We start from the raw sequence: 63,258 nt of genomic DNA, 5'->3' as shown, positions 1-63,258 counted from the left end.
GAGGGGGGAGGGAGAGGGAGGGAGGGAGAAGAAAAACGCAAAGGTGCAGAAATGGACACCACTCAGCACCAGCAATCTCGGGGAATGGCTGATCGCCACATGAAAGACTTAGCCAACAATTACAGTCTCAACACTAAGTTCATTGAAGCCAGCCTTGGAATTCCCCGTACCATTCTGTGCGGCACTGTCCCCCATTACAGATGGCAGCTGCGAGGAGGGGGCTGGGAGGGTGTCTCCCCCAAGGCCATGCAGTCATCAAGTGGCACAGCGCGGATATGCCCAGGCTGCACACCCACGCCCGCCTCCGACACTCCGCACCACACTTGCTCCTGGGGCAAGCGGGCTCTCAGGAAGAGCCTCCCCCTGACAGGACAGCATCCCCTTCACCCGCCATGCTGGCCTGGCCTGGAGGCACAAGAGCCCCTAGGAATCCCTGGTCAAGGCTGTGCCCCTGGCCAGAACCAAAGAGGAAACAGGTCTCATTATAGTCTGTTTGAAACTCATGCAGCACAATTTTTTCAAAGCACATATTTTATTTATATAGAATAGTGCAAAAGTTAAATGAAAATAATGGTTCGTAATTTAATTTACACAGCATCAGGTGCTGGCTGGTTGTCCTGACCGTTGTGGGAGGTGTGGCTGGCCTTGGGAAGAGAAACGACGAACATTTCCGTGATTTGGACACAATGTGAATTAGCCCAGGGGATCATTTTTCTCAACAGCGTGATCCCAGAGCTCAGGCAGCTTCTCTCGTCCTTATAGGCACAGCTGTACATGCAGGAAGTTTCTGAGCTCTGGCTGTGTTTTGAGCTTCTGGCCCAAGTCCTACAACCCCAAGGTTTTCCATGGCAACAAAACAATCATCAGTTTGCCTCTGATACCTTCTTCAACCCCAAATCTTACTGTTACTCCCATTTTTTCCCTACCTCCCAAGGGTCCCTGGGAAATACTGGACCAAGTGGAGGGGGCTGAGGCTGCTGTTCTTCCTTTGGGAGAAATAATTAAAGCATCTCAGCCATTTCTCCATCATTGTCCCGCTTTCTAGCCCCGATTTAATACAAACACTCCTTATCCCCTAGAACCGTTCTATGTGAGGTTAGCAGTTTCTTCCATCCCTTAGGCAATTCAAAGATCTCGGGCACATGAGATTTAAAGGCACAGCCCTCCCATTTCATTAATATGTCATCAGCCTGTGGTGACCGTGACATCACCTGGGGTGAGAAACTCTTAGGGTCCATCTCATCTTTCTTCTTGATTCTGAGAGTATCCCTGACTTACTTAAACCAGGAGAGAGGGGGACCTTCCCCCCCATTCACCTGTCAGACTAGACCCCGTTTTGTCCCTCAGCACCTGACCATCAGAGCTCTTCCCTGAGGGATGAGGCTGATGCCGGTGGTTGGAGAGAGGGGAGAGTCAGAGCGCTTCCACAGAGAAGCCTTGGATCACCAGGGGAACCCAGGATTCACAGCGCAGTCCTTGGTACTTGCTGGGCTCCACGTTTTCTAAACATAAAGCTTCTGAGACAGAAGAGACAGGCTTTATTACAGAAGCAGGAGCTTTGCCTTTGCCTCCACCCCTCTGCTGCCCCTGTGGACAGGTGCTGTCATGTCCTTGGGACAGTCCCATGTTCCTCTGGCAACCCCTGCTCTTCAATCTCCTACCTGTCGCCTCACTTACCTGGGATGGCAAATCCTGTTCCCTAAGCGATCCCCATTACTCCCACAGATTTAGACTCCAGCTTGGAATCTGACTGCCTATCTCTCCTCACCAGCTGCTTCATGAGCTCTGGGAGCACAGAAAGTCTGGGGTCCCAATGGACATATTCGGGCAGGGGTTCCAAGGAGCCCATAGGCTCCTCCACACCACCACAAATGTCCCCAGGGTTCAGCCTGGAGGCCACCAGGAAGGACGCACCCATGGCAACGAGGCAGAGACACCTCTGCCATGAGAAAGCAAGTGAGGGGGACTGAGGAGAGCACGATGACAATGTCCTCTGTGGCAGACATTCAGAAGGTCTCTCGGGCAGCAGTGGGAGGAAAGAACAAAATGGCCAAGCAGAGCTAGGAAAAGTCTTCCTACAATAAAGTTCATGCTTGGGCATCTCTAGGGAGTGACACTACAAAACTGCCACCAAGGCAGCCCCTTGCGGAGGTCCACTCAGAGCAAAGGCTAAGTTCAGGACGCACCTTTCCTCATTCCTGACCGGAGGCAGCACAGCGTCCGTGCCTCCTGCCGCGTGCGCCACGGGGTAGGTGAGCGCGCATCCACGACAGCGCCCCTCTCTGTGTGCGCCCCGCACAGCGAGCGAGCTGCGGAGCCCGCGATTCTGAAGGAAAGCATGCCCTGCCACCATCGGGGGCTCCGACGGAAACCCGAGCAAGGAGTTCTCGGTACTTGAAAGGATCCGAAACTTGGTTTAAAAACTTACAGCTTTCTTTCATCACAAGGCTTCTTAAAAAAAAAAAAAATCACTTTCCCCCACGGGCCCTCAGCAATTCAGTTATTTTTCGGCGAGCAGAAATTCTGATGACGCCGCAACCCCCAACCACCGCGGCGGACCAGCATCCTTGTCCGCTGGGCTGGGCCACTCCAGTCCCTTTCAGAGGGCTTCAGCTGGTGCCAACGGGAGATTCGGTGCCATTCTGCCACTTGCAGATCAAGAGCTCTCCTGCTCTGACAGCTCCCGGGATGCACCAGCTGAAGACAAGCCAGCGTGGCAGGAGCAAGGAGGGCTTCGTGTGGAGGCCACGTCTTCAAGGTTTGAGCACCATCTTCTGGTCAGGTTTCGGCTTCTGAGGACTTCCCTTTGAAAACTTCATTTACTCCAGAATGGGAAGATCCCTGACCCGACAAGCTCAAGTGACTTGCAAATCAAAATGAGGACACGACTGGAGGCGGGAGGAGTTAGCTGCCTGCGTGCGCAGGCCCGCGCTGGAACTCGCTGCTGGCGCATGGCCACGGCGGCCACAGCAGGCAGTGGCGGGGCCCTGCCTTCTGTCCTACCAGCAGCGTGCGGAGGCAGTGGAAGTCCTGACTGTGTCCCAAATTGACCCCTTGCCCCTGCTTGTACCTGGTGACGTGAAATGCGCTTGGAAAGAAGGCGTGGGCTTGTCCTCTGCCAGCCCGTAGCTGGAGGGTGAGTGACGTAGTCACGCTCTGCCAGGGGTGACGCTGCACCAGGTGGCCAGCAGCCCTGCCCGGTGTGTAAACACTGCACTAGAAGTCTTCGACTCTCCAGCATCGAGGAAAGGAAGATAAATGCTAGTCATTCCCTCCGAACGGCAGGAACCTACATCCATCTAATTGCACTTCATAATGGATTCCACAAACCATTAATTATCAGGTTATATTTTAGGAACTGAAGATAAAAAAGCTTTGTGAAATTCTGACGCCAAAGGATCACTAGCCCGCAGTAACAGGCGCTGCCTGGAGGAACTGGACAGCAGGCCGCTCACAAGGCAGGGAGACGGTGGCAGGGGGAGGAGCCGGGGCACCCCGGCACCCGGCGCTGGTTCGTGAGCCCTCCACAGGCTCTGGAGCGAGGGGAAGACAGTCTCGGCTCTGAGGAGAACACGGAAGGCTGCGGGGACAGCCCTCGGGTATAGAACACCGCGGAGAAGATTCTGGAAGGGCAGGGATTGTCTGCAGCTGGACGGCCCCACAGGGAGCGCATCCCGCAGAAACCCTGCAAGGCTTGGTTTGGGCAAGGGCTAACTGTACTGATGAGCTGGGACTCGGCCTGTGTGAACACGCTGCTCCCTGTCCTGCCACCAGGAGAGGGCCAGGCCACCCAAGCGGATGGGAAGATGACAGAGTGAGGAGGGAGCCAAGTGTGCTCTAGCCGGGGGGTCTCTGGATGGTGTGTTGGTGCTTTTCTCTCACTTCTAAATGGCCAGGAAGCACCGGCACCATTGGAGGGCCCAGTCTGTGGGCTGCAGGCCCACCTCTACCCGCCATGCTGCACAGTGAAGGCCGCCGGCCTGCGGCACCTCTCCAGTGCCCCGGTCACCAGCTCCCATCCCACTGCTCATCAGAGGCCACAGCAGCAGGTCTGTGGGAAGTAGGCCTGTCCCCTGGGGAGGGCAGTGGCGTCCGTGCCCAGGACCCCAACACTGTTGGTTCTGTGAGAACAAAGTGAGAGTGCTCTGATTGGTGCAGGCTGAGATGCTCGCTACTCAGGACAGCCAGGGACTGAGGGCCAACGGCAAGCCGTGGAACGCTCGCTCTGCTGCAAACGCAGGAGCCTCCATGGGATGATCGGCCACTCACTTGGCCTCGCCACAGATCAGGGTCACAGTACCATCTAGCAAATCCTCCACGGTCACGGCCACAAGCTCAGAGCTGGACTGAGATGTCTGCGAATCTGGCAACGTCACAAACACCTGTGACCCAGCAAGCTGGGTCTCCTCCAAAGTGATCACCTGCTCTGCCGGGGCCGCCGGCTCTGGGGTTTGGATCACCTGAAAGGGAAAGACCGTGAGGCTGTCTAGGCAGTGTCCACAGGGAGCTCCCCAGAATTTACATGGTTTTTGTCTCATGCTGTAATGATGATATTTATGTTTTCACCTGAGGAGAGCAATTACATGCGCCTAATGGGAAGAGGCAAGTCTAACACAGGCGATGCAAAAGAGAAGGCAAGCAAACAATTTAAATAACTCTGTGTGCTAAATTGCTATAATTTAGCTCAGTACGCCATCTCAGGGTGCCCGGACTCTATGATTACACACCAGTGAATACCGGCTCAGTTTCTTACACTGGGTTTTCGTGTCTTGAGGATCACACTGCAGAGATAAGCACCATGTGAAAGGAAGGCTACTGAAAGTGGTTAGTCTCAGGCCTGACCACAGAAATGGAAGGATTTATCAGCAGCCTTGGCTGGCCAAAGGTGGTGTCTCTGGCCCTCAGGTGAAGAAGAGCCTTCCTTGGAGGCTACATCATTATAGAACTTAGAAGCAGGAACGAGTGGAGGAAATATGACTTCTATCAACTCCCTCATTCGGCCTCCCCAGCGGGCAGCCCTTCTCCAAAGGCCACACAGACCCCTTCCAAATCTGTGTCACCTGCTCAAGATGGCTCAGGGAGAACCAGTCTATGGTGAAGCACACCCAGTTCCCGTCCCAACCTCCAAGTTGATGCTTGTGACCTGTGGGGACTCAGGGCAGCTTGGTGCCCCTTGATATTTTCAAACCAGGGAGCCCACAGAGGGCACAGTCACCCTGGCCCTTGACAACTAGCCAGGAGTGGAGAGCAGAGCGCTAGGCCTGAGTGGCAGAAGGGGAAAGCCAAGTTCAGCCCCACGGTGCTGTGAGGGGTGAGAAGATGGATTATGATGTTTAATCAAAAATCATCTAGGATAGTAGTTTTCAAACTGGTTTTCTTTCTTTTTCTTTAGGAATGGGAGCCTTTTTTTCCCCTTTTTCCTCAAAGGACATCTTACCAAGAATCCTTATATATTAAAAAAAAAAAGACCAAAGCAGAGCCATTCTGGGTGACATGGCAGCAGGAGCTTCACTGCAGCCTGCCCACCTGACCTGCTCTCTGGTCTCGCAGAGGCCCCTGAGAACATGGTTCATCAAGGACTCCTCTGTGGGGCTGGACAGCGGGGCGATCCAATCAGTTAACAGCACTGCTCCTGTCCATCCACAGGTAATCCACAGAACTGCGTTTCTTTTCCTTTTCCGCCCACCCTCTCTGGAGAAGACAGGGAGAGGCGAGCTTCTCCCCCAGGTAAAGGTGAGGAGCCCTGATGTACCCAGTGTCCTATGCCCAGCCTAGAGGAGCTATCAAAGTGTTTCAGCGGCAGGGGGTCCCAACAGAGAGCTCACCCCCTTCTCTGAGATTTCCTGCCACTCCTGTCACACCCCACGGTGTTTCGCAGAAGGTGGGGGAAGTGTGTGAATTAGGACAAACCAAAGGTGTTCTGCTTTTGGAAATTCTCATTCCAGGCTCCCTCTACCCAGGGGCCATTTGCAGGTGCTTGCCAGGAGACTAGAATGTTCTGTTCTGTTTGGTAAGAGGTCCACCAGAGAGACTCCTCTACAAGGGCCTCTTGGTCATGTTATTACTTAATGGGATCTTCCGGGAGCCCCCAAGAGAAAGGCTGGGTGGTGTGACAGAGCTGCCTCCACAGAAGCCTCAGGAACCCCGTGTTAGCACCCTCGTATCTGATGGCCCCAGAATCACCTGCACCACCTGTGAGGCTGCTGCTTGGGGTTCAGAGCCCATCACCTTTGGGTGTTCAGATTCCAAGTGACCATCCAGCTGGGCCTGGGCGGTGAAGAGCTCCCCGCAGAGCTCACAGGGGAAGGTGCTCTCTGACTGCTTGAAGTGCTCCGTGGTGACGTGGTGCTGCAGTGCTCCCGGGAAGCGGAAGGTGGCCGTACAGTACAAGCACTTGAACGGCTGGGACCCTGGAAGAGGGCGGACAGAAAGGATGGGCTAGACGGAATGCCGGAGAGAAACAAGAGCAGGGAGAGGGGAGAGGAAGGAGCAACCAGGATCGAGGTGCAGAGGCAGATTCGGGTTCTGTGGGACCTGAAGCTTCTACAGTTTGGGGGATCCTCTTCAGGAAAAACAAGGCAACATTACAAATACAGGAATAGGTCCCACGCAAGCAAGGGGCTCTGCAACCACAGCTTCGTCAGTATTAGCTTCAGACTGACTTGGCCTTGGTTGAAGGCCATTCTTCACTCAACTGTAGATCAGGATGCTGAGGACGCCATACTTCATCAAGTCTAAGAGGCGTGCTTTAACATCTCTGACCTGGGTTCGATGGCATCTTATGACCGCTACGGGCTAGGTGGCAGTGGGATGTAAAATTAGCAGTGACCACACACACGGGCGGCTATGAGGGCAACACCGAGACCTGTGGGGCGTGTGTCCGTGGCTTCGAAGAACATCCCTGAGACAGGAGTGGTGCACGTTTTTAACTCCCAGGAACCGGGGGTTTAGGAGGGTTTAGGAGGGATGAGTAAGGGGTGGATGTCCAGCTACATGCCCAGTGCACCAAAAGTAGACCAGTTCCACGTCATGCTCGAGGGACCCAAGCCCACGGCCCGCCTGTGCCCCATCACAGCGCCACGTGCGATGACACGCGCCTCGACAGTCGGAAGTGAAAGCTGCTCTGAGAAGCGGGATGCTCACCATGATTTATCTGGTGATTCTCCTTCTGATGCACCCATACAAGAGTGTGTACAATCTATGCCAAATTAAGTCCAAAGCAGCACTTAGAATCACCTGCAAATTCTAAGTGACAATAAAGTATAGTTTAACTGGCAGCAGTTTTTCTTTCTTAATGGTTCATGAAAGACTAGCATTTTAGATTTGAGGAGACATGGCAGTGACAACAATAATCACAGGTCACGCTAGAGGGATGCTCACGGGTGCCGGGCCTTATGTGTTCTCTGTGTACTAACGTATTCAATTTGCAGTTACCCTATAAGGAAGGAAGCACTATAATTGTCCCTGTTTTATAGATGAGGAAACTGAGGCACAAGTCAGTTCAGTTCCTTGGCCTGGACTGCACAGCTATGGATGGTGGAGACGAGATGCACCGGGGCAGTCCCAGCCAGGAGCATCTCACGAGGGGCACTGACCTGAATGCTGGCACTTGATGTGAACTTGTAGCAATGCTGGCGTGGGGAAGAGCTCCTTACACTGGTCACATTCGTGGAACTTCATATCTGCGGAGCACACAAGGAAAGAAGTGGTGGGAACCAACCAGAGGACAGCTCTCTCAGGCTGGGGAGGGTGGTGAGGGCCGACACTTAGCAAGCGTCTGCCAAGTGCCAGGAACCTCACAGCTATGAGCTAGCAGCGCGGTCTAGTGTAAAGAAAACGCCAGATTGGAGCCAGGCCGCCTGGATGGAAGTAGGGCTGCTACGAGAATGGAATAAGAAAGCGCCCACCAATGCTTAGCAGGTGCCTTGCACATAGGAGATGCTTCATGACCATGGTGATTATCCCCAGACTGAGCGGCACAGTGGGTATTAACTTTCTGAAGAGAAGGAAACCAGCTCAGGAAAGAGAGGTCACTTGCCAAGGTCATGCAGTTGCTCCGTGCGGGAGTCGGGATTTCCACCCGAGCCTGTCGGCCGCTAGAGCCACCACCCGTCCCAGGCCCCACAATGTACCAGTGTCCCTCAGGGCTGGTAGGAGCTTACCGTGCTCCAGGCCCCCGGGTTTGAGAACCACTGCCACTCAAGCTACTGTTCCCTGTTACTGATGGGCCGGCGTGGCCTCCTTCAGGTGTGCCGGGACAGAACAAAGGCCACTGCCACACACACCACACTACAGCACCGGAAGCTGGGATTGGGGGCTGGAGCCCCGGACACTGTCATCGAGCCGCTCCCACTCATCAGCTCCCACTCGCGGTCTCTAGGCACCCAAAGTTCACCTGCGTGCTCTGCCTTGATGTGCTTCTTGTGTTCAATGGTGTTGGAAAAGGTTTTGTCACAGGAGCTGCACTGGAGTGACGAGAATTTGGAAGATCGATGGTTCTGAGCAGCAAACACATCAGGGTGGTGGGTCCGATTGTGGTACCACAAACCAGACAATTGCTGCAAGGAATATGGCAAACGTTAAGTCTTAGAAGGTTCCAGCAAGCTGGAGAGGTCCCAAGGCCTTCGTGAGACAAATGAGCTTATGGATCTAGAATCACACTCCTACCTGTCACACTGAGTGCTCACGTGAGGGGAAAGGTTGGTGTTCGGGGGAACCAGGCACCTGTGTATTTATTGAGAGGCCACTACAGGGCAGGGCACAGCCTGGTCCTTCAGAAACTCTCACCCCTCACAACAAGCCTATGAGCGAGGCATCAGAATCTTTCTAATGAGGGGGAAGCTGAGGCACAGAGGGGTTAGAAGACTTGCCCAAGGTCATATCATTAGTAAACAGCAGGCCCAGGATTCAAACCCTGGCCTTCCAACTGGCGCGTCTGAGCTGTATCTCACTGCCTCCAAGAGGCCCCGGGAAGCAGCAGGGAAGCCCGATGGAGCAGAAGCATGTGCTGTCCCTGCTCCTTCCCGGGTTCCAGAGCAGCCCGGGGACACTCTCCCTACAGTTCCAGGCTTTCCCAGAGACCAAGCCAAGGCCTTACGCAGCTCTGTGGTCACAGCACCAGGTGTGGAGTTAGCTCTCCATGTCTGTGGAGCTGAAATTAGCTGCTGGGCTTTTCTCCCTACATCCAAATCCTACAGACGTCACAAGAACCATTTTTTTCTCTGTAGTTTTATTAGAGTTGAGCTTCTCATATGTGGTTTCTTTTTAGTTCCATACGGGGTTGCCCTTTAATTACATACTAAATTCTACGGTGAAAAAGCAGACCCCTTCCCTAGGAGTTTAAAAACAGCAATAACAACCCAGTCATTGTGCTAAACAAGGTAACTCCAGGCAATGTTACACAGTCCATTGTCACTCTCACATCCCTTGACACATGGGGTCAATAGGCTCCACAGAGTGTGAATGTCCAAGGGGAAAAACAGCATTCAGCTCATGACAGGGCTGAAATCCAAGAGGAGAGGTGTAGGAATTTTCGGCTCCAATTAAAGCTCCCAACTGCATTACTCTGACCAGATCACCTTAGAGAATCTGAGTAATTACAAGCTGCATCCTTCATGGTAGCAGCCACGTCGTCCTCTCTGGGACTCCTGGCAGATGTAAGGGAGGATAGGCTGGGGACTGGGGATGGGGATGGGGACGGGGGTGGGGGACGGGGAGGGGGAGGTGGTGCTCCCGGCCAAGCGCGCGGTCACCTGGTAGGCCTTGTTGCAGATCCCACAGCTGAAGGGTTTCCCTCCGACGTGGGTCACCATGTGCCGCTCCAGCATGGAGGGGGCACTGAAGATCTTGCCGCACGTGGGGCAGGGGTGGTACTCCTTGGAGTGCACCTCGTGGATGTGCTTGCGGTGGTCCTGCAGAGTGGGGAAGCTCATCCTGCATTTCTTGCAGTCGTACGGGTCTTCTATGTCTGGTTTCACGGACATCCGTGAGGAGAGAGGGAGGGGAAAAACACCACAGGCAGCCGTCAGGGAGACGTGGCTGCTGTGCACGGCTCCAGGTGCGAGACTGTTCAGAGGTCAGGCCCGGCCACGAGCACGGCGATCACCTGACCACCCCCTACCTTCACCTCGTCCCAGGAAGGGGGATGCCTCCTCTGAGGCTTCTGTACTAAACCCCCTCTGTGGCACCAGGTAGTTCATCGCCATTCCTCACATTACATCCTACAAGTTCAATTCCATTTAACTACTTTGCAGGGAGTACTGCCCTTGCTGTTCCCTTGCCTGCACTGGGCATTTCTGAGTGTTCTCATTTTCTGCAGAGATTTCCAACACACTCCCCAGAGCCTCACTATTTCCTTTGTTGTCAACGTTGACTGACAGGAAGAATGCTTCCCTCCTCCTCACCTTAGATTCAACAATACAAACATTTTCAATGTTTAATGAGTGCTGTATGACAGGCATGTTTTAAGTGCCTTACAAACATAAACTCACTCTATCTTTCCAATAACCCTATGAGTGGGATCTACTATCATCCTATTTTAGAGATTAGGAAAAGCAACACTTAGAGAGCACCCAGTGACACAAGTGGGAAATGGCTGAAGTGGGTGACAGTCCAGCTCTCACTCCCAAGGCCGTGCTCTGAGCCACCTGCTTAACTAGACACACCAACTTTGCAGGGAGGCCTCAAAAATAAGCAGCAGCACTGAAGAAGGATACATTTGCCATCCCTATGGCAAGAGACTTCAATTTATTTTTTCTGAAAGCAACAGAAAGCAGAATGTTTTAATAATACAATCCTTTGCCTACTAGCCAATCTTACGTGTGCACGGAGTCCAATTAATTCTGGAATTTGGACACACGGCAGCACTTGGTGTCATTAACCAGTGTCCCTGTGGACATGAGCTCTTGAAATCTCAGTCTACACAGTCTCTGAAGGCACGGTGAAGCAGTTGTCCATCCGCGATGATGCGGTCCTGTGACAGGCAAGGAGTGGTCCAGGAGAGGGGCCTGGCTGCTGGCCTGCTGCCAATGACACGGAAGTCTTGGGGCTCCTCTTCATCCTGACAGTTGATTAGTCCCACCCTCTCCTGGCTCCCAGGTAATGCTACCAGGAAAAGGAGACTAGAGCAGAATGTCCTTTAGAAAGGTCGAAACGACACTGAACTTATGGCACCAGATCTAAGCCAGATCTCATCATCTGGGAGTCTACCGGAGCTGGATACGGGGACTTGTGAACTCTCTGGGGGAAAGGGGCAGCAATGTATATACCTCCTGCAATGCCCAGTGTCTAGCCCCATGTCGGGCACATAAGAGCCCTGACAACGTCCTTTGCTGGCTGGCTGATAATATATTTGAATGTATTGACATAAAGCCTGTGTTTGTGAGGCACTGTTTTTGCTGACAGCTAGAAACTGGTGTGTGGGAAACAGGGGTGGGGAGGGAAGAAGGGGAGAAGGATATGCAGGGTGAATGGGACGCCAGAAAGACAGGCTTTGATGGTGACAAATGGCACCTGAGAGGGTTGCTTTCACCACCAATAATACTATCTGGCATTTATCGAGCATTTTCTGTGTGTCAGGCAGGGAGCTTCATGCTTTACATGGGATACCTTACTAATTCTCACAGCAATCCAAGGTGGTGTCATTATTATTTTTCCTCATTTACAGAAGGGGCAGAGGGGGCTTGGAAAGGTTAAGAAATCTGTTTAAGGTCTCAAGGAAGTAAATGGCGGGGTCAAGGTCCAGTTCCAGGCCCGTGTGGTGTCAGAGCCCAAGCTCCTAACCCCCCTGCTGCACCATGCTGCTCACTCCCGCTGTAACCAGTCTGCTGGGGGAGGTGGGACGTGGCCGCCCGACCACACTGGCCATTTCCCAAGGCCGGGATGAGGACGCACAGAGCTCTCTTTGCCTTCCTGTGCATGTGTTCACCAGAAGTGTGTTTTGTCTGTATCAGTTCCGGTAGAAGGGGAGACAGGCGGGGGCAGACCCCACTACCTGCGTGGCCCCAGGGGCACAGGGGACAGAATGCCGTGCAGTAGGCTTCCCGGGGCGGGAGGTGGGAGGCCTGAGCAGGGACCACTCACGACGGGAGATATTAACTCAGACAGCGTCTGGCTGCTCCTATGGGGAAGGCGGGTAGGACTCCAAGATGAGCGGGGGAGGGAGGGGGCGTGCAAAGAGCCGCTCAGTGGACCTAGTGGGAATATTCTGTTGCTCTACGGCCTGTCTGTTACTGAGGCTCTCCTTCAAGCATAATTTGCCTTTGTCAGCCAAGCAGTGCCAGGTGGGCTAAAAAGGAGACAAGGAAACAGCCCGGACATTACACAATGACATGTTAAAATGGGATTTTTCTAGAAACAGGAACGAGGGACTCAGTTTTGAAGGAGAATAGCGGAGGGGAAGGCACCAAATGGGGCCTGGCTCTGGTGGAGTGACAACGTCTGTCATGATGGTTACACGCCTTCTCAGAGCCACACCTGGCGCTGAGAGCCTGACAGCCGCCATCTCCGTACGTACTGTGAAAGGTGTGCAGGTGGATGGACAGGCCGTTGGCTTGCCGGAAGCCCTTGCCACAGTCCCTGCAGACATATGGCTTGTCGCCGGTGTGGGTCCTCACGTGGCGGGACAGCTCAATGGACTGGGCGAACACAGCGTCACAGTACTGGCAGGCGTACATTTTCCCTGGGAACACGCACGAGTTTCCTTATTAGAAACAGCACCAAACATGTATGGCCTCCCTAACACAAGATCACACTACAAGGCACGTGTTGGGGAATATGATCTGGGAGACGGCGTTAGAACCACACGCAATTTGTAACACACTGGGTGAGGGGTCTGGGCCCTTCTATCGGATGGCATCTCACACACAGCTGATGGCACAGTGTGGCCCCCCTCCCCGAGGAATAAGGACAGAGTTCTCATCACACAAGGCCACGCATCTGTTAACCAGGCCACCCCAAGTAAGGAAGAGCTCATTCCACTCCCAGGAAGAATATATATCCTCATGCCCAGAAACCCCCGGGTCTGGATCCCTCGCCACACGCACTGTGCAAAATCGCGCCTGCATACAGAGGTGACAGACGGGACTCAGAGAAGGGAAGCCTCCCCCTGCTGACTTGCTATAAAGTTATTATAAATCATTTGGCTTCTCTATTCTCACACACATAATGAGGATACAATGGCCAGACTGCCAAAGGCTGTTGGGAAATAGAGGTAAAGAGCAAGGCTGGAAAACTGGCATTTGTAAGAAACCACCAGACCAGCTGTGCCCCCAGGCTCCCTTCTGGGCCAGCAGAGAAGTGGAGAAATCAGTGAGGTGAGGGTCCAGATCCCCCAGATCCTAGGGCCTACTTCAGCTAGAGCAATCAACGTCATTTGCATTTTTCACATGTTGGGCTTTGAAATAAGATTTTGTTAGGAAAAAAAGGGTTTCTTCAATCAAGAGTTGAAATTATTGAGAAGCCCAGGACTCAGCCCTTGGCCTTCTTCTTTATCCTCCCTTTGTAGATGACCTTATCTCAGAGCTCAGATACCATCTGTACCCTGATAGCGCCCACAGTTCTATCTCTGGCTCCCAGTTTCCCCTAGAACTGCAGACTTAACACATCCAGCCTCTTACGACTGTCCTTCTCTGCCTGGAGGTGTCACCGGTCTCCCAGACAGAGCTCCTGAGGCTCCATCCCTGGCACTCCCGCAACCTGCCAGCAGCCCCCACGCACTCTGGTTTCCTCCACTGCAGTGAATGGCAGGGCCATGTCCTCAGCTGCTCATGCCAGAAACCTCACACCCATCCTTAACTCCTCCCCGCACACCCACACGCAGCCCACCATGGGTCCTATCACTTCCGCTTCAACACCACATCCCCAAACTTGAACGTCTGACAACCGCCCCTAGCACACTCCAGCTGAGAGCCCCGTCACCTCCACACCGGACAAATGGCCCGCCCTGCCTCCCCGTGAACACGACTCTTGCCTTATTACAGCAGACTGCTGAGAGTGGCCAGAATTAACTCCAAAAAACCTAAGTCACATCCTACTGCTCTTCTGCTCCCAACTGTCCTATGGCTTCCTGCTATAGAATAATGGCCCCCAAGGATGCCCATGTCCTAACCCCTCGAAACTTGGGAATACGTCCCCTCATGCAGCAAATGGGGCTTTGCAGATATGATTAAGTTAAGGATCTTGAAATGGGAACACTATCCTGGATTATACCAGCAGGCCCAACATAATCACAGAGTCTTTGGAAGAGGGAGCAAGAGGGTCAAAGGAGGAGGCACGATAGGGGACCCAGAGGTTGCAGGGGCATGGCCATGAGCCGGGGAAGGCACACGACCGACCTCCACAAGCTGGGAAAACAGGGAACAAGTTCTCCCCCCGACCTTCCAGAAGGAACACACTCGCCAAAACTTTGACTCTTCCTAAAACCTCTTTTAGCCTTTTAACCTCTGAAGTGGCGAGATAATACATTTGCATTGATTTCAGCCACTGTGTGTGGTAATCCGTTATAGCAGCAATAGAAACTAGCACACTCTGCATAAAAACCCAAGTCCTAAAAACAGAACAAAATAAAACAACAACAACAAACAAAATCCTGACCCTGGTTTCTAAGGCCCTACAAGACCTGGCCTCTGGTGACCTCTCTGGCCTTCTCTCTTACCACTCTTCCCTTGTCTACTCTGCTTTGGCTCCTTCTAGTTTTTTTTTTTTTTAAAGATTTTTTATTTATTTATTTGAGACAGAGAGAATGAGAGAGAGAGAGCACATGAGAGGGGGGGGGGTCAGAGGCAGAAGCAGGCTCCCTGCCGAGCAGGGAGCCCGATGCGGGACTCGATCCAGGGACTCCAGGATCATGACCTGAGCCGAAGGCAGTCGCTCAACCAACTGAGCCACCCAGGCGCCCTCCTTCTAGTTTTCTTGATGTCTAACGGGTCAGGCTCATTCCCACTTGGGGAGGGGGCTCTGCACTTGGGATGCTCTTCTAGATCTTCTGTAGGCTCTCACATCACTCGGTTTCCTACACAAGCCTCACGTCTCCGGGGCTGCCTCTGATGAGAGCGAACCCTGCCGTTCCCCTGCTGCTTCCCCTACTTTATGCAGTGACTACTGTCTGAACTTATATTACATGTTTGCTTATGGTCTCTCTTACCCACTGGAATGCAAACTCCATGGGACCATATGTGTACACTTACACTCTCCCCGGTGCCTGGAATAGTGCTGCAGAAATTCATTCACTCAGTAAATGTTTCCTGAGGCTCTACTCTTGCTAGGTACTATTCCACTCATACACAAGTGGGGGCGGGGGGGAGACTAACAGCTCCACCTTCGTGGAGCTTGCATTCTAACAGGGGGAGACTGACTAGAAACACAAGAAATTAATGAAGTAGATAATATATCCTACGACAAGCCCCACAGAGGAAAACGATGCAGGGGAGCTGGAGCTGGGGCTGGGGCTGAGATTTTACACGGGGTGGTCGGGAAAGGACTCGCGGGGAAGAGGTATGAATGAAGACATGAAGGAGGTGAGGAGGGATGACAAGAAAGCAGGTGTCCTGCAGGGCTGGAGCCTTGCAAGGAGGCTGCAGTGGGGAGAACGGGGTGAGGGTGGGGAGAGGAGTAAGAGGGGAGGTCTTAGGGGACCTGGTCACGGGGAGCCTGGTGGGCTATCGTTAGGCCTTCAGATTTTACACCAAGTGAGGTGAGGAGCCTTTGCAAAAAGGTTTTGAGCAGAGGAGTGACAGGATATGGGTTAGCACTAAAAGGACCACTGGGGCCTGTGTCCCGAGAGCACCATCCAGGGAGAGGAGGAGAGCAAGGGGACCAGTTAGGTGGCCCGTAGCTACCACAATCCACGTGAGATGATGGTGGGATTTTATTTGGTTTTTTTTAAGGTTTTATTTATTTATTTGAGAGAGAGAGCATACAGAGGGAGAGGGAGAAGCAGGCTTCCTGCCAAGCAGGGAGCCCGATGTGGGGCTCGATCCCAGGACCCTGGGATCCTGACCTGAACCAAAGGCAGACGCTTCACCGACTGAGCCCCCCAGGTGCCCGATGGTGGGGTTCTTCCTTACACATAAATGTACAAACAAGGCAGAGAGTCCTCCGAGAAGCCCTCACTGACCACGCATCTCCCCGCCTCTGAAAGGACTAGAAACCCCTCCTCCATCCTTCATCTGGCTGGGGTTATTCCCTATCCCACTGCCGACGGCTCTGCACTGCATCAGTCTCTACACCAGGGAACCCCTGGCCCATCAGCTCTGGGAGCACAGCAGTTCCAGCTTCGTCACTCGGCCGCGGCCGCTGCCTGACCCATAGCAGGTGCTCAGCCAGGGTTTTTCTCATGCTTGAACTCCACCTCCAAGCCCAAGGAACTCCTGGCTTTCTGCCAAGTCTGCAACTGTACGGTCACAATCCTACCTTAGCTAGCCTCTCTTCGCAAACTCTCACCGTGAGCATCTTACATGCCTGTGTATCTATGTACTTGTGTCATCACTCCAAAGACTTTGCATTGTTTTTTTGTTTTTAATCTACTTGAGATACATGTCATGCCTAGTTCCAAATGGGTTTTGGGGCAGTTCATCCAGTTAAAGTTGGCAGGAAAAATGAAGAAACTCTCCATGCCTTACCTTCTGAGTGCTTCTTCTTGGTGTGGTAGGCCAGGGCAGAAGCCTGGGTGAAGGTCATGAGGCAGTGCTTGCACATGAACGGGCGGTCCCCCGTGTGAAGGCGAAGGTGGTTCTTCAGGGTTGAATTGGCTGCAAACTTGGCCCCACACTCTTCACAGGAGAAAGGCTTCTCGTCAAAGTGCTCTGTCAGTTTGTGGTACTGCATGCCTAGGAAAGTCATGCCAGGGACCAGAGGGACACCAGTCAGCAACGTGAGGACTCCAGCATGAGGACCCGTAACAGCACTGTCTGAGGCCAGACCCCAAGAGGAAGCACAGCATGAACCACAGGACAGTAGGCCATGCTCACTGGGACCTCACTCAGCCATGCTGCTCAGCCGCCTACCGCCCAGCACTCCAGAGGTCACCTTGGTCCCACTCCTGTTTGGGGCAGGCATCAAGTGTTCTGGGTTTATCTTTCCCCTCCCCTCTCTCTCTTAAATAGGATCCACCACCCAGAAACAGTGAAACAAAACTCACTTTTATGTTTCACTGGGTTTATCCAACATCTGGGACAAGGGTAAACAATTTTGACTACACATCCCAGGGTTTCTGTGACTCGTTTATTATCAAGAAATAAGCAATACGTGGAAACCTAAGAGTCAGGTGTTAAATAGCTGGTTATTATTATAAATAATAGTAGCCACAATTTACTAACTCTACTGCAGGCACTGTACGTAGGTGTTTAACTATATTATCTTAAATCTTTATATAATAATTCAAAAAAGTGGGTGGTGTCAGGGTGCCTATTTAACAGATGGGAAAATTAAAGCTCGGAGGGCTGATTCCACAGCTCATGCTTTTCTCAAAACATTACTCTGCCCCTGTAGGAGTCTGCTCTGTTTCCCAGGCCCATCCATAGCCCTTCCTGCACACAGCTAGAGGCAAGGCCTAGAACCCACACTACAATATCCAGAATTCTCACCCTCTGAAATTACTTCGCCTTCTTTAAAGTACCTGAGGCATGGGCAAATTCTCTTCCACAGAGGTCACATGTCACCGGCAGCCTCTTCTTCTTCTTCTTCGGGACATCGGGCTCTCCTCCTGCACCATGAGCCTCCAGCTGATGTTTTTCCAGCTCCTTCTTAGAATCCTTGGTCTCGCTGCACTCCTTACACTGCACCTGTTTGCTCTTGGCCACCCGGCAGCGCTTCATGTGCACCTTCAGGCGGCAGTAGAAATGGAAGCTTTTGTCACAGGCCTTACAGACGAAGCTCTTCTTGGCAGAGTCGGGGGAGGCAGACGTGTCTTTCTCTTGTTGCTCTGGCAAGGAACCGGTCTCGCCTTGACCGCTCTGTTTCCCAGGCTGGCAGCCTTCCTCTGCTGGCTCGGCTACTTTCTCATCTGTTCTGTCGTTGGCTTCACGGTGAAATTTGGTGTTCACCTTCCATCTTTCCCTCCCTCCACTTTCCTGAGTAAGGAAGCCTGCAGACGGAGAAAAACTGCATGGCTCTGGAAATTCTGTGTTTCTACTTTGGTTCCTAACTTTTCTTAAGAGAAGGCTGAAGACTATGTGGGACCCTCTAAAACTCTGGAGTAATACCACTGTCACCTTTACTTTCCAATACATGACCATAGCATCAGTTTACATCTCTGCTTGTGACCTATCTAGGTACTGAGAGCATACCGAATAAGGCGGCAATGGACGAACCCTTCTAAGAACTGCTGCCTCTTCTCTCCAATACGGACACAACCTGCGAGCCCCACCCCACTCTGTTCCTTACCAGTGTATGCTAACTCATGCATGACAGGCTGCAGGTCTGGGAAAGATCTGTGGACGCTGCACAGGAGGTGACATATTTCAATGGCCGGGACAGATTTTTCCATGGCTCTGCTCAGCACTACTTTCAGGGAAGCTTCAGGGCTGGCTGTCTCAGAGGAAATGCTCAGAATCTAAATGAACACCATGAGACAAAGGTTTGTGGTTAATATCAGCAGTATTCTCCACGGTTTTCAACTTAGGGGGAAAAAAAGCTAATTTCAGGAAGGCACTGCTCCATCTATAACAAGTTTACATTTCTTGTGATAAATGTAGTGGAGAACCTTCTTTTCCAGAGAACAGGGAAATTGGCAAAATTTAAAAAAAAAAAAAAAGAAAGAAAAGAAAAGGGAGGCCCGTGTCAAGACAAACGTGCAAATACAAAGAAGGTACCAGCAAGGAAGCACTGCGCATTTTCTACAAGAAGTAACTTTTCAGAAGCCAGGAGTCTCCACAAGAACTTTTCTAGATCTTAATATTAAAAGCTTGGAAAGCTGTAGGATTTGGTAGTTGGTGGCTCTGTCTTAAAGATCAAGATAATTTTTCATAATATATAATTGTCTCAGTGTCTGGAAGTAATTCTGCATGATCAGTGGCCTCACATTTTTAGACCCTTAGATGTACCCTTTTAAACATTTTCTTTCATGAAAAAAAATTCAGCTTTTTAAAGACGGTTCAAATAGGGGCTTTAAAGAGGCCAAGAATTTTATTTCAAAGCCATCCTCTTTCAGAATGTTAGAGCTATCAGCAGAAAGAGTCCGTACACTGAGAAAATAAAGCAAAACCATCCACAGATGGCCAAATGGAATTTTCGTTTGGGAAGACATTTTATTTCTGCTCTTTTCAAGTCTATCTAAATAAACCTAATGTCCCTGGAGGCAGGCCTGAGATTCATTAGCAAGGCTCAAACTCATCAACTGCAGGAGCTCCGTTTCTGAAGCAGGAAGCATGCTAGAGAGAGTCTAGCAGATGCATCCTTCCTGTGAAGCCCCAAAGAAATATGTTCCACCTTCTTCCCATCTGAGAGTCAGACCAAGGTGGCGCTGTCACCTGTGTGGACAGTGTTAGAAACCTGCCCTTCTGCACACCTTCCACGCCTACCTGGATTAAAAAGCATGTACAGGTGAACCTAATTTTAGTCCCTTTATAATTCTTCCCCACTTGACATGCCCATGATCCTGGGCTGGACATTCATGAATCCCCCCACTGTCCCCACCTGGTTTTTCTGGGATGCTGGCCACACTGAGAAGCATTACAGAAAATGAGCTGGCACTGTTTGCTACTGCATATGGGCAAAAGCTTTGTTCTATCTATGTTTATCTTGGCTCTTCCTAGACGCTGGAACAGAGTATGTAATATGACCAACTTTACTTTTCTTCCTCTGAAAGCAGTTGCTTTTGAGAACATGTTAGGGAACAGTATCATGGTTCCCCTTGAGTTTACCGAGGTTTAGGCAAATGAAATACATCTAGGTTTGAGTCACATGAGCCTGGGTTCAAATCCTGACTTCAACTCTGACCAGCTAGAGCATCCTAGACATGTTACTGAACCCCTTGGAGCCTGAGTTCCCTCATCTGTAATATGTGGATGACACCACCCTGCCATGCAGAGTTGGGAGAATTAAAAAACAAAGAAGTGTTGGCTCAGCACGGGGCTCGGCTCGCAAAAGGCACCCCGCATAATCTGGTGCCCCCCTCAGGAACGAGACCATCCAGGGCATTAGCCTGGTAGAACTCTCTGGAACAACAGGTTTTCCCCCGCCGCACCTCCTTCACAGCGTCTACCAGCTGTTCCTCCTCTGCAGTAAAGCACTTGAGTCCCACCCCCTGTTGGATGGCCTCTAGGATCAGTCTGCGATGCCTCAGGACGGCTTCCAAGGCTGCACTTTCTGGGCTGGCCACTGAAAGAAAGGGGGATTGAAAACTCATGAGTGAAGCTATGAGCACCATTTTTCCTTCACCTTTCTCAACTCAACTCTTCACAGGGAGGATACACTTCACCAATCTCCTTCCTGGGGCTGGGAGTGGGGAAAATGGCAAATTAATATAAGCTTAGACTATTTCCTGTGTATTTTATTTTACGAGGTGCACAAACTCCCATGTCCTTGAAAAAAACTGCCAGTCCTTACTTCTGATGGTGGGGATGTGGAAGATGGCCATGAGAGCTGCTGCTCTTTTCTGGCAAGACTGACGCTACTCTCCACTGGGGACAAGGCTCTGACAGAGATCAGGTAGGCCTACCTGCCCGGAAGAAGGCATCGGCACCAGATTCCCTTCGTATTTCCTCCATGAGCAGGTTCAGGGGGCAGGTCTTGGTCTCCTGAGCCACCAGCAGCAATTGCCAAATGGCTGTTGCGGAGAGAGTCTGCTTTTCTAGAACTGCTGACATCAGAGAACTGAAACCACCCGAGCCAGAGTCACGTTTCACGAGCTTCTCCATGACCTTCAAGATGTGGCACAAAAATACATGTAAGGGATCCTCTAGGCGCCAGCCCAGCTGCAGAGCTGCGAGTCTGAGTCCTGGGCTATAGTGGACGTACTTCTGGGGGTTTCTCAACATCACTTCTCAACCGGAGAGACTTTTATAACTGCCAAAGCTCTTCACACTTCCTTCTGAATGCCTTTCTTATTACTGCAGAAATTACAACCTCTGACTTGTCACTCTGCCCTAGAAATCAAATCACCTTGTTTTTCTCCTTCTCTACGGACCCCTTAGCATTTCTCATCACGGCTGTGTGTGTACATTTATGTAAAATACAAATATATTTTTAAAGTATGTATATATGTCATCTTTTTTCCTTCTCTCATTTTACCCACCCTCCCTCCCTCTCCCCCTCTTTTCCTCTTACCTCTCTTTCTCCACGGGCTAAACCCTTCACGTGTGGGATCATTTTTAGTAATATCTGGTTGTCTGTGAAAATCTCCGAGAGGTTTTCATGATACCGCCTCAACAGCTCGGTCCCATAATCATCAGGGCTTGCTTGGACTGCAAGGATATTAGCAAAACAATAATGTTTGCTACAAGAAAATGTCCTTACGGGCTTCTGCTACAGAGGATGAGGGGAGTTACAAATGACAGAGGAAGAGCATTATCACACAAGTGCTCTGTCTCCTCTGCAAGGCAAGTTCGGCTCCTGGCTTGGGGCCTCATATACGTGTGTTCAGATCTCCTTTGGTTTACCCTTAATCACTTGGTGCTTCGGGTCACAAAACCACTAACACTTTCAAAGTCAGCGGTTTGCAAAGTCAGTGATTACTCAACAGGGAGGTAATTAGAAGGCGTGCTTGTAAGAGATTCAGACATACAGATTCAAGGGGTGTTATTCCTCGAGCCTGAGGTTAAGGATCCATGTGGCAATCCAAAATACTAGCAGGCATGAGTCAAGACTCCGGTAGGGAAGCTGACCCATTGTTCTTCATGCCCTTTGAGCCAATCTGTTACTCTCTTTTAAAAGGTCATATTTAATTTCAAAGTAAGAAAAATAAACACTATCAGGCATTTCCTTTGGTTTTATAGATATTTAAAAATGTATTCTCCTCTTTGGCCCAGTTAACTTTGCTTCTGGGAATCATGCCTTAAGAAATGCTCTGGAGGCAAAGAGTCTGTGTACAAAGATATTTGTCACTGTGTCACCTGTGATGAGGAGGGGGAAGAGAACACCTAATATTCACTGAGGACCTATGATTTGCTAAATGCTGCACATACATTGTCTCACAGTCCCCACAAAAATGGATGTGATGGGTGCCATTCTCACCCCCATCTCAGAGAGGAAAAAGCGAGGTTCAGAAGGGTTAAGTCATTGGCTCAGGGTCACACAGCTACAAAATAATCAGGCAGTCTTGACAGCCCTAACCGTTACACCACATGTACCCCTAAACAGGGCATGAGTAATGCATGATATACATCCCTATAATGGAAAACTACACAGCCTTCAAAAATAGGGTTATAGAGCATTTTCTGCAATGTGAGGGAGAAAGTTTATATGACACTGTTAAACAGAGGAAATTATAAAATTATAAAATACAGTAGAATATCTCACCATTGTAAAAATAATGTGACAAATACGTCAATGGGCTAGTACTGACATAATCAACTGGAAGGGTTTGAGGTTGTTTTCTTCTTTATTTTGTAAATGGTTCAAGTCTGTATTGGTATTCGTGATTTTTATAAGCTAGAAGAAAGTTCTCTCCTTTTCCAACTACCCTTTTTCTGAAAACCACCTCGGTCTCAAATGCTCTGGGAATGGGGAGAACTGGCTAGACTTGGTGCATTTTTCTAAGGACTGGGACAGGGACTCCTGTCCCCCCAGACTGAAGGTACACGAGGGGTGGGTAATTCTGGGGACTGCCAGAACCAAACAGCACTCACACGGGAGTGGGAAAATCAAGATCAGAGTCTTGGCTGCTTAGATTTATCAACCCAGCTTGTCAAAATCATGAGCTCTGTGAGCCGGCTGGCTCCTTCGGCATTCCCAGGTGCCAGGTGCCAGCCCTGGAAAAGCCACACCTTCACAAACGCCGAACCACGGGAACATCACGGGGATGCCTGATGGACAAGAGGCGTTCTCAGATTTCAGATCTTAACTCCAGAACTACTGAGAATCACTGCTTTCTGTTGTACAAGGGCATCTCTCACCATTACCTCATCTCCCCAGCATGGAGCCCAAAGGGTGTTGAAGCTCTAATTTTCTGTGGGAGAGGTTCCAGTCCAGAGAGCTGACAATTAACGGATACCTGGGGTGCCTGACGAGGTGGCTAATCGCTGCAAATTCTCCAGCAGAAGGCCCAAGTGTGGTGATGTCGGTTTCACAGCCTGAAGGAGTTTTACCAAACTCTCTGCAGTCAGAGTCTTATCTTCAGACACACTGTGCAGAAGCTTCTCCATCGTCTCCTTGGGTGTCCCGCCCTCGCAGCAATCCAGGATCACCTGCAGCGGCAAGCAATCGGGCAGACAGCGGTTACTGGCACTTCCAGTGCCAGGGGAACCCAGCAAGGCTCTCAGCAGGACGGGGCGCCTGTCCCCGGGTCCCCCTCCGCGGCCTCCGGCACCGCTTATATTCCCAGGGTCTCCTCCTTGTGCTATGTCAGTAAAAAGCCCAAGTTTTCTCCAAACGAACAGCTCTGTGAAAACCCTTCCTCCTCAACTGCAGGTCTGTGTAGACGCTTTGTGGTTCCCCCCCATCCCTCCCCCCCAGTTTGCATTTTGTGAGATTTCTACCCAAAGCCCACATGGCAGCGCAGGCAGCCTACCTCTCCCCCGGTTCTTCAGACTGGGTTCGTTCAGACACAGGGACTGAGAAACAGACGGGCAATTAATGAATACAGCTACAGCGGTTTTCAGCCTCCGTTCAATAACTACATGATTGTGTAAGAGGTTACAATTTCAGGGCAATCCTGTTATTTTACTTCCTTTTACTTAATTTTCATAGCAATTTGAATGTCCAGATAATTTACACATTAGTCTGGTCTCCAAAATAATAGATTTAAAGTGCATTTCTGGATAATTTTTCTTGTAGTTTCTGTATTCTCAATCTCTCTTATCAGCTCCACACACACATGGCTCCAGTCATCATCCCCCACTTCCACCCCCTTGTTCTTCCTTGGTGTGCTGGAGTCAGGAGGGCACAGGGCTCCAGCAAGAGGTTGAACAATAAAACACACGACTGTTATTTTATAGTTATTTTCCTATTACAAGAGAACTATTTCCTAATGTACTACAACTCACTATGTATAACTTGGCTCTTACGGCACAGATAACGTGGGAGGTTATTTCAACACATATAATCTACAGATTCCTTAAGTAACTGAATTTTGAGCTTTCCTTTGGGAAAATACCAGCTTTCAGGAGAAACAGTCAAGCAGATCAGTCACAGTAGCATGCCAGAGGATGCCATTATCAAATTAACTCCCATTTAAAAATAAATTTAGCTATAAAACCAAATTAGTTTCATGTATATGAAAGGAGTATCTATATTATATATATGAAAGGAATGCATACATTATATATTAAGCTGTCATATTCATCAATACAGAACATAGTCATTCTCTTTAATGTCTAATATAACTAGATTCCTACTAAATGAATCATAATTTAAAATTAAAGCACCTGTATCTAAAAACCATGCTGATTTCAGTGCTCTTAGTTCCTAAGCAATGACCTGATACATAATGAGGCAGCCAGATACTGTCCAGAGTGGGTAGGGGCTTTAAAGCCAGACAAGCCTAGTAGGAACCCCAGTCCTAAAATGTACAGCCGGTGTGACCTTCAGTGAGTCCTTTCATTCTTTGAACCTTATCTTCCTCATCTGCGAAAGAAGAGAATAATACCAACTCTTGCACACTTGTTATTAGGAGTTTCTGAAGTGAAGTTGCTATTTGTAGAGCCTGACGTAACGTCTAGGACATACGTGATCTTTAAATGACAGTTGGTATTGATACCCTTAGGCAGCTGTATGCACAGTGGTTAAGAGAACGTGCCGTATTTCCAAGTCTGAGCTCCAGTATGGATGCCCAGCAGCTGTGTCTCTGGGTGAACTGCTTCACCTTCCTAAGTGTCTGTTTCCTCATATTTAAAATGAGGGTAATATCCGTGACTTCATAAAGTTGATGTGAGGGTAGAATTTAGTAATGTTTAAAAGGTCCTCAGCACACTGCTCGGCACACGGTAAGCAGTAAGTTAACAACTGTCATAATTACTATTTTTGTATCTGTTTCCAATCCTGAAGTAAAGACATTTCTATTTACCATTTCTTATAGAACCCAGGGTATGTATACGTAGGGGCCGTGGTGCCTTGATTAGCATCATTCTGTAACAGAAGAGAGTTCTAAAAGGCTCGAGTGCATGTTCCATGTGATGCCCACACACTGTGGCCATTCAATCAACATTCACCTCTATGGTCCTGGTTTATTGTTTCACTTCAGTTTTCATGAGAAGAAGTAGCTTAATGAAGCTCTGGTAGAACCCTAATTCTAAGAGGTGTTTTTGTGATTTGTAACTAATTAAAGTTCTTCTGCTTCAGTCCTTTCTGTCAAGTAAACTGAAAGTGACAGAGGAAAATGACACTGTGGTCTGTCTTGGTGCAGAGAATGAGGCTGAGTCTGGGCTCTTCCTATAAATGCTGTTTTACCAAGATAATGAAACAGTTTAAAGGACACATTCAATCTAGCTAATAAGGAAAAGGTTTGAATGAGTAATCGAATGAAATCCCTAAACAGGGAATCAGGTACTTCTAGAGCTATAAGCAACTTACTTAAACTGAGTGCCTGAAATTACATTCAGCCTTAAGCCTAAGGAGAAACTGGAAGCTTAATCTTATTTTGTATATTACCTTTCTCTAAGAAATTCAAAGGAGTTATAATTTTGGGAACACATAATTTATAAAGTCTAATTTTGACATTAAGGATTGTTCCCATTTTATATGAAAAAACTACAATTTGTGACCACTGAGAAAAAGAGAATTGAGGATCCAGTCTTTACTACTGATCCATTCTACCACTGCTTTCTAAACATTTTCTCTCCCAAACATGTAAGCCACTTCCCAGCTTTAAGAATTGATGCCACAGAAGTTCTCTGTCCCTACTCCTTCCTTCCAGATATAAAAATATTTTTAGCACAAAGTTGAAATCAATAACACCAACAAACACAGTTATCTAGTTGACTTGAGAAGTCATGACAGCAGTTTCATGAGGATTTTAGTAGCTGCTGGTGGGAGAGTAAACTGGTACAACCTTTCTGAAGGGCAATTTGGCAATATATAGCAAACACCTGAAAAATTTTATACTCTCTATTCCAAAATTCCACTTCTTAGAAATTACTCGAAGGAAATAGTTTGAGAAGTATGCAAAGATTTGTGTGCAAGGATGTTCTCTACATCATTTATTATGGCAGAAAGTTGGAAACAAATGTGCAACAACAAACAACTAACGAATTATGGTATGTTCATTAAACAAAATACAACGCAGCTACCAAAGCCCATACTATAGTATGGAAATATATTCACAATACATTAAATAAAAAACCCAAAGTTATTCTGTATAAGCCTATCCCAGGATGACTCAAACGAGAAAAAGTGGGAGCACATGCTCTAAAATGTCAGCAATGATCATCTCTGAGTGGTGAGATGGCGAGAGATTTTTTTTTCTTTTTGCTTGTTTCCCCAATTTTTCCTATAGGTGAACAGTGTATCGTTTCTGTAAAAAAGAAAAGTGCCAAAATTATAATTACAAATGTGCCTAAACGTTTTCACTCCTGGGGCAACTGTTTTACATTAACAACTCACTGAGTCAGAGCAGGACTATCCCCACCCTATCCACATATCTAAACATTTCATCATATGACACAATGTGTAAGCCCCTCAGCCAGCTGCTGCCAAGGGTACAAAGAGACACGGTTCAAGAATGTGAACATCTAGGTGCTTACTATGCAGTAGGTACAAAAACACTGCAAGGGAAAAAGTGCTATGGGCCACAAAGGAGGTTAAAAAAAGTGCTCCATAAACTCAGGAAGGAGGAAGGGATGCTTTACACCACAGTTACCCTTTTCTCAGTGCCAGTCAGGAATTCCTCCTTGGCTGTTTCCAGGAACTCCAGGATAGGTCTCAGCTGTGTGACACACTGGATCAGGTCCTCTTTGTGTTCTAGTAACAGAGCAGACAAGGTCTTTCCCTCCTCTGTGCTCCCTGGGGGAAGAGAGAGTGTGAGAGACGCACAGGAGAAGCTAGTCAATTTGAAGAAAATAACAGCACGGTTTGTCAAGAGAGATCTAACAGAATAGTAAAGTGATTCTCAGCCTATTTTGAGCACCCAAATGCAGAATCTCTTTCTGGAGAGGAAAATACTTTATTATTCTGTTTAAACGCTATGAAAGGAAAAATGTTTCATTTATCTGACGAAACACAAAGCTGCAGAGCCAGGCAGAGGTTAACTTACGGTTGGCAAGGCCACTGCTTTGTACCTAACCCAAACGAGAGAAACTTCGGCCATCAGTGCTGCCAGCAAACCAGTTCACCCTGGGCACTCAAAACATCGCCTGGGATGTGTGGCTTGTGAAGGGCAGGAGAACACTGATGATCCTCTCCAACTTCAAGGTGTCAGACTAGTTAACTAGGGGAGAGGAATGGAGACTCAAATTTAGCTTGTATATATTTAACAGGCAGCTTCTGGAATTATGTGTAGAACTGATGTGAAAATCACTTAATGATAATTAAGCCGCTGAGGAAATGTATCACCGGAGCAAACTTGACAGCACCTTCCCAGAATAAAACTCAAGCCACCCAGGTGGACAGGGTTTTCTCCTACCTTTTGGCTGCACCACGTTGACATCTGGTTTTCTGTCTAACAGTGCTGCCTTTACTGCGGGATTGGAATCTTGGTACAGCTTCAAGAGCGACACGACAGTCTGAACATCCAGGCTCTCATCTCTTACTTTATCCAGGATTCTCTGGAATGCCGAGTGTCCTTCTTCACCCTCAAGACATCCCATTATAGTCTGTGGACACAAGTAACCGGAAAGAGATCAGCCAGCCACAAGAACCCCATGCTCCTTGGATTTGGTGAGTGAGGCCCTCAACAATTTGATCCCTGCCTCTTTGGCCTTTCGTGGTATTTGGCATTCTGATGGCTCCTGTATCACGGCTCTTCTGACTTCAGAACACTGAAGCATTCAGGATGGATAAGCACCCACCTTTCTGATCCCTCCTACTCGGCCTTCCTCACTGGTTCTCCTTCCAAATCCCTAACCATAAGCAGTACCGAAAATTGATCCCAACTCTATTTTTTCTCCTGTATGATCTCCCTTTGGAAAAACTCTTACATATACAGCTTTCATATCACCTCTAGGCCGATAACCCTGAAAACTAGCTCCCTAATGCTAAGCTTTCTGTTTAAATCTAGAGCCACACAGTTTCTACTAGAAATGCCTTATCCTCCAGAGGTCTTGGCACCACATGCCACCATCTGGACTCTTCTAACCCTGGAGTACTAAAATATCAGCAACTCCAGTGGTGAAATAAACAAAATTAGTGGGAGGAAGGCCAACTGGAAGGAAGGGTTAATATTTCTATTTTAGCAATAATAAATTTATTCTAAAAAAATCTGGAACCAAAAGTTAATTTTATGTGCATAGCCTTTATATTTCTACTTGGCAAAACTACAACCTACCTTTGATGTTTTTTAGTGTCAATACTATAAGAGTTTCCTCACAAGAAAGCAAAAAGTTATGGTTTTCTGCACATATACCACACACACACATACAACATGAAAGGATCTCATGAATATCTATACTTGCAAAGTTCAGCTAGACAGTTATTATAAATTCTGGTAGTAATTATAGGTTTAAAATTTTTGTTTAGAGAGATTTTTATCTTTCTCTCCTCCTCCCAAATAAACAGAAATTATGAACAAGTTAGACTGTGTTTCTTGGCTTTGCTTAAGCTTGCTTCCTGATCACAGAATGAACATATAAAGCCAAGTTAAACTTAAAAAAAAAAAAAAAAAGGCTCCTATATTTTTTAGTAATATACAAAAGTAAATTCAGATAAAGCCCAGTTTTGGAATACACATTAACTAAATTAAGTAACTTCCATGAACCTGAGTAAGTCATCTTGTCTACATTTTGAAAATAATAAACAAATGAAATACCAACTCAGCTGAATGCTTACTCGCTTTCAGCCATATTCATTCAACCTTCCATGCTCTTTTTAGTCACCCTAAAATCTCTTTAAGGAATGCCTTTTCCCTGACAGCAGTAGGGACCTGTGGTAGGCAGCCTCGAAATGGTTCCTAACATCCCTGCCACCAGGTATTCATGCCCTTGGGCTGAACCTGATGTCGTGCTTCCAAGGAAAAGCATATGGCAAAAGTAATGGAGGGCACTTCTGAGGCTCAGTCACCATGACTTCCCTCTTGTCCATGTGGGCACTCTCTACCTTCGCTCTGGAGGCAAGCTGCCATGTTGTGACCTGCCCTACAGAGAGGCCCACGTGGCAGGGAAAGGATGTCTCTGGCCAACAATCAGTGAGTGAGCTTGGAAGTGAAACTTCAGAATCCTGCCAACACTCACATGAGTGCACTTAGAAGGAGACACTCCCCATCCCCACCCCACCCTCGCCCTCCTCCACTCAAGGCTGAGCTGTCTGCAGCCTTGTCTTGGACCTTGAGCCAGGGACTCTGCGAAGGATGCCTAGATACCTGACCCACAGAAATGGTGAGGTAATAAGTGTGTGTTCTTTTAAACTGCTAAATGTTAGGGTAATTTGTTATTCGGCAATAGATACCTAATACGGACCCTCTCAATGCTAATGCCCTCAGTAAACATGTTTTTCTCTCTTTATTTCTCCTTTCCTTCCGCCTTTTCTTCGATGCATCTTAACGGACACAGCATTTAGCCGTCTTCTATCCTAGGCCAGTGTGCTTTCACCTGAAGCTCTCTGAATCTCAGTATCCAATTTGTCTGGCATTATCATTTGAGCCGGTGGGGAAGAGGTGCTTTCATCAATGGTGGCATCTGATGCACTTCTCATTATCCTCTCTGCTGTCTCCTCCTCTGCAGAACTGCTCAGCAGTGAAATTAAAACATTTGTTAACTTCATTGCTCAGCAGTGACACTAAGGTGTGACCATCTGGGAAGAGGAGCAGGGGTGAGAGGATGAAAGGGCCAGAGGGAGCAGTCAGCTGCCTGGACAGCCCTGCTCTTTGCTCTTTCTTCCAGAACCTACTGGGGACCTGGCACCAGAGCCAGCGTTTTAACTGTTACTCCATCAGCCCCCTAAGCTGCCTGGGGCTCCTCCGTGCAGTGAGCCCTTTTCTGAAGTAGTGTATCTGCCTAAACAGAGGGCGTCCCATATTGTGGCAGACTGAGGTTCACTGACTGCTACCATGTAACAGAACTCTAAGACATGAGCCCAAAACAGAGTTTTGCTCTTTAAACAAACATTTGGAATTCCTTTGATTCTTAGAGTTAAAGGTACTTCAATAAATTCATACCAAATTATGGTCACACATGTAATCAACATACTTTGATTTATGAATGAACTATAGGTCAATATATTTAAAGATGGGACAGTTTCCTTTCCTTTTAAAATTTAAGCTTTGCCTTACACTAAGGTCTTTTAATTGAATTTACTTATTTTCCCAACTGTCTGCCTACTGCCTTTGGATTTGTTTGAGTTATGCTGTGTTCTTACTCACCCATGTCTCCCCTGAATGCCAAGGGCCAGATGATGGCACTCATCACATAGACCACAAGAGCTCGACATCATCCCAGACACTGTGTGTATGCGCCATCTACTTAACTCCTCACATCAGTCCTAGGAGGCATTATTACCACAACTACTTAAATGAGAGAGAGGTGAAGTAACTTGCCTGAGGTTGCGTGGCCAGTAAGTAGAGTACCAGGGAAGAAACCCTGAGCTTATTCCAGTGACTCAGCACCCCTTTCACCAGTTCCCACCCCTAGATTTTGAGTGTAACCAAATCCATTTACACTGCATTCTCCTGGACTTACTAGAGTCAACATCATGTGGAACACTGGGTCATAGCTAGATAATCTGTACAATTCCTCCTGGTCCCAGTGATTTGTATACAGACTGGTACACAGTAGATGCTTCATAAATATTTGTTTAACCAAATGAATACCTTGCCATATTCCCTTGCCATAAAACCAATAGCCTTTCTATCAATGGCTGCATTATCTTAGACTTCATAATTAGCACAGAGAAGATATGGCAAAACAACAACTTACTTCCATTTCTCATAGACCTGTAAAATGAACCCTACACTGTCAGTGAACACAGTCCACAAAACACAGACCTGCACTTCTTGACAAATCTCCAAAGTAGTGACATGGTTGAAAACATCAGATTCACATAGGAGAGGAGACTTGTTTGCCTTTGAAACAAAGTTGAAAGAGAAAAAAAAGCTACTAGGCCTTAAGCTTTGGGAGTCTTTCTAGAACTTTAGGTGAAAAGTGGATCAAACAGCAAGGAAATCAATAGTAGAAGTTATCTCTTTATTCTAGTCAAAGATTCGCTTTGCTATATACACAATTAATTAAAAGCAGGAACATGGCTAGGAATAAAGAAAGAAGACAATTAAAAGTTCCTGCATAAAAGCTAAAAAAAATTATGAGCTTGCCTTTAAACACAGGATTTGCTCAGCTCAGCCAGAAAGCCTGTTAGGTCAGTATCTGCTTTCTCTAATGGGTAGGGATATTACACCGAGATAAAGATGGGCAGAAGCCACTTTCCCATCCCAGCACCCAAGAGATTTCTCCTTAATCCTGATTAAGGTTTCACACAATCCAAGCGGCCCAGCCTCGTCCCATGTTGCTGCAATCACTGTTCAGGGAATGGCTTTGCCACCTTTCAACATTTATCTCAGGAAATAAAATAAGCAGGACACTAATTAGTTCGTGGTGTCCTCCTGAAACTCGGGGCGGTCCAGGCCAGGTGCACACCTTGTATCTGTGTTTCAGAAAAGGAACAGGCTGGTCCATCTCAACCAGAACACTCACAGGCCTTCACAAGCCTCCAAATTTCACATCTAAGCACAGATCATTTTTAACATTAAGCTGTCTTTTTAATGTTGTGCCGATTAACCACATAACAGCAAAAAAAGCATTCAAAGCTCCTTGGGAGCTAAAACTCTTTAAACAGAAAAACAACAAACAAACCCCCAGCCTTTACAATTGGAGCTGAAATGCAGACTGATATTCCAAGTGAACAGTTTGCAAATGCTTTCAGTACTGAGGCCTTTTGGGGATTCCCATAGTTTGGTGACTCCAAAAAAATAATTACATATGTGGCAGGACTTCTCTGCTGTCAAGACACTCTATAGGGATAGGGATCCAGTTTTATTTATATGTATTTTCCTAGCAACCAGCTCAATGCCTGGCACACACCAGATGCTCAGTAAATATTTGCTGAATCAAGGGGTAAGCAAAGAATAACACTTGGGGAAAAATGTGTACTCGGTGGCCCCTCAAAACACTGAGGTGTCAGCACAGACACTGTGACAGCTGCCATCATACACTAAGAACTGTGCAAGCCATTAACTTCTCTAGCAGTGCTTCCCAGAAATGTGGTCTACTGATACCAAAACAGCAACACGGGGAGCTTGTTAAAGATGTAGATCCCCAAGCTCTACCACAACCTAAGAATCAGACTCTCTGGAAATGAGATGTACATTTTAACAAGTGCACCGGATGATTTTTATATACACTGCACCACTGTTCTAGAGACTGATGGCTTTGTACCAGACACTACCCCTTCAGTTCAGGAAGGTACTTCCAAATGGGTAATGGCCCCTATTTGAAAGCATGACTTACAAATTAAGCTTAAAGTAACAGCAATCCATCTCATGTGTCAGAACAAATGACCATGGCACCAGGATATTATAAGGCATTAAGTAAAAAGGGGGTTTCAAGGTCAGCTAAGTCTAAAAATACAAAGTTAACGTATAAACAAACAATAGCAGTCACCACCAATTGAGCTCCTTCTCTGTGCCTGGCATTTTAATGTGAGTTTTCCATCAATAATCTTTATTAATTTCAAAATGATCCTGTGATGTAGGTGACAACATTCCCATTTTACAAATTAGGAAATTAAAGCTTACAGAGATTAAGTAGTTTGAGGTCACAACACTAGCAAATGGTAGAGCTGAATAACTAATTGTATATCCACTAAATGGAACTCTGCTCAGGCATAAAAAGGAATAAATATGCAACAACATGAATAAACCTCAGAAGAATTATGCTGAATGCAAGAAGCCGGACCCAAAAGAATATAGACTGTATGACTCCCTTTATACATATAATACTCTAGAAAATGCAAATTCATCCACAGAGAGAGAGCAGGTCAGTGTCACCTGGAGATGGGCAGGTTGAAAGGGGTAGGAGGGAGGGATTACCGAGGGCATAAGGAAACTTAGGGGTGGTGGATATGTTCAGTATCTTGCTTGTGGTGATGGCTTCAGGTTTTAAAGCTTATCAAACTGTACACTTTAAATACATACAGCTTGCTGTATGTCAATCATATCTTAATAAACTGATCTAAAAGAAAGTTAAAAAGAGAAAGAGAAGCACAGGGCCTAAGTACAAAGCAGTACTTTACCAACTCTATATACTTTATTTAATGGAAGCTTATGCTCTTCAAACATTTCTTCTCTCTTTCTTTCTGCAGCTGAAAGGCTTATTATGGAATATAACAGAATCAGTTTTAAATACCACCACCAAGTGATTTGTAGAGCTCTTACTCTGACCTCTAAAACCGAGGAAGAAATAACATAAGCCTATAATGATCCCCAACAGTGAATCAGTGTTCTTTCTAAGTACTACTAATGTTATTGTCACCAAAAGATTAGGACAAGAATTGGGAGGGGAAAAAAATGTTGGATGAAACCATGTACAGCAAAAATTTCTTGAGCACTTGTTATTTATTTATTTATTTTTTAAAGATTTCATTTATTTATTTGACAGAGAGAGAGAAGAGCACAAGCAGAGAGAGAGGGAGAATCAGGCTCTGCACTGAGCAGGGAGCCCGATGCGGGACTCGATCCCAGGACCCTGAGATCATGACCTGAGCCGAAGGCAGACGCTCAACCAGCTGAGCCACCCAGGCGCCCCTGAGCACTTGTTATTTGCCAGACACTTTTAGGTATCAGCATTAGAAAAAAAATGCTTAACACACAGTTCAAGTGAGTATCCAGGCAACCCTAATAATCTGAGTACTGCTGATCTATGCTGCTGCTCCTTGGGCACCAGAATTAAGTAGAGAGGAAGTCCCAAGAGGGAAAATGAAGAGGTGTGTCTCTAAGCCATCCAGGTAACAAACTTGTAACAAAAACGATAGATTGAACAGTTAAGAGAACATCCACGCGCAAAAATATAAAACCATAATGTCCTTCAGCATTATCGGTATAAAGAATATCAAGGTTTTACAACTTGTCACCTCCCTAACAGAGTCATTGGGGTTAACCCAGTGTTATGAAAAGCTGTTCTTTCAAGAAAGTAATTTACAGTCAACTGTCAATTAACCATGGTTAAAAGAAATACCTGACCTTGAATTGTTGTTGTTGCTGTTTTAAAGTCACTTGCTATGAATCTGGGAAATACTTATATAGTAGAAAGGCATTCACTGCTTGAATGAAGGTAACTAACAGACATGCAATTGCCTACAGCAACATGGGAGGCCTCCCACCACGCAGATGAGCAAGCCTGCGGGGACAGTGCCCACCGGCTCTGCCAGCCCCGCTCAGCACGGGACACACAGCTGGGGGAAAGGCGAAGCAAGAGGAGTTCTAAAGTGGCTGTGGACGTTCAAGGGATGGGAAGTCAGGTAGTGAGGAAGCCCACCTGTGGGGATGCGTCTCACTGAGATATTGAAAGAAAGAAAAGGCCAGTTATTTAAGAAATAAGAGCTTGATAACCACTGGGCCGTTGTTGGGCCGTTCCTAAACACTTCTACATACAAGACATACATGTATCATTTTCCCCTACTGGCAGTAAAACCCAGTGTGCAAGGGAACCGCTCTAAAGTCAGAATGCTTGAGTTTGAATTCTTGCTCAGTCCTACAAGCTCTGCGGCCTTGGCCAAGTTATATACCTGAAACCATTTTTCTCATCTGTAAAATGGGGCTAAAAAATAGTAAAATAGTACCCACCCTGGTGATTTTTGTGAGAATTAAATGTGGTAACATGTGTGCCAAGCATAGCAAGGTAAGTATTCAATAAATGTCCACCGTTAGTGGTTTTATGTCAGAAAATGGCCACTGTATTCTTAAACATTGGATGCAATTTACTATGTAAGGTTTACATTAAGTCCATTTCATACCTTGTTTTGAGTATTTCTTATTGTTCTGCTCTGGTTTTTATCATTCAGTCTTGATTTGGGGTTATCCATGACTACTTTCTGCCTCATTTTATCCTGATTAATCAGGAGGAAACGGTATGATCAGTTAAGCATCCTGGATCAAAACTGGTTGTAAGCCTGGTGATCAGAATATAACTTAGTTTTGAAAGCATCTTGCCTAGTACTTTTGCAAGAGTGCCCTTTAGAAAATAAATGTCAAAAAAAAATTAAAGTTTGAGGGACGCCTGGGTGGCTCAGTCAGTTAAGTGTCTGCCTTTGGCTCAGGTCATGATCCCAGGGTCCTGGGATCGAGTCCTGCATCGGGCTCCTTGCTCGGCGGGGAGCCTGCTTCTCCCTCTGCCTGCCGCTCCCCCTGCTTGTGCTCTCTTTCTCTCTCTCTGACAAATAAATAAATAAAATCTTTAAAAAAAAAATTAAAGTTTGAAAAAACTAAGACCCTGGAGTATTTTGCATTTTCATAGTTCTGCCCCGTATGGGAAGCTGGTCTGGCATCCAGAGAACACTACATCCGCAAACAAATAAAACTCATGGTACCTACCTCCTCCTGTGCACCTTTAATTTCCGAACATTCTTCTAGTCTTTTTAAAACATCCTGGGTAACCAAGAGTGCATCAGAGAAGACACTTTCATTCTCTAGAAGAAAATTCAGCTGATGGTGTTTCCTCTCATACTCTGAGTACAAAACAAAATAAAAAAAAAATATCAGTGATTCATTACTTGAGATGATTTTTAAAAGTTTAAGCTGACAACCTTTAGGTCGTATGCTGCATTTATAACTGACACCTAGCACATCAGTTGTGGGTAACAGAAAACAGTGTCCCTACCAGCTTCCTCCTCTGTGCCGTCCTCATCCTGGTTAGAATAATGGGTAAGCAACAAAACTGGTATATCGGGGGTGCTTAGGTGACTCAGTAGGTTAAGTATCCGACTCTTGATTTCGGCTCAGGTCGTGATCTCAGGGTCGTTGAAACCAAGCCCTGAGTCAGGCTCCGCACTGGACATGGAGCCTGCTTGGGATTCTCTCTCCCCATCTCACTCTGCCCCTCCCCACTCGCTCTCTTTTTCTTTCTCTCTTTCTCAAAACAAAAACACCCCTGGTACATTGTTATTTTAGTATTGCTTTTCTGCTCTGTAGCTCATCCTCAGCCTTCCATCACTCAAAAACACAGACACTTTAAAAAAAGAAGAATGACCCCTTGGGGTGCTTGGCTGGCTCAGCTGGGGGAGCATGCGACTCGTGATCTCAGGGTTATGGGTTCGAGCTCCATGTTGGGTACAGAGATGACTTAAAAAAAATAAAATCTTAAAAAAAGAAGAAGAAGAATACCCCAGTGGGAGTTTTGCTTTGGATTCTGTGTTGGATTGGACTGGATTTTGGTTTCCTATCTAGCAGTGGATTTTAGTAAATTTATCATTGAAACAAAAAAAATTCATAAAGATCACTGGATGTAGTAATTGACAATAGAAGGACAGATTATAAAAGAACTATTAAATGAAGATTACCTGGCTCTGTGCTTGCCCCCTTTGCCTCTCTAAAGGCTTGTACAGCAGGAGAGGGGGAACAAACTTCAGATGGACGAGGAGTCTCTACTGGGGTGTCTATGTTCCCCTGCATCTCCTGGGCACTGGAAGGCCCCATACTCATCTCTCGTGTGTCCTCAGTCTCGGCTTTCACAGGGCCCCCTAGAGGGGCAGAAGCCTCCAGGGAAGGATGAGACTCTGCAGCGCCCTCAGAGGCAAGGATTTCTACTTCAGGCTTCTCCGGTTCCTTCCTGAACGCCTCTGAGGATGGTACGGAGACATCCCTTACCACCTGACCCTGAACAGAGCAGTTCACAAGGCTGGTCAGAAGATTTTTACAACTAACGGCCACATCAAACATCTGGAGGCTGTCGGCCAGAGAGATGATTTTGGAGAAGTTGTGCTTGCCCACGGGTAGTTTGCCAGTGTACATCATTTCTAACAAGAGGGCAAACTCCTCGGGGCTCACCACAGACGCATCGATGGAGATGGTGTCTGTGTTGTCCAGCAGGGTTTTGAACAGGAGGCTGGCCGCAGCCAGGACGAGCTTGTGGGCCCTGAAGTAAATGGCACCGATGGAAATGGTGCAGTCACAGAACTGCTGCTCCTTGCACAGAGTGTAGAGCTGCTGCAGCAGCTGCCGGCTGTAGTTGGGGAGCTCCATCGCCTCCACTCTGCCCCTGAGGAGTTCTTGCCCTCTCTTCTTCCAGAACCCACTCTGTGAGGATCAGTGCTGTCTCCTAGAGAAACCCCAAAAGTGCTATGTTAATATATCACAAGCACACCGGGAAAGACCTTGAACGAAATATTCAAACAGTCAACTCACACATGCGTTCGCCCAATGTTGCTCAACAGGAGGGGCGCTGCGCCAGGGACGCTAGATTAATAACGCTGACGAGAGCGGTCACGGGCGTAATGCTATGAAAGGGATTATGCTTCATGCTTCATCTGGACAGTCTCACTGGATCCTCACGATGACTCAATGGAAAAGATACCATACCTTCCCCATTTTACAGATGAGACTGAAGCTTAGAGGTACTGAGACAACCAGCCTGAGGCAAAGGAGCCGTTAAATGGCGTTTGTGTATCACCCACTTCAGGGCTGTAGATAATACACTGCTGGATGCAGTCCTGCTTCCAGTGAATTCTCAGCCAACGGAAGGAGGCAACTATATAAACAGATCTACAACACAATGTCCTCATCTCATTGGACTTATCTGCAACACGCACACAGGTCGTCACTCCCTCCCGCTTCAAACACATGTTTCGCTCGCTCCTGCTCTCTCTGGTTCTCCCGTGACCTCCCGAGCCACGCCTTCCCAGCATCCTTTGCTGGGTCCTCTGCATCATGTTGGCCTTTACAGTTTGGAATGCTCCAGGACTCAGTCATCTCCCCTTTCGTCTTCTGTCTCATCCGATTCCACACCTTTGAAATGTCAATGAATGCTGACAGCTTGCAGGCTGACATCCTGAGCTCGGGCCTCTCCTCTGGAGTCCAGATGCACACCTCCAGCTACCCGTTCAGTGTCTCCGATCAGAGGCCTGATGGGTGGCTTAAACTTATATCCAAAACTCTCCTGCCATCTTCCTACTCCACAGCAATTTTGTCTTTCTAGAAGTCATCCTTGACTCCAGGGTTTTTCTTATACTCCTTATCCAATCCTTTATAAATCCTGTTGGCTCTACCTTCAAAATATACCCCAAACCCAATCACTTCCTGCTGCCTCCACTGGCTCTGCGCTCGTCAGTCTAAGCCTCCATCACTTTGGATCTGGCCTATTGCAGCAGTCTCCTCTAACTGGTCTCCACACTCCTGCCCCTTTCTAGCCCCACCCCTACGCCACCCTACCTCAATCCAGGAGTCAGAGGGCTCTTTTTGGCATGCAGCCAGAGCTTGTCCCTTCTTTGCATAGAAGCCTCCCTGGCTTCTGGTCTCAGAGTAAATGCAAAAAGCCAAAGTTCTTCTAATGGCCTACACCGCCCTCATAAGCTGGCTGGCATTAACTCTCTACGCCACCTTCTACCACCCTCCCCCTTACCCATTCGGCCCTAAGCACACTGCCTTCCTTACCGATCATGGAACAGTCTGTAGATGTTCATCTACAGGTGTCTCCACACGTGTGCATGGCTCACTCTCCCTTCCAGCAGGTCTCTGCTCTAAGGCCACATCATTACTGAGGGCTCCCCTGACCATGTCCTTTAAATACCAGCCTCCTGGTATTTAAGAGATACACGGGCCATGCTTAGGAGCTTGGATTTATCCGAAAGGCAACAAGGAGCCACTGAAGGGTTTGAAAGGCTTTAAGCAGGGAAGTCACATGGTCAAAGATGCATCTTAAATGGATCACCTAAGTGACATCTGCACAGAATTGAGGGGGATAATGCTAGAGACAGGCTCTATTATTGCAGGAGTTCAGAGATAAATCAATGAGGACTTTGACCCACAGAAGGGGCAAGAGAAGAGAGAGAAAGAGACAGCCAAAAATATTTAGAACATGTAACTGTCATGATTTAAAGTCTGAGTAGATGTGAGGGAAGAGAGAGACAGCTCCCAGGTCCTGGTCTGGTTGAGTGGGAGTGGATGCTGAGATGATCCAGATAACATAAGAAAACAGTCTTGGGAAGAAGACATGTGGTTCAGTTTTGGGTTTGAGGATCTTATGATGATAGCCAAATCCTATAATCTCACTTGTATAAAGAAAATAAAATAAAAAAAAAAAAAGAAAGAAAATAAAATACACTGACAAAAGGGTGGAAAGCCAAACGTCAAAATAACACTGGCTGCCTTCTTTATTAGCAAGATTGTGGGTGATCCCCTTTCCCTTCCACCACTATTTCACTTTCCCACATTTGAAGCTGAAAGATAAAAATAAAAATAGGGGTGCCTGGGCAGCTCAGTTGGTTCAGCATCCAACTCTTGATTTTGGCTTGGGTCATGATCTCAGGGTCATGGGATGGAGCCCACGTCTGGCTCCGTGCTCAGCACTGAATCTGCTTGTCCCTCTGCTCCTTCCCCCACTCATGCTTGTGTGCTCTTTCTCTCTTTCAAATAAATAAATAAAATCTTTAAAAAAAAATAAAAATAAAACTATTTCCAAGTTCTGGCTTCTGGTCTGGCCCGTAAGAAGCTTAGGAAGTCACCATTCCATCCTGACAACGGTAAAAAGCTAAACAAATGGAAAGATCAACAACTCTTCTTAGATCTGTCAGAGAACTGAGGTCACAGGGCAAAACTGCTGTCCCCCAAACTGGAGAAAAAGGCAGAGAGAGAGAATCATAACTTCTCAGAGCAGAAACCCACCAACAGATACATCCACTGGGAACTGGTACCAGAAAAGGAAAACAAAAACTGAAATTGACAAATTGCTGGAGGCTCAGGGTGGACAAGTCTGAGTTAAAAACTCCAGAGGGACCAAGTCATAACTTTTGAGTTTTACCTCTAGGAGCTCTAAGGGGTGAATACAGGCGAAAAATTCCCTCCTGCTTCTGGAAGGAGCGGGGGAGAACTAACCATTTTGAAATATGCCAGAGCACTCTGTTCTTAACAAGGCCTAGCTTCAGGAGAAACTATTTTACCAGATTCCAACCTAACTGGGGGAAGAGAAATACCCTTCAGGAGGGGATGAACTGAAAAACATTGGTGAAGTTCATAGCCCTGGGGCACAGGCTCACCAAGAGACTGAGACCTAATCATCGGTCTATAAAACACTTCCTCCCCTACATCTTACCATCCCATCACTATACGCTTATTTACCACAATTCCTTTTACCCAGTACTTTATGTCTACCTTTCAAGAAAAAAATATGAGACACACTAAAAGGCAAAAACACAGTCTGAAGAGACTGAACAAGTATCAGAACCACAGTCAGATACGTCAGAAATGATCAGACCAGGAATTTTTAAAAACTGTAATGCTAAGGGCATTAATGGAAAAAAGCAGACAACATGCAAGAACAGATGAACAACGGAAGAGAGATGTAAATTAAAAAAATGAAAAAGAAATGCTGTAAGTCAAAAACAACAAATTAAGAATGCCTTTGATGTGCTCATTAGTAGACTGAGAAAAGCTGAGGAAAGAATCTCTGAATTTGAGGATATAATCAGAACAGAATATCCAAGATTTTATTTACTTGAGAGTGAGAGCATGAGCAGGGGTAGGAGCAGAGGGAGAGGGATAAGCAGGTTCCTTGCTGAGTGGGGAGCATGACACAGGGCTCAATGCCAGGATCCTGAGATTATGACCTGAGCCGAAGTCAGACAGACGCTTAACCTACTGAGCCACCCAGGCACCCTGTCATTGATTTTGAATTTAATTCCATTGTTGTCTGAGAGCAGAGATTGTATGGTTTCTTATTTTTTTTTAAATTTGTTAAGGGTATTTTTTGGTCCAGAATTGGTCTATCTTGGTACTGTTCCATGTGATCTTGAGAAGAATGTGTAATCTGCTGCTGTTAGATGAAGTAGTCTATAGATGCCCATTATATCCAGTTGACTAATAGTGCTGTTGACTTCCACTATGTTCTTATTGGTGTTCTGTCTGCTAGGTCTGTCCATTTCTGATAAAGCGATGTTTAAAGTCTCCAACTATAATAGTAGATTCACCTAATTCTCTTTACAGCTCTTTCAGTTTGCCTTCCTTGTTTTGATACTCTGTTGTTAGGCATATGCACGTAAGAGATTATGTTTTCTTGAAGTATTGACCCCTTTTTGATTATATAATGCCCCTCTTTATCCCTGATAACTTTGCTTATTTTGAAGTCTGTTCTGTCTGAAATTAATATAGCTACCCCTGTTTTCTTTTGATTAGTATTATCATGATATATCTTTCTCTATTCATTTGCTTACACTTAGGCGTATCATATTCAAACTACAAAAAAATGAAAGCTTAAAAAAAAAATCTCAGAAAAAGAGGAAAAAAAACCCCACTTTACCTGTAGAGGAGCAAAGATAAGAATCACGTCTGATTTCTCCTCAGAAACCATGCAAGTAGGAAGAGAATAGAATAAAATAATTGAAGTGTTGAGAAGGAAAAAAAAAAAAAAAACCAAACAACCTAGAATTCAAACTACATAAAAGGTGCTCAGAGAACCTTTAAAAAAAAAAAAAAACCTCTCAGCAAACTAGGAATAGGGAGAAACTTCTTCCATTTGATGAAGAACATCTACAAAAAAAACCAAGTTAATGTTATAGTTAATAGAGAGAAACTTGAAGCTTTCTTGCTAAAATCAGTAATAAGGTAAGGATGTTCCCTCTCACCACTGCTTTGCAACATTATACTGGAAGTTCTAGCTAATTAATGAAACAAGAAAAGGAAATAAAAGGAATATAGGTTAGGAAAAAAGGAATAAGACAGTCTTTGTTCACAGATGATATGTTTGTCTATGTAGAAAATCCAAAAGAATCAACAACAAAAAAACCCTAATAAGCAATTACAGCAAGACTGCAGGGTACAAGGTAAATATACAAACATTAATCACTTTCCTATATATCAGCAATGAACTGGAACTTGAAGTTAAAACATCACCATTTAAGGGGAGCCTGGGTGGCACACTTAAGCATCCAACTCTTGGTTTCAGCTAGGTCATGATCTCAGGGTCATGAGACTGAGCCCCGCATTGGGCTCCGTGCTGAGTGTGAAGTCTGCTTAAGATTTTTCTCTCCCTCTACCCATCCCCATCACATGCTCACGCTTGCGTGCACACTCTCTCTCTAATAAATAAATAAATCTTTTAAAAATTAGTATTTAATTAGCACCTAAAAATGAAATATAAAAAATAATTATGGATAAGTCCAATAAAATAAGTACAAGAGTTATATGAGAAAAACTACAAAACTCTGACGAGAGATATCAAAAAAAAAAAAAAAACACTAAGTAAATGGTGAGATGTTCCACGTTCATGGACAGGAAGACTCAGTACTATCAAAATTTCAACTTTTCCCGACTTGACTAGATTCAACACAATCCTAATCAAAATCCCAGCAAGTTATTTTGTGGATATTGACAAACTGTTTCTAAAGTGTATATGGAGAGGCAGATTAGCCAACTCAGTACTGAAGGAGAGTAACGAAGCTGGAGGACTGACACTATTCAACTTTAAGATTTACTACAAAGCTATAGTAACCAAGACAATGTGGTATTGGTGAAAGAACAGATAAATTAGCTCACAAAAATAGTCAACTAATCTTTGAAAAAGAAGCAAAGAGTACAATGCAGCAAAGATAGTATTTCAACAAATGGTGCTGGAACAACTGGACATCCACGTGTAAAAAAATGAATCTAGACACAGACCTCCAAACCTTCACAAATTTAACTCAAAATGGATCACAGACCTAAATGTGAAATGTAAAATTATAAAACTCCTAGAAAATAACATAGGAGAAAACGGAAATGAACTTGAGTACAGTGATGACTTTTTAGATACTACACCAAAGGCATGATCCCTAAACGAAATAACCGATAAGCTAGATTTCATTAAAATTTTAAAAAACGTTTTTTCTGTGAAAGGTAATGTCAACAAAATGAGAAAACAAGCCACAGACTAGGATAAAATATTTGCAAAAGACACCTCTATTAAAGGACTACTATCCAAAATATACAAAGAACCCTTAAAACCCAACAATAAGGAAACAACCTGATTCAAAAATGTACCAAACCTTAACAGACATCTCACCAAGAGATACAGATAGCAAGTATAAAAAACAAGTATAAAAAATGTTCAACATATGTCATAAGAGAATTGCAAATTAAAGCAAACTATTACGATGGCCAAAATCCACAACACTGACAATACCAAATGCAGTGAGGATTTATAGTAACAGGAACTCCTATTTATTGCTAATGGGAATGCAAAATGGTACAGCTGCTTTGGAAGACAGATTAGCAGCTTATAAAACTAAACATATCCTTACCATATGCTCCAACAATTGTGCTCTTGATATTTACCCAAATGAACTGTCTACACAAAAACATGCACACAGATATTTATAGCAGCTCTACTAATAATTGCCAAAACTTGGAAGCAATCTAAATGTCTTTTAGTAGGTAAATGGGTAGATAAACTGTGGTACATCCAGATAACAGAATATTATTCTACCCTAAAAAGAAATGAGCTAACAAGCCATAGAATGACATGGAAGAAAGGTAAATGCATATTGCTCAGTGAAAGAAGCCAATGTGAAAAGGCTATGTACTGAATGAATCCAACTATATGACATTCTAGAAAAGGCAAAACGAAGGAGACAGTCAAAAGATCAGTGGTTGTCACTGGCTGAAGGAAGGCAGGGATAAACAGGCGAGGAACAGAGGACTTTTAGGGCAGTGCAATTATTCTTTATGATACCACAGTGGTGGATTCCTGTATTACACATTTGTCAAAATTCATAGAATGCACAATGCCAAAAGTGTACCCTAATGAAAACAGTGGACTTTGAGTGATAATGATATGTCAATGTAGGTTCACTGATTGTAACAAACTGCGTTGTGGGATAGTGGGGGAGGCTGTGTGGGTGTGGGGAACCCTCTACTGTACTCTGTACTTCCAATTTTGCTGTAAACCTAAAACTGCTCTAAAAAATAAAGTTCACTTATTTATAAGACTTCATAAAATGAATGTAAAGTTTTCAGTTCTAATCACCCCAAACCCTATCTATACCATGATATTTAATATTATGGAACATTTATGAATTTATATAATATTTTTAGTTTACTCAGAATATATTTAAGAACATCTAGCCCTACTGTTTGAGTACAATTTGTCTTGATACCTGTATTATAAAAATGCATATTTTTTAAAAACAAATAAACTGCAGCCTAGGAGCTACCCAACTTGCTCTACTAGTAGCAGCGGAAGGGGCAGGACTGGAATTCCTATCTCCTGGTACTGGTGGAAAACAAAACAAACAAACAAAAAAGATTCTGTAAGATTTAAAACAGGCAAAAGTAGGGACTATCTTTTTTAAAAAGAAGATAATTCTTAAAATTTGTAAATTAACTTATTTTAATAACTGAGGAAAAAATCAGAACAAGAATTCAACTTGCAAATAACAAAAAGTATAAACTATTAAACAGACACTAAAGTTTTTCTAAAGAATGAATTATATCAGTAGAATGTGATTTTTTCCCCTAAGAGAAACCATAGGCCTTATGAATTCAATAAATCAAAACACTTACCTGGACATATATTAGATCTTTTAAAATATTCTTATTAATATGAAACAAGTGATTGGGATTCTATTTTCAGGACAAACTTACTTAAGATGTTTTTTGGTCATTTTTCTGGGGAAGTTATCTAGAGCTTTCATCAGATTGAAAAAAAAAAAAAAAAAGATCTAGCAACGATCCAGAGGTAGGTATTTTGAGCATTCACTACAGAACCTTGTGGTCAGAACTATTTCATATTTTTGTTAATAAATAAATTAGATGGGGGGGGGGCGCCTGAGTGGCTCACTCAGTTAAGTGGCTGCTTTGGCTCAGGTCATGATCCCAGCGTCCTGGGATCCAGCCCACAGCAAGCCCTGCATCAAGCCCTGCATCGAGCCCCACATCGAGCTAAGCTCCCTGCTCAGAGGGAGTCTGCTTCTCCCTCTGTCCCTCCCCTGGCTCATGCTTTCGTGTACTCCCTCTCTCTCTCTGAAATAAATAAAATCTTTAAGAAAAATTAGATGGGAAAATAACAGAATAACTGTAGCAGAATAAGCAACTGAGCAAGGTTCAAAAAAAGTGACCTGAATTATGTGGCTTATCAATACACAGATATTAAAAACATGGTCATAAACTTGCAATAAAGGGAGAATGGAGATAGGTAAGGCAGAAAACTTTCAAGGGTGATCAAGGGCTACTTAATGAATGTAAGCTGGCAATGTTAGAAGTTGAAATTTTACTAAGATTAATAGGAATAACTAATTGAAGAGCAAACTTTTGGCAAAACGGCACGCCAAGCTGATGCAAATGGACATTTTCTCCCACTTCATACAGAAATGCTGGATAAAACACTTTTAAAATGCCTTTAAAATATATAGTCAAGCTTTAAATAAAAAAAAAGAAAAATCCTCAGGCACCTAAAATGAAAGAGACATCAAAATCAAAACTGGAACATTAAGTGGGTGTTGAGACCATGGTGGCCCACAGGGGTTTCAAACACCAATACAGGCCCGGAGCTTGGAGGAGAAAGCATTAATCCTCACATGGAGACTAGAAATACAGCTTCAGGCAGGTAGAAGGTGGGCGAGTTGAAGCTGAGACCCTTGCACAAAGCCCAGAGGCTCAAATACCTATCCTTCCTTGATATGCAGTCTGAGAAAATCTCTGCTCACTGGCTTGGAAGCAGCAATAAAAGTTGTTAATTATATAGGCCTTAAGAAGAGGAAAAAGCACCCATAAGAAATCTAAAATGCAGGCCTATGCCATACAGAGGCAAGTGTGGGTATGTAAATTTGTATCATACAGGAATCCTGAGCTGAGAAATTAACATAAAAACTGGTCTTTGACATGCAACAGAAAAAAATCAGAGTACTTTCACAACCCAAAGCACAGAGACTCACACAGTGAAGAAGAAAAACACAGAACAGAGCTCACTCTTACATACCATATGAGGAAGACACAAACGTGAAAGGTAAATCTATAAAGGCTAACAGTAGAAAATGTCAGAAGGTATCTTTGAAGCAAGGGTAGGGAAACTTCTTAATGCCCCAAATGCCAAAAAAAAAAGGGGGGGGAGGGGATGATGAATCTGCAGTGATAGTGAAGGTTTCTATCAAAGACATGATTAACAGACAATGGACAAAGGGTAAATTCAGGAGATAATATTGCACAAAGGCAACACAGAATTAATACCTAGAAGATATAAGAAATTCCTGCAAATCTAGAGAAAAAAATTAAAATCCAAGGGGAGAAAAGGAGCAAATGATGTAACCAGGCAATTCAGAGAAGGAAAAGCTTACTTCTAATTAATCAACAAGCAGTAATAGTAGTTGTTAAAATAGCAGTAATAGGGGCACCTGGGTGGCTCAGTCAGTTAAGTGTCTGCCTTTGGCTAAGGTCATGATCCCAGTCGAGCCTGTATCGGGCTCCCTGTTCAGTGGGGAATCTGCTTCTCCCCCTCTCCCTCTACTCTGCTTGTGCTCTCTCTCAAATAAATAAAATCTTAAAAAAAATAACAGTAGTAATAGCAGCTAGCATTTATCTAATGATTATTGTATTCAGGAAGTGTTTATTATATTCAGGAATATGCTTTACACATATTAATTCATTTTGCCCTCTCAACAACCTGATGGGGCAAATGCTGTAATTATCCCCTTTTATGATGAAGAGACTAAGGCCCAGAGAGGTTGAGTAATTTCTCCAAGATCTCACAGTTAACACATGGTAGAACTTGAGTTTGAATCTAGGGCACTTGGTGGGTATATAAATTGATATAGCTGTTTTGAAAAACATTCTGCTAATATTTAGTGAAATTTTCTGTATATATATGCCTTGTGACCCAGTAATCATATTCCTCCATACATATCCTAGAAAAATTCTTACATGGGTCCATAAGGAAGCAAGGCCAGAAAGATCACTGGGGCATTGTTTTTGGTAATAGGAAGATCAGAGGCAATTTAGATGTCCATCACTAAAAAAATTAAGTAAATGTACAGGAGGTATACTATGGAAAACAGTGCATTAGAAAGAAGCAACAACTAGCTACGAAGACAGAAACATGGATAGAAACGCAGTGTTGAGTGAAAAAGTAACAACCACAATGAGATCTAGAGCATAATAGCATTTATATAAGTTAAAAACATATAATCAGAACAATACCATATATTTGATAAGGCCACATATGTAGCCAAAGACATTTTATCAAATACATTAGAGTAGGTGCCTATAGTGTGGGAGGGGAATGAGGGTGTTGGAGGTGAGAAAGAAAAATAAAAAATAAAATCAAACAAGGGAAGCCTTGCTCAGACAGAGAAATGCTAGAGTGTCATGGATGAGGGGGCTCACTGCACCACCCCCAAGAGGCAAAAAGTAAAACTAAAAAGTCACATGAGGAGATGAGAATCACTAGAAGGAAAGTCATTAAATGCAGGAATCAGCACAAATAGCAGCCCCAAGGATTGAAAACCATAAAAACAATAGAACACTATGAAAAATGCTATAAATTAATTATATTTCATTTTAATAAATAGGCAAAATGAAGGAAGTCAAAATCAAAGAACAAGATAATATGGAAAAAGGATAGTCAGATGTGAAAAAGAACTTATAGTTATAAAAAATTAAGTCACTGGCATTCACACATTGATAAATAAACTAGACACAGCTAAAGAAAAAATTAGTGATTAAGAAGAGAAGTCTGGGAAAATTACTCAGAAGGTAGCAGAGTTTATAAAAACAGAAATATGAAAGGGAAGTTAAAGGACACAGAAGACAGAATGAGAAGGTGTTCCAGAGGAAATAATGGAAAAAGTACAGGAGAAACAATTTGAAGATAATTTCTGAGAATATTCTAGAATTAAAGACAAACACGAGTCTTCAGAAGAAAACTTCAAAATATTAACAACACGGAGAAAAAGAATTTGTAAGGAAACCAAGAGAAAAGACATTACTTACAAAAGAATGACAACTAGGCTGATATAGACTTTCTATTTAAATAACAATAGGCTTGGCCGCCATCATAAATGACACAGTAACCATCCGGACCAGGAAGTTCATGATTAACTGACTACTTCAGCGGAAACAGATGGTCATTGATGTTCTTCACCCCAGAAAGGCAACAGTACCTAAGACAGAAATTCAGGAAAAACTAGCCAAAATGTACAAGACCACACCAGATGTCATATTTGTGTTTGGATTCAGAATCCATTTTGGTGGTGGCAAGACAACTGGCTTTGGCATGATTTATGATTCCTTGGATTATGCAAAGAAAAATGAACCCAAACACAGACTTGCAAGACATGGCCTGTATGAGAAGAAAAAGACATCAAGAAAAAAGCGAAAGGAACGCCAAGAACAGAATGAAGAAAGTCAGGGGGACTGCAAAAGCCAATGTTGGTGCTGGCAAAAAGAAGGAGTAAAGATGCTGCAGTGGCTTTATCTGTGGTGGTTGTGCAGATTTTTCATGCGAGGATTAATAAACTAAGAATGTTAATGTGAAAAATAAATAAATAAATAAATAACAATAGATGCCAGAGGAAAATGCAATAACAGTTTTTGAATATTAAGGAAAATAACAATCAAGTATCAATATCCAGATTGAAATAAAATTATCTTCAAACAAACAGACACAGGCCATCACTGGAAGAATTACTTTAAGAAGGAAACTAAACCAGGAAAAAAACAAAAAAGGATAGAACATAAGAAATAGCAAGTGGCAAGCAAAGAAACTGCTAAACAAATCCACTGGAAAAGGTAAAATCAGAAAGACTGATAACATCAATGCTGGTGAGGATGTGGAATGACTAGAACTCTCATACACTGCTAGCAGAAGTGCAAAACGGTACAACTACGTAGGAGAACTACGTGGAGGTTTCTTATAACATAGAATAAACTGCTAATAAATGCAACAACATGGATAAACCATTAAACTATTATGTTAAGTCAAAGAAGCCAGGCATAAAGTACACACATATGACTCAACTTATAGGAAACAGAAATACAGGTACAACTAATTAACGGTGATAAAAATCAGATAGTAGTGTGGAGGTTGTTGGGATGGTGTCGGGAAGGGACTGAATGGAACGAGACACAAAAGAACTTTCTGGGGAATGGAAATGTTCTACATCTTATTCTGGGTGGTGTTTAAAGAATAGATATTTGTCAAAACTCTTCAAACATAACATCTAAGCTCAGTTGTTAATTATATCTCAATAAAAAATTAAGAAATGTGTTGGTATACTTAAAATGCACTGACTGTTTAAAAATGGGTACTGGAAGGAGAGGTTAAAAACAAAACAGAATAATGACAACCATAGTGCTAGCACTTACTGAAAGCTTACTATGTGCCAAGCGCTGTTCTAAATGCTTTGCATATATTAATTCATTTAATCCTTTCAACAACTCTATGGAGTAGGTACTCTTATTATCCACATTTTACAGATTAAAAAAACTGTCACACAAAAAGGTTACATAACTTACCTAGGGTTTACACTAATGTGTGGCAGAGCTGGGGTCCAAACTCAGGCAGCCAGGCTCTAAAGTTCTGTATTCGTAGAAATCCAATGCCTCTCTGAAATTAACAATCAACAACAACATGGAAGATGAGAGACCAGAGTCAGGGTGTTCCAAGAGTCAAGAGGATGACAAAAACAATGACTGACTTTAGCCTTTAGCCTAAATGAAGTATGTATATTAACAGGTAAGGATGTAGGAGAATAGAAAGATAAATATTTGCAAACGGGGGGTACAAAAGAAAATAAAGAAAATGTGATTAATCCAACAGCAAGTGAGAAAAGGAAAAAAGAAAGGCAAAAGAAAATCGCATTAAATAGAAAACAATTGAAGATGGCAGAAATAAGTCCAAATGTATTATTAATCACAATAAACAAATTGAACTTTCTTGTTAAAAGGCAGAGAGATGGGGCCTCTGGGTGGCACAGTCAGTTAAGTGTCCGACTCTTGGTTTCAGCTCAGGTCGCGTGATCTCAGTCATGATCATGATCGAGCCCAGCATTAGGCTTTGTGTTCAAGTCTCACACATGCGTACGTTCTTTCTCTCTCTCCCAAATAAATAAATCTTTAAAAGGCAGAGAGGTTCTCTGATTGGGTTTTTAAAAAATCAGCTATATGTTACTTATAAGAGAATTAATGAGTGGGCGTGTTTACACTTAAAGCCGTGCCTAGCACATAGAAACTACTACATGTGGTAGTTGTTATTACTAGACTGTGAATCATCCTCATTAAATTGTTTTCAAACTAGCCATCTGACTTGACAGCTCAAGTATCTATCTGTAAATAAACAAACTATATAATCTTCGTAGACCACTTTCGGGTACAGAATACTATTATTAAATAAATCTAATATATAATCATGAGGGATACACTGGTTATTTGGGGGCTAGTGAAATGTACTACAGAGGCTAAACTATACTTTGCTGATCTCACAACTAAAATGTAAGAGCCTCTAACATATTTTACTGTTTCCCCTAATTCCCTTTGTTGGGGAAGTTAAACTGAGGAGAGAGAATACAGCATTAGATATAACGTTGTGAAAGTGTACCTTTCAGAGTTAGAACACTGCATGTTGGAATCTCTAAGTCCTGTAGGTTCTTGTATAGAGGCAACCTAAATTATGTTATTAATAAGCACTTACTGAAATTGCTAGCCTTGGGAAAACTGCCAAAGGTCCCAAGGGAAGAACATTTAAGCAACAAAAGAGCACCACAAAGATGGATGTTCCTCAAAGGAACAATATTAAAGCCTCAAGAAAAGACTATACTGATATAGAATAAAGATACTTAGAAAGAAAAAACTTAATTGGCTGAACCAAGTGCTGCATAATGACCCAAAACACAAATGGGAATTCAACACAAAGTGGAAACTAGGCCAGCTTTCTAAAAGGAGCACAAAGAATATTTATTGATTTGTTTGTTTATTTATTATTTATTAAAATTTTTATTGTCTACTTCCAAAAAGGATTTGAAAGTTTAAGAATTCTTTAAGTTAAAAAGAGGCAAGACAAAAACCAGAAAAAGGAGAAGTGAGAATTAAGTCATAGTTCGTAGGAAACATGCAATCCCTTTGATGAACAAGGAGGAATACAACACTGAAGACTTACTCTCGATATGCACTGCTTAATTAAATAAAATAGATGTTCTGAAATCCACAAGTGCTGGTGATGTCCTTAGCAAAGCACTCAAACAAAGGCCTTTGTTGTCACTACTGGAGAGTAGGAGGCTCTTTTCTGTACCTCAGGAACTGGACCTCCCATTCCCCAATTACTATACTATATATACATGTCGTCCTATTCCTAATTATGGGTCATTTGCCTATTATTTACTCAGCACATTGCTAAGTGCTGTGAGGGATTCAAATGCATATAAAACAAGATCTTTGTCCACAGGGAATTGGTAATAAAGTTGATCCAATGCTAGAATGATTGAAAACAGATCTCTTAAAAGGACTCAATCCGTAAGAGACAAGAAGGAAAGGAAGAAGAGAAAAACAACAACAAACAAACAGACTGATCCCCGTGAGTGGCAAGGAAAATGCAAGAGCTACAGCTGGTAAACGCAAGTGAGGTACAACTCCAACAGGCCAGGGTGAAAGGTAAAGAACTCCAGACAGAGGAAGAGCCATGAACTCCGTTCCAGAAGAGGCACACCTGGCCTGGGTGCTGGAAATCATGTATGTGTCCAGGATCATGTATGTGCACCCAGCTCTGGAAGGACATCCGTACTAGCTGCCATCATTATTATGGACACCGGGCTGGCTAGGGTGGGTCTCCAAAACCACTCACGGAAGAGAAAGGGTGGAGCACAAGGCTACCTAGGTTAGGGAGGCCAGAAAATAAGCAGAGGAACTTCCACCTGTTTTGAGGGAGGAGCTCCTGAAATAGGAATAGCACAATTAAAGCAGAGCTTTCCCAGTGACATGAGGGCTGGACTAACAAGGAAAGTGACTAGCAATGGAAAGGAAGAACAGGTCGCCTCTATTATGTTGTCTATACAGGTTGTTGCCTTAGACATCCTGTATTATGGAGTTCCATGGAGAAGTTGGGCCCACCTCTTCCTAGATTTGTGTGTTCCAACATCCAAGAGAGAAAAGCCATTCTATTACATAATCAAGGGTCCTCAATTCTGGTTGCCCTAACAATTCTGCACTCTCCTTTGCTCACATCTATCTCATGGTCTGAGACATCTCTCTTACGGTATGGCTCAATGCAACCTTATCTGCTTAAAGTTTTTTTTTTTTTCTGTTGCTGCTGATAATCCCTTTCTCCTGAATAAAATCTTTACTTCTACCTTGATGCCTGGGCTCTGCTGGAACTAGAGAGCTGGAAGAGACCTTGGAGAGCCCTATTCATTGCTTTCAGCAAACAGAAGTTCATTACTTTATCTATCACGTACTCTTGTCGCATGACCAAATGACCTTAGTCCAATCTCTTCCCTTTCTAAGCGAGGAAACTGAGGTCCTGAGAGGCTGAGTTGCTCTTTGATCCGAGTCAGCTTTAACCCCATGGCTATTTAGTATCTCACAAACAACCAGAGTCAGGTGAAATAACAGGCACTCTCAACATAATTAGAGCAAAGATCACACATTCAGAGACAAGAAATGGGGCATTTGCTACACACAAAAAGATGATTTAAAATGTAAGGTATCTAAGGAATCAGCTAAGTTAAAAGAGAACTACTAGCAATTATTTCTGAGAATACAAGGTGGATGGGTGAGGTCAGAAAAGGTGACTGCAGCTTTTAGTGGGCCCAGATTTCTCAAGTTTAAAAGCAGTTGTCATTTGGTCTTGTCTCTTACACGGAGGGCCTGAAAGGCAGTAACATGTAGTGTAAGGGATGGAGGTTTCCGAATTTGGCACTCCTGGATTCGTGGTAGTAACCCGTCATATGTATTGTCATTGTTGTTTCTGACAGTATTACCACCATCATTCTCATTCCATTCCAAAGTCTAGTCTCCTACGGTTCCAGTCCTTGAGATTTATAGCAATACCTGAATGGCCTATGTGCTTTCCTAAGGTACATTCTGGTCACTGGGAAATCCAGGTAACCTGAACAACTCCAAAGAACCCCAGGAGTGAAGATTCTCAAGTGGCTGGTGGCATCAAGTATAAAATTCACCTCTGGGGCTTTGGATGCTGTCTAGTGAGCAATATGATAGACACCAAGTAAGGATGATATGGAGATGATAATCCCTTGCTTGCGTACCGAGATTTACACCTCATCCCATTAATCTTCATTTTATAGATGAAGACTAAGGCTCAGAGATGTTAAATGCATGGTTAAGGGTTATGAGTTACCAAGGGGCAGAAGTGAGCCCAGGTCTCAATTCTCAAGCCATGGTTCTGTCCTCTATAATGTGAAGGGCTTGCTGGATGCCAAGACTTAGCTACCACTTCTGCAGATAATTTTCCCTTCCAAGAGTTCAGCGGCCATTAAGAAGTATAGCTGTCAACTCTTGGTTATTTAACAAGTACACTTACGGTCTCACACTGAGGGAAAATTGTTAGTGAGCCAACCACATCCACTGCCCCATCAGCTCAGGATATTTTTCTCAATTATCAACTCATGTCTCATGACAGAGTTAGCCCTAATGATATCCTGCTCTTTCTTTTCATATTCTGTCAAATTATATAAAGATATTATTTATCAAATAACTACTAATAAGAGCTACCTTACTATGTTTCTAAGCACTTTTTATGTTACCTCCTTTAATACTAACAATCCAGCAAGATAGGTAAACCCAATTTACAATAAATCCTAATAGTGGAAAGGTTAAGGAAGAGGCCCAAGATCATACAGCAAATTAGTAGAGGAACTGAGATCTTAATCCAGTTTGCCTGAACTAAAGCTCTTGCCCTTCCATCCACTAAAAGGTTTCTTACCTGGGATCCTGTCAAAGAAAAGAATCTGATCCAGAAGTTCTGGGGTGGGGCCTGAATTCTGCATTTCTAATAAGCTCCAGGTGATATGGATACTGTCAGTCCAGGAACCCTCTCTGAGGAACAAAGCACTATACAACACTGCCTGTTCTCCAATCACTTTTTTCTTTTTCTTTTTTTTTAAGATTTTATTTATTTGACAGAGGGAGAGACAGCAAGAGAGGGAATATAAGCAGGGGGAGTGGGAGAGGGATAAGCAGGCTTCCTGCCAAGCAGGGAGCCTGATGTGGGGCTCGATCCCAAGACCCTGGGATCATGACCTGAGTGGAAGGCAGATGCTTAACGAGCCACCCAGGCGCCCCTCCAATCACTTTTTTCATAACATGTCTTAAGCAACTCTTCACCTCTAAAAAATCTCAAGTCATCTTCAGATCCTTTCCTTCTGCATCTGCTTTTGGCTCCAGTCAGAAAAACAAACTCCATAATAGCTCTGGGAATAAAACCTACAAAATATGGAGGACTCCAATAACCATGACTGAGGCAAATAGCTCTACGGCCTAGCACCAACCCCAACTCCTGTAGAATGCATTTCAGCAATCTGGTCTTCAGGGCTGGTCTGGCTTCCCTGGCTGCTGCCAAAGTAACTAGAGGTCAAACTGCTCCTGATCTAACATGGTCAACTGAACCTGGTTAAGCCTTGGAAGGGCCTAGGATGGTACAGCCAATCAATGAATGTATGCTGAACCGAAAACAATGAAGAGATCTCTGCTTATGACACTATATATGAACTACCGTGGTATTTCCTTTCCAGCCACTATGCCATGTCTTGCCCAGAATCAGACACCTCTACTTATCTTCCATAGCCTTCTACCCAGTTTCCCCGACAGCTGTATTGAACAGCATTTCAAGGCCTGCATTCTCTTTTGTGGCACAAAATCTAAAATCAAGGCTCAATATTATGTGCTGCCTTGCGATCTGATGAAATCAGGAAGGCCTCAAATGACCTAACTACAAATTCTATTACCCACTCTGCTCTAGTACACAAGATCCCTGAGCCAAACAATCCTCCTTATCAAAGTGACTAAGGTCCAGTTCCTGTTTATCCGTGAGTAGTGGGTTTCAGTTCCTTATCAGCCCCCAAGATTATTCTAGCAAGCCAATCACATCCCCGGGCAGAAACCAGGAGGCACCTCACCCTTTTGATACTACAAAGCCTGCCTCCCACAGCCCCTGATTGTTCACTCTGCTCCTGAGGGCAACCCCGTGTGGCCCTGAGCAGCAGACTGTGTCCTCTTCTGGGGCTGTGAGTATATGTGACTAATAAAAGCTGCGGTCAGTCCCACCTGCCAGTGTCCACTGTTGTGTGTTCAGCCATCCCCATAATCCTAGGGTAGGAATTCTTCCCTCAGCAACAGGGTGAATAAGAGGTGATTAAAACATCCTTTTTGCCCAATCCACTGGTCTCTGCTCTTTTTCATATGCTTGAATCTCTTGAATGCCTTTGACGAAGTCATCAACTGCTCCATGACAGTAATAATGTCCAGCATTGTGCTAAGCACTGTCCACATACTTTTCCATTTAATTTCCCTAACATCCCTATGAGGTAGATACCATTATTACCCCTAATGTACAGATGAGGAAACTAATGTCTAACAGGTTATGCCCAAGACCATACAGTTAATAAGTCTGAGCACGGTTCAAATGAAGATCTGTTGGCTCCCTGTTCTTAATTACTTTAGTCTTGACAGAATTTCTGGGCTCAGTGTTAGCATTCCTCAACCCCTCTCCACAGAGAGAGATGTGCTGCTGGCTGGCCTGACAGGAACACCTGCATTTGAGACACCTTATTTATTTGCTGGTCTCTGCTCAAAGATGGATGGAGATGTGTATCTGGAAAGAGTGCTATTGGAACAGGCTGGCTGGCTGGCTGCCAAGAGACTTCCCTTGATGGCTTGAACTTAATTTACCAAAAGGTCTAGTTTGGTTGTCAACCTTGCAGATACAAACACTCCATCCTATAAAAGTCCCACAGTTAATTGGACTTTGGAGGTTTGATAACACAGCCTAAACTCATAAGAGAAGAAGTATAAATTAGAAAGTGAATTTATTAGTTCATTTATTAGTGAAATAGGCCTACTCTTTACAATTACGTGTGAAAAAATTCAAGCAGCAAGGTCAAGTATCATCAGAAGAGAGTGTATGCTCCCAACATTCAGTGGAAACTTGGTGCATCTGTCTTCACCCGGGCAGGTAGAGTCTGAGCATCAATGTACACTACACAGGCACCACAAGGCGTTCTGTCGTGTCCCTTCTATCACCTGGACTCTTCTATGGCTCCAGTCTCTCTTTTGAAAAAGTTGGACTCAGCTTTGTCTCTGAGGTAACCTTGTGCAGGTATTTAGTAGCACTGACCATGTGCTGACTTTTCAGTCTCTCTCAAATGCAAGCAGTGCCCTCCTGTTGCCCGTGCCCACAGGCTTTCCACTCAATGCTCTGAGCATCTATCAGATCAGAACTACCCCTCCTGCAAGGAGCTTCATCCACTGAAGCTCCCAGCTCACTTCAAACTTAGCCACCCTCTAACTTCTCCCTGGCTATTACCAGATTCAGTCCTCACTCCCTTTCTTTCCCCATTCCTCACCCCCTCCCCCCTCCCATGCACTTCTGTCACCTGTCACTCTGCCCTCCCTTCAGCCACTCTGCCACACATCACTAATGACAACTTTTTAAAAGTATTTATCAATACCAAACATACATGAAATGATTCTTGATCAGAAGGATAATAAAAATCAGGGAATTTTGCAACTAAAATTATCCTTAGAGACTATGTAATTCAGGCCTGTCATTCTACAGATGAAAAAACTGATAGAAATTAAGTGACCTGCCAAGTCATGTACCTAGATAATGGCAGGGTCAAACCCAGGATCCAGATTTCTGGGTTTTCAAGACAGCATTTGAACCAAAATACCAAACTCCTAAGTATACAAAACAGGGAAGGGGTGCAGTGCAGAGGGCTTCCTAGGTATCTCACAGACTGGCGGCCACTAGCACTAGGTGTGTTACACAGCACATTTGCTATCTTTTTCTTTGAATGTTGATTAAATACCAACCACTGATAGCTCTTTCAATGAGAAAATAATTATCCTCAAGCCAGAAAACTGCCCAAAAGTGTCTCAGGGAATATGTGATTGCAAATTCCCCAATCCACTGTCATTAGTAGAACTGTAAGGTAGATTTATGACTTAACAAGAATAGAAAGAAAAAACACATTTTTAAAGTGACTATTTAAGATACTTAAAAGGTAACATATTTATTGAATTTATGTGTAACTGAGGTCATGATGGAAAAGGCCTTTTTACACATAAAGGAAACAGAAGAAATTCACAAATAATCAATAGATGTGATTACATAAAAACAAACTTCCAAAAAAGAGTATCAACAATACTAAAAGATAAATGACAAACGTGTCATATGAAGTGAAAAATAAGTGGTTAATATTAGAATAGAAAGATCATACAATCAATAAAGAAAACACATTAACATTTCAGTTTTTTAAAATGGACAAAGAAAATTCACAAACCAACTGATTTTAAAAGTTCACCCTTATGAATAATTAAAGAAATGCAAATTAAAACATTAACGCTATTTTGGGGCGATCAAATTGGAAAAATTCTGCGGTGATAATATTTGAGAAGCAGTAGTTCTAGACCACGCACTCTGATTTGGCAGACTTCAGTTTAAAGCCTCAAACACTCAGTGACCTTGGGGCAAGTCACCTTAATCACTGTGACCTTAATGTCTTTACAGTTCTTGTGTGTGTGTGTGAAGATGAAATGGGATAATGCATCTGAATTGTTTTCGCAAAGTTCCTGTCAACAGTAAATGCTCAGTGTTAGCTGCTATTATTATAAAAATATTACTTGCATTAATAACTCAAGGGAGGGAGCATTGAGACAGGTGCCCACACAGTGCTGATGAAAGTATAAACTGGTAAAAATCCTTTAGGAAAGTAATACGGTAAGTAATCTCATCTAGAGCTATAAAAAGTGTCTTTGGAGGAAGACATGAGAATTTGTGGGGGTTGGGGAGGATATTCTCTATGCGCACTGTCTGAATGTTTTACCAGGATGTTTATATATCAGTTGTATAACTATAGATAAATAAAAAAGAATGAGAAGCCCATTATAGAAGAAAAATTTTTTTTTAATATTTATGCCTTTAGACCCACTTCTAGGAATCCATCTATATGGAAATAATTAATTAGAGATATAATGAAATATTTATGTATACTGAATTCAGAAGAATAGCATCACTGGTAAAAAAAAAAAACTGGAAATTTAGATGTACAATATGAGGTTTTTAAGTAAATATGATATTACAGACATATTATGAAATATGCAGCCAGTAAAAAATTAGGCTCTCTATAGGATACCTATAGCACAAGCAACCAAAAATAAATAAATATATAAATAAATTGGACTTTATCCAATTTAAAAACTTTTGTGTATTAAAGGATACTTTTATGAAAGTAAAAAGAGAACCCCAGAATGGGAACAAATACTCTCAAATCTTTTATCTGATAAGGGTGTAGTATCCAGAATATATAAATATTAGCATATCAGAATACAGTATCCAGAACTCTTACAACTCACCAACAAAATGACAAATAAGCCCATTAAAATCAGGCAAAGGATTGGAATAAATCTCTCTCCAAAGAGGATATACAAAATGGCCAATAAGCACATGAAAAGATGCTCAATATCAGTTGCCATTAGGGAAATGGAGATCAAAACTGCCAAGAGCTACCACTCTACACCCACTAGGATGCTATAATAAAACAAACACACACACAGAAAGTACAAGTATTGCTGAGGATGTGGAGAAATTGGAACCCTCACACATTGCTGGTGGGAATGTAAAATGTGTAGCCACCGTGAAAAACAGTTTACAAGTTCCTCAGAAAGTTAAACAGAGATACTATATGAGCCAGCAATTCCAATCCTAGGTCTAACCCAAATGAAATGAAAACATATATCCACACATGGAGCATTATACATAATAGCCAAAACCTGGAAACAACCCAAATGTCCACCAACTGATAAATGAACAAACAAAATGTTGTATATCCATTCAATGGAATATTATTCAGCCATACAAAGGAATGGAATACAGAAAACATACAACAGGTGTGAAACTTAGAAACACTATGCTCTGTGAAAGAAGCCAGTCATGAAAGGCCACATGCTGAAGGATTCATTTATATGAACTGTCCAGAACAGGCAAATCCACAGAGATAGGAAGTGGATTAGTGGTTGCCAGGGGCTAGGAGGAGGGGGAGTTGGGGAGTGAATGCTAATGGGTATGGGATTTTTTTGGGGAGTGATGAAAATGTTCTAGAATTAAAAAGTGGTGATGGTTACACAGACTTTTAAGTTGTACACTTTAAAACAGTAAATTGTATGGTATGTGAATTATAGCTAAATAAATTTTTTTAATTAGGCTCTTGAAGATTTTTAATAACATGAGGAAATGCTCTCAATATACCAAAAGGAAAAAAAACCAGCATGCAATTGTATATATAATTCCAATTTGGTTTAAAAATATATGCACATGTATGTACACATTTGCATTTAAAAAATATATGTACATGTATGTACACATTTGCATTTAAAAATGTACACATTTGACAGAAAATATGTCAAAATGCTAACAGTAGGTTCCTAGGTAGTGTTATGATGGGGGATTTATTTTCTTCCTCATACATTTCAGAATTTTTTATAGTAAACATGTATTATGGAATTTAAAAATAGAAACCCAGGTAGGTCTGGCTGGCTTCAAAGCCAGTGTCATTTCCAACAACCTATTCATTCATTAAACATTTATTTAGTTCCTACTATGTGCCAAGCAAAATTAAATAAGATATAATCTCTGCCTGCAGGGAATTTATACAAGTCTAGCCTGGGGTTTAAACTTGAGTCCATGGACTAGGAAAGGAAAGAAGAGTCCATGTGATCTCTAAATTACAGGCAATGTTGTCCAACTGCACACTTTCTGGGGCAGAGGGCCCTCGGCTGTCCTGAGCAGCAGTGTAGCTTAGTGGTTAAGGATGGAGCTGGAGCCAGACTACCTGGTGTGAAGCTTGAACATCCAATCACAAAGTATGTGATCTGAGGGGCGTAGGTTTCTCATCTACAAAATAGGGGAAATAATAGTACTTCTCTCACTGGGTGGTTAGCAGATTAAAGGAGTTAATACACCTAAAGCATCAGCAGTATGCACTGAGGACACAGTAAGTGCTCAATAAATGCATCAGCTGCTAGCCACTATCATCACTACCAGGGCCACCACCCCACCACTAAATTCTCAAGGAGGCAGAGACAGAACGGACTAAGGACCACTAGAAGGTTGTTTTCCACATCTCAAAACTGGCAGCATCTGATTCTTGATAAGCCTATAATAACCGTTATATTAAACTAATTTCTATTTCCAGATTCTCTCAATTTCTAATGAAACTCTTCTTTTGAGGCATTCTATAAAACACAATGAGACAAAACATCAAAACAGTCAGCGTAACAAACTGCTTGTGTCCTCTTATCTTCTAACTCCTAGAAACAAGCAATTTTTCAAGGCTAGCCTTGGAAGGAGGCTTTGAGAGGCTTATCTGTCTTTTGCCTGCCTTTCCGGCCATGCTGCTCTGATTGAATAGTTCACCCAAGATGACTCACAGGCCAAACTGCAAAATCTCTGGAGCAACACAGTCATCTAACGAGTGACTGCATTCCACCTACTGGGACTCTTCCATCCTACAGTCGAGAGTCTCAACAAGCAATCATCACTCCAATGCTTTTATATCCAAGTTCTTAGATGTTAAAAAACAAACAAACAAACTCTTGGCTTTGTCACTGGTACTTATAGGCATTTTTCAGTGACCTGAAGATGTGGATAAGTTCCGAGGTTTCACCAACCTGATTTTGAGAATACACTTTTCCTTAGCTGGGAATAATCAATCTGGACACAGGTAACACCGTACCAAAGTTCAAATTCAAAGATACCCACTTAACGTACAAATTAGAGAACTCAGGCAACTACACAATACCAAACCAGGCCTGGTGACTCAAGAGACTAGGTGCCTAACAGTAAGGGTCAGAGGCTCTAGAGCCAGCCCACCCGCTGCCCAGGGGCCGAATCACAGCGCTGTCCCTCTCAACAGCTGTGTGGCTTTATGCAAGTGGCCTAACTCTCTAGGCCTCACTTTCCTCATATGTAAAATAGGGATATTAGTGCTTATTAGTGGGGTAGCTATAAGCACTAATAAGCCACTGCATGTATATGAGTCAATACGTGAAGGACATTTCCTATAACTTTGTAAACATTCATTAAATGTCAAAAGGAAGCATAAAATCCCCTGCCAAAATATTTTATTTTATAGTTCTTAGGTTGGATAATCCGTTCACAGATGTACTTCTAAAAAATCACTCTGCCTCATCACTTATCTAAGTTACATATGTATCTTCTATATGTCAAATACTGCAAAATTTTTTTTTAAAAAAAGAATAAACTTTGGGGTGCCTGGGTGGCTCAGGTGGTTAAGCGTCTACCTTCGGCTCAGGTCATGATCCCAGGGTCCTGGGATCGAGTCCCGCATCGGGCTCCCTGCTCAGTGGGGAGCCTGCTTCTCCCTCTGCCTCTCTCTCTCTCTCTCGCTCTGTCTCTTATGAATAAATAAATAAAATCTTTAAAAAATAAAAAAGAAAAAAGAATAAACTTTATAGACAACCACACTGCTAGTTTCAAACAGCTGGTCTGAGATGGGAGTCAGCTAGGAAAGGGAGAGAAAATGGGCTGGGTTAGGCCTCTCATAACAGAGAGTGCTGGGCTATAATCTGAGAGAATTCAAGGCCTTAAACTCATTGAAAATTAGCCAGAGATATGGGAACGTTTGAAATCACCTGGTCCAATTCAGACATTTTGTAGATGAGGAAACGGAGGTGTTGACAAGTGTCTTAAGATCTTCCAAATCAGTAATGACAGAAATGAGACTCTTCCTGTTACCTGTATTTTTGGTACACACTCTATAAGTGGAAAGCAACGAAGAACACATTTTGTAAAGGGAAAAGGACACAGTTCGGAAGGGTTAAGGGAGGGATCTAACAATAGGAGTTTACATTTGCAAAGGTTTATTATATCCCAGGCACTATGCCAAGCACTCTGCATGGTAGCCTTATATAATTTTTGCAAAACCTGTGAGGTAGTTACCATTATTAATTCCACTTTCAACTGAGAAAGTAGAATCCTATCAAAAGTAAACGGCTTGCCCCAAATCACAAAGCCGCTGAGTGCCAGAGTCCGTAAATGAACCCACGCTGTCTGACTCCAGAGCCGGAACTTTCACCGCTGGATACTGCCCAAACGTGGGACTGAAAAAGCTGTGAAGCTCTTGATCCCTCAGTCTTTCTCCTACTTTTTTGGTAACTTCTCTGTTCAGAGGCAGTGCAGAGATACATAGTAAAGAAAGTGGGGTTTCGTTGTTGCTGCTGTTTGTTTGTTTTTAATTCCAGTATAGTTAACATACAGTGTTATATTAGTTTCAGGTGTACAATATAGAGATTCAACAATTCTATATATTACCCAGTGCTCATCATTGATAGTGTAGATAAATAAAGTGTTTTTAAAGAAGAGATGCCATTAATTTAGGGGCTACTCATCCTGTGTTATATGAGGCACCACACACACTTGTCAAGGCCCTGACTTGTCCAAGGCCACGAAGAAGGTGATGGCGCTGCTGGGGGAGGTGGAGCCCATAAAGCCCCAGCGGGGCTCTACAGCCCCATTTCCTTAGTCAGGGAACAGTGTGTGCCTGTCCATCCAGCAGATCTTTACTGAGCCCAGCCAAACACCCTTAACTAAAGCCGTCCTTACAGAGAAGAAA

General features: G+C 44.2%; 1 protein-coding gene across 2 annotated transcripts; it reads right to left on the bottom strand.

Moving 5' to 3' along the window:
• Positions 1 to 3,398: 3,398 nt before the first annotated feature.
• Positions 3,399 to 37,497, bottom strand: ZBTB40 (zinc finger and BTB domain containing 40). Of its 2 annotated transcripts, XM_021683532.1 has the most exons (17): positions 36,784 to 37,497; positions 35,819 to 35,952; positions 27,713 to 27,902; positions 26,951 to 27,093; positions 23,150 to 23,342; positions 21,265 to 21,401; positions 20,657 to 20,858; positions 20,183 to 20,316; positions 18,382 to 18,550; positions 17,615 to 18,082; positions 16,620 to 16,826; positions 12,515 to 12,679; positions 9,753 to 9,967; positions 8,396 to 8,558; positions 7,596 to 7,682; positions 6,184 to 6,410; positions 3,399 to 4,460 (listed from the first exon to the last, which is right to left on the bottom strand). In XM_021683532.1, the coding sequence occupies exons 1-17, from the start codon at positions 37,463 to 37,465 to the stop codon at positions 4,266 to 4,268; spliced, it is 3,711 nt and encodes a 1,236-aa protein (XP_021539207.1). In that variant the 5' UTR covers positions 37,466 to 37,497; the 3' UTR covers positions 3,399 to 4,265. The 2 variants fall into 2 exon arrangements, with proteins under 2 accessions (XP_021539207.1, XP_044769834.1); XM_044913899.1 differs by lacking the exons at positions 26,951 to 27,093; positions 27,713 to 27,902.
• Positions 37,498 to 63,258: the final 25,761 nt, after the last annotated feature.

Source organism: Neomonachus schauinslandi, chromosome 4 (assembly GCF_002201575.2).
Source record: "Neomonachus schauinslandi chromosome 4, ASM220157v2, whole genome shotgun sequence".
Classification (NCBI taxonomy): domain Eukaryota; kingdom Metazoa; phylum Chordata; class Mammalia; order Carnivora; family Phocidae; genus Neomonachus; species Neomonachus schauinslandi.
Note: the sequence above shows the minus strand (reverse complement) of the source record. Positions and strands in the feature narration are given on the sequence as shown.

Bases quoted from the DNA above. Each gene is read 5' to 3' on its own strand.
- ZBTB40 (XM_021683532.1), bottom strand. From the start codon at position 37,465: ATGGAGCTCCCCAACTACAGCCGGCAGCTGCTGCAGCAGCTCTACACT. The intron at 18,551-20,182 runs GTGCGGCGGGGG...GTGTTCATTTAG, and splicing joins TGGTAGACGCTGTGAAGGAG to ATTCTGAGCATTTCCTCTGA. The intron at 8,559-9,752 runs GTGACCGCGCGC...TATTCCTTGCAG, and splicing joins TCTGCAACAAGGCCTACCAG to CAATTGTCTGGTTTGTGGTA.